Source organism: Sabethes cyaneus, chromosome 2 (genome assembly GCF_943734655.1).
Source record: "Sabethes cyaneus chromosome 2, idSabCyanKW18_F2, whole genome shotgun sequence".
Taxonomy (NCBI): Eukaryota; Metazoa; Arthropoda; class Insecta; order Diptera; family Culicidae; genus Sabethes; species Sabethes cyaneus.
This window is the reverse complement of record NC_071354.1, coordinates 7596536-7668624: the sequence shown is the minus strand read 5'-3', so window position 1 is coordinate 7668624 and position 72089 is coordinate 7596536. Positions and strand designations below refer to the sequence as shown.

Sequence of the window (72089 nt, the reverse complement as noted above, 5' to 3'; positions counted from 1 at the left end):
TGCATTTGGGCTAAAAAAAAGTCCACCGATAGCGGGTTGCATTGGCACTAAGATAACGGTCATTTTCATCTATGAAAAAATACTGACCGCTGATTCTGCCGGTTCGAAAATTGAGAAAAAAAACAAAAAAGAAAAAAAGAACATTTTCCAAGATGCATTAGTAGCAGGTAAGCAAAAATCACGAACGCACAAGAGACAAAGATATTGTCCCTACTTTATTGCCTGCGGAAAAGACACACTGTTGTATGCAAGTGAAAGTTGTCGACGGTAGTGTTTGGTAGTTGTCAAGGTAACATTGTACGTCAGACTTTGGATCAAAGCAAGCTAGTCATTTTCTTAAGGTTTTTGCTGTTTGTCCCTTTTGTTCAAATTGCTGATAAAGTATTGTCTTTAACCGGCGAAAAGCGGATCTTCTTCCAAGAATGCTTACCAGAAATTCGGCACAGACATAGGTCAGGCAGGTTCCTTGATAGAAATCACAAAAATTCCGCCTGTCAGAAATTTTAGATTTAGCAAAGATTGTCCCTGGTCCAGAGAGCAAATTCAATAAAAAAATTAGTTTGCATTCTTGACGGTGCAACAATTCGTGGCGAATAATAACACCAGCTGTGTGTGGTATACTAATGCCATGCTGCAGTTTGAAATGGCACTTAAATCTCCATTTTTCAGACCAAAATATGGGCATCAGTTAAGACGGCAGCATAGATAGAGTAAAAATTTTATTCACTAAACTAAATTGGAATGCACAAACAGAAACTGCCCCAACTGCCAGAGCATTCAGTGCATTATGGTTACGTTCTGAAGCTGCTGCTGCTGCTGCAACAGGAACAGGACCTGGAAACAAACAAAAAAAATGACAAATTATGCCGTACGAGGCGTACGTGCAGGGTGGTCAAATGCAAAAGCACAACATGCTGCTCTGTTGCATTTTTACTAGTACGTACGTACGTACAATTATAGATGCAAAGAGCACTGCTTTAGGGTCAGACGGGGAAAACATTAAAAACATGCTCGCTCGCTTGCAAATGTTTGTCGAAAATTGTCCGGCAAAAGTGCATTCTTTCCTTGCGTTAGATAAACTCAATTTATATCTGACTGACTTTATGGCATTATGACTCAAGCTGCACGGCAAAATACTATAATGGAAGGAAACAGTCAGAAGAGGCAGGCTCCCAGGCCATGGGTCCGAAAACGTTTTCTGCCAAAAATGGGCCTCGGATTTCATTTGGCTATAAAACGTTATCAAATTACCTCCGTTGATATAATACTGTTTTACTATACTGTCTTAATGTTTTCATTCCACCCACCAGAACGAAGGGTTTCATTGCTGATAACGGCTTGGAATAATTTTCGTGAGATGTGAAGGCATATTTTAACTTCCTTACAGGATGGATATCCTAGAATAATTTAATTTCGTTTTTGTTATCCGATGTCCATTAATTTCAGAACAAATTGTACTCACAGGTCCATTTAAATTTTGTTGAAGCAGCGAATTTGTTTCCAAAGAATCTTCCTATAGTCCTTTGTATGAAAAGTTTGATGTATATTTTTCAATTTCTGTAACCATCGGTTGTTAAAACAAAGTCACGTGTGTTACCAATGGTTACCATCACTGACTAACAGCTGGAAAAATAGCAATGACATTGTGATTTGTTATTACAAATATTTTTAAACAACTTTGTACGACGGTTCTAACACCACCGTGTCGACGCCGTAAAAAAATCCTTGAAACTTTTCTATTCCAAATAGTATCAAAATGTTGTTCTGCAATCATCAGTTTATTCCGTACACGCATGTAGCAAAACAAACTGCAGTAAACAAATATCAATAACGCATTCCCCCTTCCACGCAGCGCGCGCGTGCGGCACACAAAGCGCAAACAGTCGTAAACAATGCGCTTAAGCTGCCACCTAACGACCCGAAAAAAAAAGAATTACTAGCCGAACGTGCCCGCTTTGGGATGCTTATAAAAAATTTACGCCTCACAATAGATCTCGCACAAACCCAGGCCCAAACTTGGTCTCGTCGCCGGATGCCGTTGAACGAACGTGCCTCGGGTTGAACGACGTCACTCTACGGTTACGCTCTACCCAACCCATCCACCCACATAGTCCCATTCGCACACCATCGAATGTGAACTCTTCAGTTCATAAAAGCAGCCGCGAGTTCGTTCGCATTTTTTACGACCGATCCTTCGTTATCAGCCACAACGCTATTCCGCCTTCCCCTCGCAGGCCACGGCTTCCATTGCAACTCCCGAAACATTCGGAACGGCTTAATGGGAAAAGATTTTTGGCCTAAAACCACACGGAAAATTACGATAAGAGCCGGAATGACGGCGCCCGCGCCGCCCTGATGCATGTGCGAGAGAATAAACGTTTAAAAACAAAGTTCAGTCTACTGGGATGACGTCCATTCGGAATGAAGTTTGACATAAAGATAAAAACGAAAAAAAAAAATTAGAAAAGAAAACACAGACGAACGGAAAATCGTGATAACCAACCGAACATACCCCTAGCGAAAATTGTGTAGATACATATTAGTGATGACGAACAAAATTTAGGGTTTTTTTTTTCGCTTTGTTTCTCGCTTCTCAACCAACCAACGGGACGGGAAGCAAATGTTGATGTGTGTCAGAGGATGTTAAGACCAAAGAACTAAACTGACGTCGCAGAGTCCGCAGCAGAAACCGCACAGTCAGAGTGGATGAAAAATAAATGAAAAATTGAAACAAAAAAATAAAAACAAGAAATATTATGGTACTCCATGTTGCTGTGACCGTTAGGATAATTTTTTGTCAAACAAGTAGGGTCGTTCAATGCCCGCGATATAAAAAAAAACTATGTATAAGCGGTATACCTACTACCATTGGTTGTATCGTACAATTTTTTTTGTAGAAATACTGTAGAGTTATTAACTGAGGAAATAAAACCTAGTCTAAACTAGAGTAAAAGTTGTGGCGATTAAAATCAGTAATTGTGAGAAAACAAAAGTTGAACATATAAAGTGTTTTATACGGCGTTCGTACTGCGGTAAAACCAGAAAATCGTAGTAGGCTTATCAAAACTCACACACACAGAGAAGTAATGAATTGGCATTGTCTGTACAATAAGCGTTTATTGCTGTATTGTTAACACTATACATAAATAGTGACGAGCTTCGAAATTTGAACAAAAAAAAATAAAATAAAATCACAACCTAGACGGCGAATTGGCAATAAAAAAATTAGTATCGATTCGATTAGAACTGTAAATTATCAGCAGTAGATAAACCAGAAAAAATAGAGAAAAAAAATATCAATAAACTAGAGAAATTCTGGGATGAATTGTCAGAAACTTTCCCCTGCCGCCAAAGGGATCAACGAGGAAACAACCGACACAAAACAAGTAAGGCTGACATCTTCCTTCTTCGCTGTATGTTTACACATAGCGGAAACACAATCTGCTTTTCCCCCAGTCATTTTCTGACCTAAATATGCTCTATCGAACAATCGAAGCGCAACCCGGCACACAATCCCCTCAGCCATGCCCGCTTGTAAGTTGTAACCATAATCGGGCTACCGTCTCGCGATTACCCCGAGCACGTTTGCGTTGGCTGATGGATTTATGCAGGCTCCGATTGTAGTTCTCCATCGCAACCAGAAGATTAACAGAAGAGAAAAATGGTGTCAATTATCCACACAAAAAAAGAAGATAAACAACACTTCACTTGCAGTGAATAACAAAGCCAAAACCCCCAAACACCTAGACTACAATCCAGCGCAGCGCCCTCTTTTTTGTCGTGCTCTACACAAAACGCTCTATTCGAGATTACTGCTATCTCAACGCCATCTAAGACTAAAAATCTAGAACTAAATGTAGCAAAACAAACTAAGCAAACCGATTACGAACAGCAGCTCCGAGCGAGCGGTGGCGAATGTGAGTGACTTAATGTTAAACAAACCCAAACAAAAAGCAAAACGGTACGGAATCCCCTCTGATAATTAATTGTTCAGTATTGTATGGTTTCCCTCCCGCGTAGGCATGTAACCCAACAAAAAAAAACTAACGGACATCAAGAAAGGTGCGTCCTACGACGCACCATCATCCACCTGTTCGATCGCGTCAAAAAAATATTTGATTCAAACTGAAACTTATCACACAGCACTCGAGAAAAGAAAAATGAATAGAAAAATAAACACTCACCGTAAATACTTCAGTTGCCGATTGACATAAATAGTTCTGAGCAGTTCTAGTAGTGTAACCAAACAGCAGCGCAGCAACAGCAGCAGCATGTGGAAGAAAGAAACAAAAATAAAATGATATTATTATGTTCTGTACAATCCAAGCAAAAAAAAACAACAACACACGTACGACAAATCAGTAAATTCACTGTACACAAACAGACACACAGACACAAACACGTACACACGTACACACACACACTAACTACAAGAAGTCGGAAAATAGAAATAATAAACCATATTTCGTAAATGTGCTTCAAACCGGGTGTGTTCCGTTTTTCTTTTGATATCCGAACAACTTCCTCATTCCTGTGCTTTTTTGATAAAAATTTTACCGGAATTTAAAAAAAAAATACTAACAAATCTTAACGCTTCATGAGTTTCTATGAAGAAAGCCCACCAAAAATGGCCGAAACGTTGGTCAACCAGCAGAACCTCCATTTTATGGTGGGCAATTTGTAGCTTTGCACTCTGCATCCAGTTCGATGCACGAGCACGCCTCTAGGAAGCTGCAAAGACTGTACACCGTTGTACATCCCGTTCCAAAGCATTGGGTCAAGGATGGAGCCTATGCAGCAACTCGGCGATGGGCTCCCAACTGGCACTGTTAATGGCGTTTTCATGTCGATCGTTACAACGGCCCAACAATACAACGGATCTCCTCTTCGCCTCTGTTTCGACGATCTCTTGGCTCGGTCGATCACTGTCCGAATAGCATCCACCGTGGACTTCCCCCCTTTTAGGAACCCAAACTGATGTTTGACAGACCGTGTTCATATTCTGTAAGCCTCGTAAGCCTGTTCAGGAGTATCCTCTCCAGGAATTTTCCGCATGTATCCAGCAGACAGATCGGCCTGCATGACGCTGGATCCTCCGCAGGCTTTCCTGGCTTCTGACCATTTCCGGGAACCCTTGTATTGCTGACTTCATCTTTATCTGTCTTGCTACTGCCATTATTTCATCGATGGAGACTTGCAGACCGTCAGCACTGGCCCTCTCTTCTGGACCGTACGGTATTGGTGGCCACATCGTAGTGGTGTGCGTCGGAAAAGGCCCCTCCGCGATATCCTTCAGCTTATTCGGACACATCTTCCTGATTGTCGCAGGACCTTTTACTTTCGCCGTTACGATTCGGTACGCGTCCCCGCAGGTGGTGGCGTCAGCTTCCCGGCACAGCTCCTTGAAGCAGTTGCGTTTGCTTTATTTTATCTCCCGTTTCAATGCAGCCCTAGCCAATCTGAAAATCAGGCTACACCCTTCGCGATCTACTGGCTTTCTGGCTCTCTAAGCTCGTCGTCTGGCTCTGAGACAACCTGCGCGGAGGTTGCTAAGTGTCCCATTCCACCAGTAAACTGGGCGCCGGACGTTTCACGGCTCCAGTTTTCTGGGCATGGTAGCATTACATGCCCTCGCCAACATATTCGTCAACTCGTGCGCCTTCCGAGTCGACCTTTTACTGTCCACTCGGAGTGCTTCAACGAACAACTCTCTTACAAAGGCCGTCGTTTTCCATTTTCGCTCGCAGGTTCTATCTCTGTGCATTATAGCCGGATTCCGCCGGCCGATGGTATATTTAATCGCTTGGTGATCGCTGTTGGTCCCCTCCAGTTCATTATCCATTACCTGTATCACAGCTATCGCTGCTATGTCTGCTGCCCAGTTACCGTTGCGTACTTGAAACAACATTCCATTTCGTTGGCCACACGCAGGAGGCTGCCAGAATGCTGACTGACCACCCAACTTTAATTTTACCCTTCTTCAGTAGCATAGGGGCTGCTCCCGTTGAAAGACGAATCGTCACCCTCTGCGTTCCGCATAGATCCTCCTCAGCCGTATTACTGTGTCTTCAACGCACTTCTCACCTCTTGTTCCGTCGTAATTTCGTCCAGGTCCTTGCACTCAATCAGGGTTTCTTGGGAGAACACATTAACGTTTGCTTCATTCCCCAACGCCTTGGCAACGAGCTCCTTAAAGGCTGCGCTCCTGACCGATGAATCCTTCTGTAGCTCAACGAGCGTCGCTCCTTATTGGGTCCGTCTGTTCCATACCACTTTTTCGCCGAACTCCTTCAGTTCTGGAGCCTCGCGTACTGGTAGTTATAACGGCAGTTTTTTTTACAATAGATGGAGGGGACGGTAGAAGAAAGTAATAAAACAAACGTGTTTATAGTGTCTCCAGAACGAAAAAACAGGTAAGGGATGGCCTTTGAAGCAGCGCTTACGGGCCCATGGAACAAAACGAGCTATAATGGGAGTCAATTGTAACAGAATTCGAACCCAACTTTTCCCCAGGCCCTGCGGATCGTAGATATTGGTGAACCGTTGGACCACAGCGGGCGGAATATGGAAAAATACTCACTTTTCAAATGGGTTTTTCTCAGAACAGGAGAAGTGTGGAAAAATGTCATTACATGAATTTTGTAGATCCAGGTACGTACTTTTAGACTATTCATTCCGTTTTCGAAAATATGTGCCAACGGAAGTGTGAGACGCCGTGAAAAACTACAATATTTTGAATCGAAAACTTCTATATCTCCCTTCGGACAATAGATAGCAACTATCTAGAAGTTTTAAAAAATGCATTATTTTACGCTCTAAAACTCATCCGAACATAGTTTTCAAATTGGGTTTCAAATAAAAAAGTTAGAGCAAAAAAACAGGTTTTTCAAGATCCACCCTAACCTAATCTAGAAAATCCGTTGTATAGCCATACACAGATGAGATGCAAATTTGATTTCTTCAGCAAAGTTTCTGCAAAATTAATTATTTACAACTTTGTAGTAAGAAGTATTGCTCTATATCGTAAAACAAAAAAGTTAAAAATTTTATAACGAGTAAAAGTGAACCACCCTAATGACTAATTATACCAAAAGATAGGTCTTTTTTCTAAACAAAATCTTCTGAATACATGAAATATGTAGAGCCAATGGTTTTCGAGATATTGATTTTTGTCTGGAATTTTTGCTTTTTCGACCATAGTGGAATGTAGGGCCTCAGCCAGCATAAGGCGAATATACATGAATTAATTAATTAGTTTTATATCTGAAATTACATAAAGAGAAAACTTATCCAATTAAATTCTACTATGTATACTTCTTCGCGACAGATACGTATTTCGCCTACGACTTGCAGGCTTCATCAGTGTCTGTTATCGAACTAGTTTAATAAGTTTTTATTTAATTTCAGCTTTCGTATTCTACGAAGACGCTCCAAAAACTTCCGTAGTTTTAAGTCACCAAAGCGGCCAGTTTTCCATTCGGATAGAACGAAAAGAAAATAGCGCGATCCGTGCTTCACTAATGCTTGGTTAAAGAGTTATTAATTTTTTAAATAGGTGATACCTTTGAAAATCAGGAATTTTCTATCGGAGTTTTCTAAGCAAATTAAGGGTATCGGCCAGGGGCAGCGGTGGGAGTATTGTGAAAAACAACAAGGTATACAGCCCTAAGGGTTGTACGAAAGGGTGACGTAAGACTATATCAGATCATTAGATCAAAGACTAATGTAAACTGCATTTCTGGCATATGTTAGTTTATAACAATCTGTGACTGTGAGTGCCATTAAGAGAAAAAGTGAAATATTCAGGTTCAATTCTTCATTGAATGGTGGCTTTGAAAATATGTAGACTGGGGTTCATAAGTACAACGCCTGCAACCATTGAGATATAGAGATTTCTTTCAAAAAGCACTTGTATTAAATATGATTATGCGTAGCTTGACATGTTTCAATAATCTTAGTTTAACTCGCTTGTGGCCTTGAAAAAGGCCATTGGTTACAAATAACATTAAAGCCAAGGCACGTTCAAATATAATATGCCATTCGAATGTCCTTCTCTTTTGGCATGAATGGCCACAGCAACGTAAGTTAACGGCGTCGATTCACTGTCTTTTGCTCCGAGAAGGTTTTACTAGTTTACTTTCACACCTTACCGCTTGTTACACTGCAGAAAATATAGCACACACGCAAAAATTTCTGTTTTATTTGTAGTCCTAATCATCCTACCACAGCGGTGAGGGGTCTCAAATCATCATAAAATAAATTCTTACCTCCAAAAACCCTCACACGCCAAATTTGGTTCCTTTTGCTTGACTAGTTCTCGAGTCATGAGGAAATTTGTATATTATTTCTATGGGAGCCCCTTTCCTTTAGAGGGGAAGGGTCAATAATCCGCCATAGAAAAACAATTTGCCTTCTAAAACCTCAACATGTCAAATTTGGTTCCATTTGCTTGATTAGTTCTAGAGTTATGAGGAAATTTGTATTTCATTTGTATGAGTGCCCCCCTCCTAAACAGGGGAGGGGTCATAATTCATCATAGAAAAAAATTTGTCTTCTGAAACCCCCACATGCCGAATTTGGATCCATTTGCTTGATTAGTTCTCGAGTTTTGAGGAAATTTGTATTTCATTTGTATGGAAGTCCCCTCCTAAACTGGGGAGGGGTCATAATTCATCATAGAAAAAAATCTTGTCTTTTGAAACCTCCACATGCCAAATTTGGTTCCATTTGCTTGATTAGTATTCGAGTTTGGAGGAAATTTTTGTTTCATTTGTATAGGAGCCCCCCCCCCCCTCTTTACGCCTTAAATTACTCTCTTACCCCCCCCCCCCATAAAATTGCGGGTCATTTTATCTATCCAACGACATATAAATTGTTCAGTTTCATTCAGTAGTTCAGTAGTTATTAGCATTTGAAATCTTTCATTCAAACGTTACACTTCTATTTTCGTTTTCATGTTTACATCACGCGGCACAGCGTGAGCCTCTAAAACCCCCGGAACTACCGTTGAGTATTACTTCGGGGGAAGTCAGAGCCTATGCACAGCTCCGTAGACCTGTCGAGACGTGTACTAATCCAGAGATCGCGGCCATCCTGACTTTCATCTCCTCAATGCCACCATACGTCCATACGAGAGCCTATACGTCCGTCTACCGTGCTCGGCTCTGGCCCAATCCTACTGCCATTTAACCAACGATTGTTCTCTCACCAACTTCTGAATTCCTCTGATGTGTCTCGTTTGTAGCTTTCGTTATCTTCCTCTAGGATGATGCAGATGGGAAGCATTCCTGCGATAACACATACTGCCTCCGATGACATGGTTCGGTACGCACTGGCTACTCTCACGGCCATGAGCCGGATGGTACTATTTAACTTTGCGCAATTCCGCTTGGTTTGTAGCGCTGCGGTCCAGGTTGGCGCTCCATATCGTAGTACCGACGATGATACGCTAGCTACGGCTACTGGCGTCGTTTGCTGCTACCAGGCCCGTACCTATTCGGCATAATCCTGGCCAAAGCGTTGATAGTCTTCGCTGCCTTCTCACAAGCGTAGTCGACGTGGCCGTTAAAGTTATGCCTGCCATCAATTATTACTCCAAGATGCTTAAGCATGCGCGTTGAGGCAATTACCTCTCGCCGCCAATGACTTCTACCCGCTGTACGACTTTACAACTACTGACCAGCAGGACCTCCGTTTTGTGGTGGGCTATTAGCAGCTTCGCCCGCTGCATCCAGTTTTCTATTGTTTTTATCACCTCGGTTGCTAGCATTTTCATCTCCTCCAGTATTTCGCCTATCCCCGATAGTACAATATCATTGGCAAAGCCGACAATAAGCACGCCTCTGGGCAGTTTCAGAGTCAGTACACCGTTGTAGATCCCACTCCAAAGCGTTGGGCCGATGATGAAGCCTTGCGGAACTTCCACCCTTCGACGGACTCGTAAAGAAGCACCCTGTGAATAACTCCTCAGTATTCTGCACAGCTATGCAGGGACATGCATTCTGCGCAGCGACTCGGCGATGGCCACACAGCTGTCACTGTTAAAAACTTTTTTTACGTCCATCGTTACAACGACGCAAAAAGATCTCCATTTCGCTTCTCGGCTCGCTCAACTGGTATCCGAATAGCATCTACAGTGGATTTTCCTTTCCGGAATTTGAACTGCATATTTGACACACCGTGTTCACCTTCCGTGTACGTCGTCAGCTTGTTTAGAAAAATTCCCTCTAGGAGTATGATGCAGGATCCCTAACAGGCTTTCCCGGTTTAGGTAATAGCACTACCTTCTGGATCTTCCACCTTTCCGGGAAACGACCTTCCTTCAGACTTAATGTTCTTGATGTTCAGCGGTCTAGCAACTGTCACTAGCTCATCATCGGAGACTTCACAGACAGACAGACCTTATCCGCCTCTTCTTAATCGTACGGCGTTGGTAGCCACATCGTAGGGTCGTGCGTCAGGAAAAGCCCCTCCACGATATCCTTCAGCTTATCCGGGCGCAACTCCCTGACTGTCGCAGGTCCTTTCACTTTTGCCTTTACGATGCGGTTCGCATTACCCTAGAGGGGTTGGCTTCAGCTTCTCGGCACAGCTCCTTGAAGCTATTACGCTTCTTCAATTTTATCTCCCGTTTAAATGCAACCCTGACCACTCTGAATACCGCGCCACACTACTCCCGATCTGCTGCAATTATGGCTCTTTAAACGCGTCTTTTGGCTCTGAGACAACTAGCACGAAGACTAATCCACCGTTCTCCAGGAGTGCCTCGAGAAAAACCTCCCTCCTTTTAAAGGCCGTCGTCTTCCACTTCCGCTCGTAGGTTCTAACTCTCTGTATTATCGCCGGACTCCGGCGGCCGATACTATATTTAATAGCCTGGTGATCGCTATGGATGTACCCATCACAGACCCTCCAATTTATACTCGGTATCAGCAGCGATGAATTCGCGACCGTCTTTACAAGGCTTTTAACAGACTCTACCCTATGGCGATAGAATATCTGCTACCCCACTCCACAGCCCATGCGTCGAGTCTCCCGAAACGATGATCGGCGTTCGCCCGATGATTTTTTCGGTCAGTGCGTCCACCATCTGGTTAAAGTGCTCCATGGTCCATCTTGGGGGTACGTAACAGCTGCATACGAAGATTCCGTTCTCACCGGATTTTCGACACGATCTGGATCTATCCAGATCTATCCAGAGCTTCACAGTTACGCACCTGATGTCCGAAGCTCCAGCACTTAAAACAACATTCCATTTCCTTGGCTAGGCATGAGGGAATGCTTTCAGAACGCACTCTAACCACCTAACCTAACACCTCAGGAGTTCGGAGGCTGCTACTGTTGAAAGATGAATTGTCACCGTCTGCATTCCGCCGCAGATCTTTCCCAGCCGGATTACCATCGGTACGTCGCCCAATTCGCACTGTGTCTTCAACGCACTTCTTCACTCCTGTGCTGTCATTATCTCGTCCAGTTACCTACACTCGATCACGGTTTTTTTCTGGGAAAGCACTTTTACGATCGCTTAATCTCCAAGTGCTATGACAACAAGCTCCTCAAAAACTGCGCTCTTAACCGATGGATCCTTTTGCAGTCCAAAAAGCATCTCTCTCTTTTGAGTTCGACTGGTTCTTATCACTTTCTCTCCGAGTTCTTTCAGCTCCGGCGGTTCTCGCATTTTCCATGGATCACTGCGTAAGGAACGTTTGCGTTCGCTTCAACAATTAGCCCAGGCTTCTTTCTCTTCTATTCGCTGCTGCTTGTCATTCTGACTTTCAACAGTACGCCAACCGCTGCTTTCGCGCTGGCTCGGATCCTCTTCTTCGTTGTTCTTGGTCTTCTTTTGTTCCTCGTCTTCCATAGGCGTTTCCGTCTTCCTTTTATCCGAACGCGATTTTCGATCTGGAGACGCTCAAGCGTCTCCGGTACTTCGGAAGTAGCCTTCTTCATGCGTTCGCTTAGTGTAGTTTCAGTAGTCTCAACTCTAGCCCTCAGCTGCTTCTGTTCGCGTTCAGCTGTGATCATATCGGATTTGATGCCTGTAACTAGCTGCTTTATCTACGTACGAACGTTATGTCTATCCTTGGCAAACTCATAAAGCTCATCGATCATCTCCTTCATCTAAACCATCTTATCTAGGCGAGCACTACCACCAAACTTTAGTGTGACCGTCTGGATCAACAAAACCATGTTACGAATTAAGGACTTTTCCCAATCCCGTAGTTCTTCTTCACTTTTCTTCAATCTGCGACTAGCGACGCCATTAAATTTAGTAGGGCTGGGCGATCGCGTGTTCACCGGAATATCTACTGGGTTCAGAAACCGAACCGGTCGCCGAGAATCGAACACTATTATCACTTCCAGAACTGAATTGGGGCTAACTGTCTTCCGTTTTGCTAGCGCCTCTTTCAACTAGTATCGCCGCATGGAAGTAACACTAGACACTACTTGTTTGTAACCTGTTCATGAATTTACGGGTTCGGCAAAGCTACGCTAGTCTATCGGAATGGGCGTTTAACTCCACAAATAGTCTCGCGTGCTACTGGCCCAGTCTGGACTCTCTTTTGTTCACTAAACCCCCGAAATCGTAAGGTACAATCGCTCCTCGATTTATCACTCGAAACACGTATCCTTCGTAATGCGAATGGGTAAGGTGCTACCAATTCTGATCACCAAATACCCGCAATTCGAGCCTGTGGCCGTTTTTCACCACACCAATTGATAGAACTGATCACGTGTTAAATTACGTAGCATAACTTTCGCTATAATTCATTTCTAAAAACCACGTTTCTTTGCGACACGCGATGACCTATAATGCGGGCTTGAGTGTGCATCCGTATCCCGATTCGGAATCAAACTTCTTAGAGTGAGTGGTCTTCGGCATCTGCCGCCTTCGTTATTTCGCCGCCTAAACCTAGAGTGTGCACATTGAGACGAGAGCTTTTGTTGTGGCCATGAGCGTGACTACGATCGTTTGGCTTCTTTTGAAGCCGACCGTTTCGAGTCGCAATCGTTGGGACTTTGCCTCTTTTCGTTTTGTTGTTGTTGTTGTAATATTAAACTCTCATTCCAGTGTACACACTCATCGTTTCGGCACAGTTATACCCCCCCCCCCCCCCAACCCGTAGGCATCCTGAAGCCTTCCCAAGTAATTAAAAGTTCCAATAAAAGTAGATTTTTTGGCTTAATCAGCTACCCAAATGATCATCAATAGAATTCTATTAAGCTTAATTTTAAAGCATCTAACCCAAGGGGTCGGACACTCAGCACATTGTGCCGTGGCACTCCAAAGGTATCAAGCGACACACCACCGGTTCAATTTTACATATGAAATGGGAGCACTGCCAGTTGTCAAAATCATCTCGCACTGTTGCCAGGTCTACCAGATTATAACGAATTTAACAAATCTTGCGGGTCGGCACTTTCGGCACAGAGAGCAGACTACCAGCACAGAGAACAGACTACCAGGTAATCGATAAAAAGTGTGTAAAAGGTTTTTATGTGATCTACGAGTAATCCTTCAATAGAGCACCCCTCGAGCAGTAAGTGGCAAACTAAATCTTGATGTCGCTGCCATCGCTGCTATGTAACTTAGGCACAAAGAAATATTGATAAAGGTACATGGATATTTTTTGATGCGTTTGGCAAACTATTTATGAAGGGCGCTACCGACAGATTTTACACACAAAAAATCGATTACTTCCTTCGAGCCTGTTAATCTGTTCTCTGTGCTTTCGGTACAGCATCGGCACAGTTCGGCTTGTTTCAAATCGCCCAACATAAAAACGGCTGTGCCGAGTGACCGACCCCTTGATCTAACCATACTTTCAAGTTCGCATTTATTGATCAAATTTCGAACGGAATGCTATGCAACTTCCAAACAGAACTAGAATGTTCACAAAAAGTCTGCTTAGGTGGCGATATAGAACGCTGTTCAGCTCGAAAAAAACTTCAATAACCTCAAAATTCTTTTTTCCTCACTTTTCCCTGTTTTTTCCTTAACTAACCTACTTAACTAATCATTATTCAAAAAGCTAAGCTCGAAATATTTAGTAGTTTAACTTTTTAGTTTCTAACAAATATTTAGCGGTAGTTCGGTTTACACGTATAGTTATATATTAAGCAGCCTTAAAGTTCCACGGAACATATAGTTTACCAAATGTGAACTTCTGAGTTCGCTTTTAAGTAAAATTCAAACTTTTGGTTGCTTGGGTTATGCCCCGCTGAGAGTAAGTGTTAGTATTAGTCGCGTCAAACACGTTAGCGGACTATGCGACTACTTATTGCCTATGTAACCATAACAGTATCAACTATAACCAGCGGGTTCCGCGCTGATGGTGATCGTTGCAGCCTACCACTCCTTGCCAAAGCGTTCACATCCCCAGTTGGCGTGATGCCGCTGTTATTGTTGTTTTGGTTTTGTCCGGTTGGTGTTTCCATTCTGTTGGGTCCCTCCTTTGTGCCGCTATCTCCACTCGTGTTTCATAGTCGCCTTGTTGTGAACCCATGGTTATCTTTGCAAGCAGTGAGGCCATGGAAGGGTTGACTCGGATCCGTCACGGGAACCCAAGCCAGAACCAGATCGGCGCAAGTCAGGAATTATCATCTGAGCCTACTACCCCACCACCTATGATACCGAGTTTTAAACCTGTCACGAAGGCCTGCCAGGCTTTTAACGGGATGGAGACAGACGTGGCATTAGCGCAAACGCGATTTCAACAAGGTGCCAACCTTGCTTACTGAGAGAATGCAGTCTTCCGTGCCGTGTACAATAATCTCTGTCGTGGCCAGTATACCATAATCAGGATCTTACTGGTCTCGATCCAATTGTGCGGGTGGTACTCTAGGGGGCTACAGTGCTTTAAGGGACACAAACTCGCTTTGACGGAACTGCTTTTCGAATATTGTGGTATTTTATAGAAGTTTTACAGAGCCCACTGTCAGAACACGCCACATTCTAGGCAAACTTCCACACTCGCAATATGACCAATATGTCTTGTAGCGCATTTCTTACGCTTATTCCGCTGATGCAAATGCATCTGAATGCATCTGTTTAGCATGCAATGGTTGCTGGCGTTGTTGGCTAGGTAGCTAATCTTAAAGGAAAATTAGGTTGAAGTGCGTTTATGACGCCGTGAGAAGCGTAAGAGAGGAGACGCAAAGAGAATCTCTCATTGCCACATTGTACCTTTTGACATGTTGCTCGTGATTTTAAATTATTTTTCGTCATTTTGTTGTGTTTCGTCATTCTTTAACTATTCATGGGACATTGTTAGGTAATTTTGCAGCATTTTATTCGGGTCATTTTTGATTATTTTTTGGTATTCGTTTTTTTTTCTATGATTTTTATGATAGCTTTTCATCTGTTTTAGGTCATCCTTTGCTCACTTTTTTCATGTTTAGTTATTTTTTGATAATTTTTCGATTATTTTTGCATCTTTTTTAAGGTTTTTAAAATTCTTTTAAAAATAAAGAAAGCCTTAAAATATTTTTTAACTTGTTTAATTTCAATAAACATAAAACATTGTGCAGCACAGTGACAAAGATTTCACCTGGGAACCCTATCGTTCCACCAGTGTATCAACTGTGGTAAACAGGGATGCCAGATATACAGACAAAGCTGTATTATACAGACTTTCCGTTTTCTGATACAGACATGTTTTTGACTACAGATTTTATACAGACATGCGATAAAAATTTCGCAAAATATAGTTTTACTTTTGTCAAGGTAAAAGTATACTTCGATTTTAACTCGCACTGAAACCTCAAAACAATATCTCATAAGCGACTATCAATCCTCATAAGGAGAAAGACTTTCGTCACTGAACAAGCGCAGTGCCGATATTGCATCCGACCATCAGCTTGTTATCGCTGAAATAGGTACTCAACGACTGGGGGAGAAAGCTAGGTATCGTTTCGATGTCCGCCGATTGGAAATCCCAAGGCGAAAAGGGTTTTTATCTAACAACTTGAATTCCGAGCCTAGGAACTGCTACCTGGTGGAACTGTCCAAGAGTAATGGACCAGCCTCAAGAATGCCCTCATTACAACCAGTGATGAAACCGTCGGCAAAGTGCGCAGCGGGCGGAGAGAGTGGATTTCGGATTAAACTCCGAGAAAGATCGATGAATAGAGAAAGGCAAAAGGTGGCATAGGCAAGGGCGAACCAAAGCGACTAAGACGGCTGTCCGCTTACGATATGCCGAACTGGAGAGGGCTGTTAAACGAGTTTGTATGTGGGGCAAGAGAGCCTGGACTGACTCCCGAGTCGACGAAAGAGTTCGTTGTATTAACCGCGCCAAGTCGAAGGCGTCATTATTGGATGAAATTGAAGCAGCCATAAAATGCTATAGAGCGCCAGAAATAAAGGCGACCTAACCGAATGCGGGCGTGGCATCACATTGCTCTGTATTACTCTCAAAGTGCTCTGTTAGGTAATCCTCTACCGGATCCAGGAGAAAATCAACGCTGCTCTCTGGCGGCAGCAAGCTGGATTCCACACCAGCCGATCATGTAAAGACCATATCAAAACGCTCCGCATTATGTTGGAGCAAATTCGCGAATTCCAAGACTCTTCTTCTAGTGTTCGTTGGCTTCGAAAAAGCGTTTGGTCGACTCAACCACGAAAACATCTGGGGCGCACTTAGGCGTAGAGGAGTTCCAGATAGTGCAAGGTTTAGCACAATGGCGTCTTGTCCGACCCTATAAGGGTTACTGCTAGCGTGAGATATGGCTGCATTTTATTCATCGTTTCTCATTGTTGGAGCAATTGACAATAGATCAAATCGAGATTTGCCTTGGGATCCTCTAACGATGGAGCAACTAAATGACCTCGTCCTAGCCGACGACCTCGCACAACGCCGAAACGATATGCGGAGCAAGTTAGAGGTTTTCTACTCTACGAGAGTTCCCAGGCAGCAGGTCTCACAGTCAATGTAGCTAAAACTAAGTCTATGGTAGTGAACACTGACAATCCCCTCAACTTCGTAGCAGCGGGACAAATTGAGCGGGCGGAAGCCTCAATATCTAGCCAGACAACGTCCGTTGGTGGTACCAAGACTGATATAGCAATACGGATCAGGAAGGCCAGAGTACACGCATAGCAATCACCAAGCTATACGGTACACAATTGAACGACGGATGACATGGTCACGCTGGTTTAGGTCGCCTGGGAGGAGGTGGAAAGTGAAGGCCTTCGATAAAGACCTGTTCATTGAAGCACTCAGCGCCCGTGAGCTGACCAACGTCCAAATACAGGCATGTGATACCACTATACACAGGACGGGACAGCCAACGAACCGTCGTCGCTCGGTATACTGGTGGAGCGACACCATTGTTCATCTCCGCTCCAGATACCACAGAGAATGCAAGCGCAGTGGGCCCGGACCGATGCAGATGATGAAGCTCGGGGGGTCGAACTTAGAGCGGCCAGGCTGGCGCTCAACAAAGAGGTTAGGCGTAGCAAGAAATCCTGTTTTCAGGAGCTTTGCCGCGATGCGGACACGAACCACTGGGGTAGTGCATACCAGGTGGTGATGAAAAAGATGACGGGTGCATCCGCTCCGCAGGAAACTTGCCCCCAAAAGCTGAAAGTCATCGTGAAAGGGCTCTTCCCGCAACACGATCCAGTTTAGTGGCCTCCGACCCCGTACAGTCAATCGAATGATGTCCTCATTTCGGTCACGAATGAGGAACTCATCGTAATTGCCAGGGGTTTAAAAACGAAGAAAGCGCCCGGTCCTGACGGGATTCCGAACGAGGCACTCAAAACGGCGATCCAAGCATATCCCGATATGTTTAGCGAGACGCTTCAGAACTGCCTAGAGGTATGCGAATTTCCAGATAAATGGAAAGTCCAAAGATTGGTACTGCTGCCGAAGTCGGGGAAACCAGCGGGTGATCACTCAGGCCAATTAGCCTATTGGACACGTTAGGCAAATAGCTAGAGTGGGTAATCTTAAACAGGTTGACGCCTGTGGCGGAGAGCGATGTTGAATGATGATGATGATGATGGTCCCACCTCATACCCCTACAACGGTTTGAGCGGGACGATTTATCTAATTAAGATATTTATGATATAACAATGTAGCCAGGTGATAAAAACAAATAGCGAACTGGCTTCTAATACAGACATATCAAACTTTCAAGTGAATATCAAAATTTCAAAAAATGTCCAAGGCTAGTCCAAAACGTTTCCAACCCGAAAATTATCTGGACTTGATTAGGAATCGAACCTAATATTTTGAGCTACAGCTGGTCAGAATTGGTTCTAGATAACGATCTAGAACTACGAGGGAGATCCTGCAGTCTTTTGGTACTCGGTCTTTTGGCGCCGTGAGCGATGGTATACGAGTTCCAAAGTCCACAAGCGAACCCAAGCCTGTCCAGCTGCTGCTCCGAACCCTTTGTTCAGGACTTTAACCTGATCATTCAATTTCAAGATTATCTATGTCTGTTCTCGCGCGCGTGGCTCAAACATGTGTAGTCTTCTCTATACTTTTTAAATTAATAATAATAACAATTTTAAATCCATCATCATCAGTGAACATGATAACTTAATATATCCAAAAAATATACAAAAATTAAAAAAATATACAATCTTCTTGAATCAATACAAAAAATAAATCAAATTACGTCTATAAAGTAGCTTTAATGTGTAAAATACATAGCCTTTTGAATTCTGCCATTGTTGCTGCACGTTTTATTTGTCGCGGCATCGAATTAAAAAAGTTAATTCCTTTGTACAACAGAGAGTTCTGTGATCTTCCAAACAAAAAACTTGGTGTTCTCGCATCTTCCGCGTTTCTAGTGTTGTACGTATGCAAATCACTTCCCCTTTCAATTCGATCACACAAATATCGAGGCAGCATTCCATTAAGAATTTTATAAAGAAACACCATTGTCAAAAAATAAACTCTTTGCTTCACAGAAAGCCATTGCAATGCGTCCAGCATAATATGTGAGGAAGCGTATCTATTACATCTTAAAATTAATCGCATAACTTTATTTTGTAAGCGCTGCAACTTCAATATTTGTGTTTCGTTTGCAAGGAACAAGATGGATGAACAAAAATCTATATGCGGTGAAATGATTGACTTATATAAAAGAATTTTACTACTAATTGTCAATTCATTTTTTAAGCGGCACAAAACACCGTACTTTTTCGCCATTTTCTTGATGACATTATCGATGTGAGACTTAAAATTTATCTTGTCATCAATGATTACTCCAAGATACTTTAGTTCATTTACGCGATCAATTGCCTCACCATCAATTACAACGTTTACGTCTGGTCTGGAGTTGGCTGAAATAATCATATATTTTGTCTTGGTAATGTTGGGTTTAAGCTGTTTAAACTTTAACCAATCCGAAAGATAATGTAAATCTTGGTTCAGAAGTGTTACAATTTCATTGGGATCCTTAGCCGCAATGAATAAAACAGTGTCGTCAGCAAATAAATTCATGTCGCAGAACCGTAAAACTCGTTTCATGTCATTTATATAAATTATGAACAAAAGCGGCCCTAATACACTCCCTTGCGGTACACCAAGTGTATTAGCTATGGACTCAGAATTAAAATTATCAAAGCGAGTCTTCTGAGTTCTATCACATAAATAGCTTTCAAACCATTTATATGCTAGCCCTCCAATACCAAATCGTTTCAAGGTTTGTAACAATAAGGGCCTGGAGATTGTCTGAAACGCGCGTTTTAGATCCAAAAATACAGCAAGAATAGTTTCTTTAGCTTCGATTTTTTCTTTCCATTTTGCTAGTACCAGATTTAATGCAGTTTCGCAAGAGTGTCCCTCTCGATACCCTGATTGCTCTGGAATTAACAAATGATGACTGTTTAAATAATTCATTAGCTGGCCTTTGACAACAAGTTCTAGGATTTTCTCTAATGTGTGCAATATGTTAATAGGACGGTACTCTTCGGCTTTATCCGTTCCATTAACTTTGGGAATAGGAATCACAAGCGATTCTTTCCAAACTTTAGGCACGTGCCCAGTTTGCAACGATTCATTAACAAGATCCAGCAAGTCGCGTCCGATGACATGAAAGCAATCTTGTATTACTTTTGCGTTGACATTGTCGATACCAGCCGATTTCTCTAAAGAAAAACAAATATCCTTCAACTCTGCAAAAGTAATAGGGCGAAATCCATCAAATCTGATATTAGAAATCGGCTGTATTATTTCGTGAGGTTCACTGACCAAATCAATACTTTGATTGATCAGCTGAACACTATCAACGAAATAACTGTTAAATTTATTCGCTATTACTCGACTCGATTGTTCTTCAGTGCCATTGAAAGTTATGGAGCGCGGGGAGTTATCTTTACATTTTATTAACTGTTTTAAAATTTTCCATAACTCTTTGCTGTTGTTTTGATGGTGATTAATCTTCCGTTGTATATAATCACATCGAGCCTTTTTCAAGGCTCGTGAATATACGTTACGCGCGACTGTGTATCTACTCCAATCATCACTACTATTACTTCTACGAAACTTCTTGTACTTTTTATCTCTTTCCCGTTTCAAACGTGTCAGATCTAAAGAGTACCAGTTGTTCGTATTATGTAGTTCCACATATTTTTCAATAACAAGCTTATTGGTACACTCTTTCAGCGTGTTGGTAAGAACAGCTGCCTTGTGGTCCACATCACCAGTTATTGGAAGAAAATCCAAGCTTCTCGAAACAAGCTGAGACACTGCCTGCTTCGAATATCTATTCCAGCACTTTATCTTTACTTTATCATCACGGGTTTGGTCATTCTTGATCAAAATAAAAATTGTCTCATGATCTGCAATTTTGTAATCGGCCTCTGTAACAGAATGTACCATGTCAAAGTTCGAAAACACGTGATCAATTAACGTTCGACTGTGTCTGGAAATTCTTGTAAATTGGCAAACTGTTTGTCTAAAGTTGTAAAAATCTGCTAACAGCTTTAATTGATTCGAATTTTGTCCACTAAGCCAATCAATATTAAAATCACCAGCAATAATATTTAGTTTATTTAAGTCTATAAAATTATCCCACCAGTTGTCTAAAATTTCTAAAAAGCGCTGGTCACTTAAGCTAGGGGAATGATATATTATTCCATAATTTCCAATCGTCATGCCTCTTTCAACTGAAATCCCTAGAAACCAATTATTCTCAACAGATTCGTTTGTACGAATGTTGAATTTAATTGATTCCCTGGCGTAAATAGCAACACCACCAGTATGCCTGGAATGCGAAAGGCAAAAAGCAACTTTATAACCCGGTATACTATATTGGTTAAAGGCATTAGCGTCCACTATATGAGTTTCAGCTAGTGCTACCAACATTGGACGTTTTATTTCTACAAGATGTCGCAAAGCAACATAATTTGTAGATAAACCAGCAATATTCAGATAGACTATTTCTAATTTCCCATCGCATTGCAATTCCTTTTGTTGCTATTTACTTGACAATATGTTGCTCTTTCTTTTTTCATACAGTCTCCGATAAACCGGACACTGTGAGCTAGATGCTGGATGTTTTACGTCCAAATTCATATTAAGTTCTTTATTTGATTTTATACAATTGACGCAATTAAATTCAGTTGAAGAGCAATCGGATGTTTTATGATTTCCACTACACTTAGAACATGTTTCAGTATTAACACACTCCGTGCTTTTGTGGCCAAATTCTCCACATTTAAAGCAACGCAAAACATTAACGGCCTCTTTAACAGGACACTTATCCCACCCGATGCCTACTTTACCAGCATTCATCAAACTTTTATAAGTGTCTTTGTCAACTTCAATTACTACATTATATTTGTTATATTTGAAGCGTGGATTTTCATATTGCGCAATTATTGTTACTTCATTAATGCCGATGTTCTCGTTTTGACTCTTAAGCAAGTCAACGAAAACATCGGGGGAATACTGATCACTCATTCCTACAATTTTAACCTTCGGTTTAGCAATTGTAGGAATAACAGCGTTAAATTGTTCACCCAGATTGCTTTGAATGTCATTTTTCACGACTTCAATGTCATCCCCTATTGCACACTCAGCAATAATCGAACCATTTTTCCCGTTTCTAAAGTTACTAATTTTGTGTTTTTTTGGATCTAATGTTCTTTTTAAAAAAGATCTAGTATCTTCATTAGATTGAGAAGACTCAACCGGTTTAATTACAATGACTGGTCGAGCCTTACGCTTCTCTTTTTGCTGGACTTTATTTACCGTATTCCCGGATGAACTCGCTAACACACTCGCGTAAGTTTTATTATTACTAGAAAAAACCTCGTCATCAGATCTATAATTGTCAATAATCGGCTTATCACGAATAATTAAAATTTTCTTACTGGGATTTGAGTCCGATTCAGAGTGAACCGTTCGCTCATTTCGCGTTCTTTTCCTACTCATTGCGGCTACACTAATATCCCGACTCATGTTATCAATAATAGTTTTTTTGAAATCATCCAGTTTTTTGGCAACACTGGCTTCAATGTTTACCATACTCTCACGAAGAGATTCACTGATAGATTTCAAAATACTATCGATACCATTAGAAATTGCACTATTTATCTGGCTTTCAATTTCGCTTGGGCTGTGTGCAAGCGACTGAGAGACAGATGATAATTTACCTATCATCTCAGTCAGCTCACTACAGACAGCGTCATTTTTGCCACCGTTATCTTGGGCTGATAAACATGATGCACACTTAAAGACAACATTTTCATTATCATTTACGATTTTCGCAGCAATTTTTGTTAGGGGCGTACAAACTCTGCAAAATACAGATTTGCATTTACCTACGCAAACAACTGGATCGTCGCTGGCCCGAATTACATTGCCACATGCTGCACAATCCATCCCGACTTGCATACACACGCACGCCGGCTGGACTCGTCCAGCAGCAACGGCAGACACTCAAGGCAGTGAACAATGAAAAAAACACAACAATGAAATTTCAAGCAGCCGCCGGCCGTAGCGTCTACTTTCATAGGCACTATGTACGGCGCTGGTTTAGAATTAAACCGTTGATAAACAGAATAAATCAAAAGTATGCAAAGAAACTTTTACTTATCTGTTAATATCACTAAAATTGCCGTCAGATCACTGCAACAGATCACTAATAGCACTTGTTTTCACACAATAAAGCTACTTTTAAACTAGACACAAATGATACACAAGCTACCATGTTCACCGTATCATCAAAAAAAATCAATGTTGGGCTGGCAAGTTCGCAGTTTGGCTTCCGTAAGGGGAAGTCCACCGTAGAAAGTCCGTGGGCCGAGAAGCCTATGAGACGGAAAAGACGAGGCGACAGGTATTGTGCCATAGTCACAATCGATGTCAAAAACGCCTTGAACAGCGCTAGCTGTGGTGCAACCGCGCAGAGCAGAGAACCGCTCGATTGGAATCCGCAAGGACAGCGTAAAAGTGGCAGACTCATGGGCTCATGGCGACGTAGCATAGTCAACTGCATCCAGGCTGTAGACGAGAACCTGTCCTGGCGATAGGTTAAAGCCATGTCGCCAATCGTCGGCAGTGGAGATCACTGATTTTGCTCTGCCGGACCAGCGGACAAGGACACATTAATAAGTAAGTTCTATTTAGTAAATGTTTCAATGAAGTTCTCTTGCGTTTCGATATTCTTAGAGTTGGTTTTCTCAAACAAATCTGCTACTTTGCCAAAATCTGATTTTGTGCAAAAGAGCCGCATTAAAGCAAAACAACCTAATCTAATGGATTGACAGATATTGCGCAGCGAGTGATGGGTTTTCAATGGACCACAGACTTATACATACTTTTACAAATTATTATACAGACCTGTCAAAAAAATATCTGGCATCCCTGGTGGTAAATCAGGAAAACCGTCACTCCAACCAACCACCTGACAATCGACAGATCTAACATAGAAGATAATTTACAGCAATTTCAACACATTATCACAGAGAACAGACAATTATGTACATATAAAATATTTCGCAAATGGTGTGTAAGCTTTTAAGCAAGACACTAGCGACATCTCTCTTAGTGTGCGCCAGTTGCCCAATATCCGCATTGCCAAATTTATTGTATATTCTTGTCATAATCTACATATTGGAAATACTGGCAACTCTAATCTTAGTTACTGTAGCAACCTAGCAGCGGTTGTAGCAACGGATCGATTTTGTTTATGTTATTTGTTGAATACGGCTAAACATTGAAAACAGCGAATTGAACAGCGCAATTCAATATTTTCTGTTATTTTGGCCGTATTGTGAGTTTTTCAACATTGCATCGTTCCATTTCATCGTTACATGCAGCATGGCCCCGTCGCGGTGGTACTAAAGTGAACTTTTCATCTTTAAACACCGGAAGACCTGCACCACATCAACGATATCCGCCGGTGCGCCGGTTTGGCTGCGATTCATTGCTCTCGAAGGTGGTGGCTGATAAAATCGCAGTTTATTCTCAGCCTGTTAGCCAAAATTGCCAATAGCTGGTGACCGATACAGAAACACAGTTTCTCCGAAGGATTAAACAGGAATTCTACATTAGTTACTATTGTTGCTAAATGTTTACCTTTATTTCAAGTTCGACAGCTTGGGTAAACAATACGTTAGTTGCTGTAGCAACTGTTAAATACAAGTTAAATGCTTTGGTGAAAATATGACGATAGCTTTGATGTGTATTGACACATATTAACAACCAAAGCTCTTTCTATTAGTGATGTGAGCGCCACGTAGCGGAGGCATTACCACATACATTCAAAATGGTGGCTGAGCTTTTACACACGTTGCGAGGCCAAGATGAATGTCTGTTCTCTGTGACATTATATTTAAATACAAATTCGAATTATGGGTAGAATAGAAGAGACGAGTTTTCCATTTATTGATCCTAAGTCCTTATTGTGGCATTTGATTTCCAACCACCGCACCATAGCGCAGAGATGTTGGATACTGTCAAATTTGTTGCACGAGTTAGGGAATGACAGAGGGTTGACGTTAGCGGATTGTTTATGTTTATGTTTGCTTTCCTCTGGCCTTCACAAGCTGAATTAAAAAATTAGTTTTGTTTCAAACATTCTTCTGAAAAAATAGTAAAAGCATTGACCCTTTAAAACGTAATGACCGCTAGTAGTTTAAAAACTAGCAACATAGACGACACCACGGAGGAAACGGAGCGCATAAAATGCTGGATTTGTCCAGCAAAGTATTTCGACAACGAGCAGAGTTATCAAGATCACACGGAGGTAAATTAAATTCATCAGATTTTTAATACATATCACTGATTTTATGTTGCCCGGTGTTTCACAGAAAATCCATCAAGGTTATCAATTTCGGTGTGAGGAATGTGAGGAGGAGGTTTTGTTCAAAGATCTGCACGAAGCCCGACAGCATGTTGACGACAAGCATGACATTAACACTGAACAATGTCCTGAATGTGGGGAATCATTCAACGAATTTAACCTAAGGAAACACCTCCTCCTAGTGCACCAGCAGACACGACAGTACAAATGTGCCCTCTGTGAGAACCAGGAATTCGCGGAGCGGGAAGACTACGAAAGTCACATTCATGTAGGCTGTGAATGTTAACTCATTCGAAGCACAGCTTCAAGTAAATTTTAAACTATTTTAGAACCAGCATCAGGGCTACCGTTGCAAGTGCACCATCTGCCATCGGCTGCTGAAGGGTAAGCTAAGAACTCACATCGAATACATCCACTCGGAGGGCACGGCAAGGTGCAACATCTGCAACAAAGAGTACAGCAACAAGTACAAACTGATGCGGCACCTGAAATGCCACACTGATCCGCGGGATCCCGGCGCCGTGGTACGCTGCGAACGATGCAACGAAACGTTCGAGAGCGTCAGCAAGTTGAACTATCATAAAGTGAGTCGTACCCAAAATCAATTTTAGGACATTTAATTATCGCATTTTGATTTCAGACAAAGCATCAAACCAAAATCTACCAGTGCGATAAGTGTTCGAAAATGTTCTACCGAAACGGTGCTCTGGTTCAGCACCAGAAAAGTCACGAAGGCGAACAGGAGCTGAGCTGTGATAGGTGCAATAAATGCTTTACGACCAGCAATGGTTTGCGCAAACATTTGACGTTTCATGAAAAAATGCCGATTGTATGACATCCAATCGAAGAAGGCGTCGAACGCGAGAACAATTTTTAGAATGGCATCAGATGTGAGGTTAGAACAGAATTTTTGGTCATCCAATGGAACGTTTCAATAAACACATAAAACATTTTCTTAATTGTTGTTAATAATTTTTACCTGTTCAAAAGTTCACCAAACTGAATTACGCCGGTTTCTGCGAATGAAGACGAAGATGTTCCAGGTACCGTTCCCGGCCCTTGATAAGCAAACTGCAAACCGTGCAGGTTATTTGCTGGTGAACGAATTTCTGCTTCATATGATAGTACACGCCGGCCTTGGTGGTAAACGTCTTGCCACATTCCAGGCAGCTATGTTTCTTGTCCACATGTCGATTGGGGTCGTGAATGTGCATGTGAGACAGCAGAAGGTAGTTGTGCTTGAATCGTTTGCCACAGGTGTCACAACGGAATTTTGCCGTTTCATTCGCAGTGGTTCGTTTTCGTACCTTACCGAATTTCTGGTGCGAACGGGTGTGCGTGTCAAGACCAAGCTTACGCTTGAACACCGCGCCGCACTCTGCGCAAACAAATTTTTTGGCCGTATCGTGGGTGATCAGATGCTGCTGTAGGTCAGCTAGCAGATGGAACGCTTTCGGACAGTGTGGACATTGCTCTGTCGGTTCTGTATGAGCTTTGACCTGTAAATAATACACAGTAAAATACCATTAGACAACTAACATACTGACCAGCACAAACCATATGATATTGAAGTCGTTCCTTGTTGAATGCAGTATGACCACATATGTCGCAGACAACGGGTAATGCTTTGTGAATCCTAGTGATGTGACCATTTAAATAAGCAGCACTGGTGTATCGCTTAGGGCAGTGTGGGCACTGTGATTCCACCGCTAGCTTTGGATGATCAGCAACATATTTCCGAGCCCTTGCGCCGATTTTGCAATGTTCTCTAATATGAACGGACAGGTGCATTTGTTTGCGAAATTGTTTCCCGCAGTCTTTACATTTTAGATGGTACCCATCATGTTCATACTAAAATCGAACCAATTATGCCATTGATTATTCTAACTAAAACTATCAACTCACGTGAATATGCCGCAAGTAAGACTTTTCATCAAAAGCTCGATCATCACTACATAGCAAGCAAGTAAACACCTTCCATTTCTTACGCGTTTCTCGAAAAGAAAGAGCTTTGTTCTCTTCCGTAAGCTGAAAACCAACATTTAATACAGTTAATTATAAAAAGTACACATTCGGGCCAAACCTCATGTCCATCCAGGTGTTTCCATAAGCCCTCCTTCAGCACAAAACCCTCCTGACAAACCGCACATTCCAGCACCAGTCTGCCCAGGCAGTTCGACTCGTGAATCAATTTTTCCTCCTTGTGATAGCCCTCCGTGCAAATGTCACAGGCATAGCTAAAACCCCCGTGAACGCTTTTCGCGTGCGCTTCCAAGCTGCCAACACCTTTGAAGAACTGCTTACAAATGTGGCACTGATTTTTCTTTTCCTCCGGATGAAACAGAGTAATGTGTACCCCCAGAGCTTTCCTGGTACACGCTCCTTCGTCGCAGAAGCTGCACTTAAATTTTATACTTTCTGGCGGTTGTTTCACTGGATCTGTTTCCTCTGTCTCGACCTTGGCAACGCCGGGCGAGAATTCTAAAACACAAACTTCCGGCTGATGAACGGTTTGCACGTTTTCCGGTTCACTAATTTCGTCTAATGGTTCCTCTTTAATGCTGGTCAAAACATTGAATGATTTGGTGTCGTTTTCATCGCCCGATGTGTCACTTTCGAATTTTCTGGTCAACAAATCTAGTAGACATCGATCGCACAGCTTGTGGTCAGTGTTGCATTCGATCTAAAATTAAGGCGAATATTCAGTCTGTCGGAAACCCTACAAAAATCCATATTTTGAACATTACCGGTGTTACTTTGAATGCATTCTGATCACAGATTGTACATTTAAATAGGTGAACCTCGCTGCCTTTAACGGTTACCGATTCAAAATCTAGACAGAAACAAACTTTATTGTGATGGAACTGCACAAATCTGAACGGTTTTCTGCCTACCTCCAGATCCGCTTCCATTGTTGCAACTATCCGCGGGAGACGCCGCTCTAATTTTGATCGCTTTGATTTTAGTCCGGCAGCGTCGAACTCGCTCGGCACCGGGACCGGACTTCGGTTGCTTTGCATCCATGTATCGAGGCCGTTGAGTCATTCACTATCACAAAATTTCGTCGCACAAGCCAACTTATCACTACACAAATTTAGCGAATAAAAACCTAGTTATAAAATCAAGACAGATTAGACGCAGCCATTAAAATAGATGCACATAATGAACGCACTGTTGCGGTTATCGACGCTAGTTTTTTCACAATTTATATTTTTCGAAAACCTTTCACTTGCACAATATCAAGTTTTATTCCTGAAAGGTCGCCTAATTCTAATTCTGCAATAAATATATCGCCTCGAAAATGTTTCACTCGAATGGAATAACAAAACAATCACAATCACCACCGGCAGAAAAGAAAGCTTTAATTGTTGCCGTTTTTCATCCGACCTTTTGACACCTTTGACACTTAATGCGAAAGCGTGTTGCTAATTGCATCGTAACAAAGCTCTAAAAAGTAAAAATATTTTATCAAGAAGACTGATGGCTTCCTCGAGTGCATATCGGCACTTTTGAAAAGAGAGAGCAAAACTAAAGGCTACACTCAAAATATTCTGCACATAACTAATAGTAAATTTCCATATGAAATCTCATATGATTATCATGAGCTGCACATAAACACAATCCTCCCAAAAATACACATAAAAATTATACACGTATGAATAGTATGTGCAATTACAGTGGACCCCCGTTCGTTTGAACGATTCCTCATGCAAACTAACGGAGTTAGTTTTTAATTTAAACGACTAGCAACCCTAAATATGCTGAAACTTGTATGAACTGGCCGCCCTGCTATTTGTTATTGTTTTGGTGGTTTGATTTAGTTGGCAGTTGCAAACAGCGAATATTTTGTTGTCCGATCGGATTTCTATCGTAATCGTTGGGAAACGGAATGTGAAACTGAATAAACACGTTAGATCAGCACAAACAAATCGTGTTTATGCGCATTGCCTGCAAGAGCAAATGATGTCCTGTTGAGAATGACATTTGAACCATTTTTAATTTGCATGTCGTGCAAACCAGCGGGGTTCAAATTAAAAAGTGTTCAGATTAAAAACGGTCAAACGAACGGGGGTCCACGGTATACACATAAAAATTATACGCATATGAATAGTATGTGCTAATTTTTCGCTTGCACATAAATGATAACTGTTTGGCACATAAAGATCATTTACTGGGCACATTGCAAAAATCTATATGTGATGGGATACATAGAAACTATACGAAAAGTTTTCTCAGTGTAGAAGTGCTTTTGCGGGCTTTGCAGGTCTGCGAAACATTTGGCGCTCAAATCAGATCACTCTGCATACGAAAACCTAAATTTTCAACTCGAACTTTAAATCCGTTGGTTCCGCGATGTCCGGATGGTAAATGGTTGAATAATGCGCTCCAGAACCTCGCGGTTTATTTTATACATGCAGCTATGAAATAGATACCACGGAGGTCCAGAGCTTCTCATTCAGCAACTCCTCTCCCTACCTCCTCGTGGTACCATCCAGGATACGTTCGTTAGTGGAAATCGGACAACCGGCCGAAAATAGGGTCGTATGCGAACAGGGAAGGAGGCACTCATGCGAATGCTGAGTGTAAATTCTCCGCCTGCAAATGACGGATCTCAGTAGGAACAGGTTCGAACGAATCTATTAATACTAGGAATCAGAGCAGAGCGTCCAAAGCCCCAAAGGAAGATGATTTTTATAGCTGTTATCCAAGGCTATAATGTAAAACGTGAAGGGATAAAATCCCTAATCCAAGGTGTCAGGCGACCCGTGCCGAGGGAATGATTGGGGGGTGGTTTCCGAATACTCAGCCGCAAACGGAGCCTGTGGAATACCAGGGCGCCCTTCACAGTAATCCGCCCTGAGGGCTCTGATGTGGCGGACTTTTCTTTCCCTTCAACTCGTGGGATTGTTATGGAAAACAAAATCAAAAATACAACAAGATCAGATACGGAGGAAAACCTGTTCGCGAGTGGAGGCATTCAGCGTTCTCGACCAAGGCTAATCGAGTTCACGTCAGGTCGCGACAATTTTTTCAAGGACCTGTAGCAGAGCATGCTCATGCTTAGATGAACCTTGAATGCAGCTACCAAAACGCACAACGACCTCGTGGCGCGTGCAGGAGAGTCGAATAAGGTGACCGTGAAGGCGTCGAAGGCAGTACAGACGGAAGCCTGCTTGTTGACGGAGTGTCGCAACGCAGCCCAGGAGGCCACGGAAAGCTCTACCAGCAGCGGTAAGGCGTCCGCCGAGCGTCTCAAACAGTCCCCGGGGGAGAGCACCCCTGGTGGACCAAAAAAACGCCTGACCGGTAAAAGCCCTCAGACTAGCGGGTTGGCAAAGCTAACCGATGAACCAGCAGGAAGCTCCAAAACGGGTGGCCCGTGGACCGAGGTTAAGGCCAACAGGAAAGGCAGAGGAGGCTCCACTGAAAAAACAGCTCCACCTAAACCGGCAAGGAAGCGAGCGAAGAAGTGCGACGCTCTTATCCTGAAAACCTACGGGTCGAAATACTCGGAGGTTCTGAAGGCCATGAGAGGAGACGCCCTACTCAGGGATCTGGGCGCGGACGTGCGAACCATCCGCCGCTCACGCCACCAAGAAGAGTTCCGCATACAAGTCCATAGCGGAAGGAGTGCTCGGGGACGGAGTGCAGGTACGTGCTCTCACACCAGAAATGACTCTCCAGCTTAAGAACCTGGATGAGATCACCGAAGTGCGCGAGGTCGTACTAGCTCTCAAGGAGCCGAGGCCGAGTCGGTTCGCCTACGCAAGGGTCCGACCGGGACCCAGGTAGCCATCATACGACTTCCTCTGGCGGACGAAAACAAAACCCTGAAAGCTACTAGGCTAAAAATGGGGTGGTCGGTATGCCCAATGAGTGTGCTCAAGCAGTCGGAAGCTTGCTTCCGGTGCTTCGAACACGAACATAAAGCCTGGAACTGCAAGGGGCCAGATAGGAGCCAATTGTGCAGGAGATGTAGTAGTGCTGGCCATAAAGCAAGGGACTGCGCGTAGCCCCCCAAGACGGGCCGGTATGGTCATCGGTGTTAGGTACCAACCAAAAGCTATCTAGCTAAGCTGGAAAGCACCTATCGTCTCATGTGCTTGAGAGTGGCGAGTGCGTATCGCACAGTTTCACATCAATCAATCTGCGTCTTAGCGGGTCTTAGCGTCTTATTCACTGTCCATGGGAAGCAAACGTTGCTTTCTCTGGAGCCTCTTCCAACCATATTTTTGGTTTTCGACGCTTTGATTTGTAACCCTATCCTCCTAGCCTCCGTTTTTAGTCTGCCGTAGATGGCCTCGGCCGTCCCAAGGTTTCTAATAATCGTATCGAGGTCGCCTGCGAAAGCTAGGAGTTGGCTACTCTACCTTCAATAGCGATACTGAATAACATACAGAACCGTCCATCCCCTTGCCGCAACCATCTGCGTGATTCGAAAGGACTCGATAGTGTCTCCGAAATGCGCACGTAGCACATAACTCGCTCCAGAGTAGCTTTGATCAGCCGCGTCAGTTTGTCCGGAAAACCGTACTCGTGCACTATCTGCCACAGCTGTTTGCGTTCAACTGGATCGTATGGTGCTCTGAAATCCACAAAAATATGATGCGTGGGCTCGTTGTACTCCCGACATTTCTGCAGGGTTCATCTGAGAGTGAAAATTTGATCCGTTGTAGCATGGGCTCCCATAAAGCCCACCTGATACTGCTTTACGAATTCTCTTGTTATTGGGGATAGGCGACACCAGGCTTGCCATTTCCTCACTCATTGTGCAAAAAGTGCAAATTTTCATTCAACATAATGAGCAGAACTGCTGCCACAAATGAGAAATACATCCACGCAATGAGAAACAGACCAAAAATAAAGAGAAATATAAACAAACTTTAGATTCTCATTGTGCAAACAAACTTTAGATTCTCCTGCTGCTATATCGCCGTTGAGGTGCTCATCGAAAAACTGCTTCCACCTGTCGACCGCCTCGCGCTTGTTTGTGATTAGATCCCCACTCTCGTCCCTACACACATGTCGAGTTTAGTTCACCTTCTCGTACAACTTGCCCGTGTCATTAGCCCGGAAAAGGTGTTCCAGCCCCTCACGATTTGTCCTCCTTTTGGCGCTTCTCATGATCTTGGTCAACTCATTCCGCGCTACTTGGCAAAATTCCCTCTCGTGGATATGCTTAGATAGTTTTTCCAAGCTCATTTTTTTCCTCTCTATCGCTTATTGGCATTCTTCCGTCAAACCTGTGAATGTTCCGGAACCGAGGAATCACGCAACGCGCAGAGCTATATTAGATTAGATCTTACCTCGTTGACTGTTTATTGAGGAAAGAGGCCGATTACACGGGTGTATTTAGCAGTGCATACTATGATCCGTGGATTTTCGCGTCGGAGTTGATTTAATGCAATGACTGCGTGCATACAGTATGCACCCCTTTGTTGGTGCATTTATTGCTACACAACTACAACAATGTTATTGGTTTATCTATGTGATACCACACAAAGCCTCTAAACTCACCTCACTAAAAAGAATCCAGAAAATTCTAATCTGAAGATTCGACATGGACAAAGGCGATGAAATAAGGATATGGAATGGAAACTTGGTACCAGAAACTGCAGATCGCTAAATTTCATTGGTGTTGACAGGATACTGCTCGAACAGTTAGAACCCCGAATGTTTGGCATCGTGGCACTGCAGGAAATCTGTCGCAAAGGCGAGAAGATGTGGAGGATCATTGGCGGTAAAGCACAATTGTACTAGAGCGGTGAAGCGACCAACGAGCTGGCAACGGGCTTCGTAGTGATGGACAAAACGCAGGATCGGGTAATGGACTGGAAAGCGATCAACGAGAGGATGTGCGTGTTGAGGATATAAGGCCGTTTCTTCAACTATCCATCCTAAACGTATATTGCCACACGAAGGTAGACCCGAGGACGAAAAGGAAGTGTTCTATGTGCTTAGTGGCAATGTTCAAATAATTTTTCGAAGCAATTTTCTTTCTCTCTACCGCTTGATGGTATTGCTTATCAAACCAATCATTTTGTATTTTCCGGCGCTCTTCACCTAGTGCCTAGACACATTTGAATCGATTCCAAGAGAAGGAAATCGAATCGAAGGAACTAAAACTAACCTAGTAGCCACCCACCCAAGCCAGCCGACCGGTGTATCTTAAAATCCGAATCACTGTGATCACAGTGAGGATAAGGCAAGTGTGAACAGAGTCGGAGATGACAAGCCAAAACCATCGACCGTGATTCCATCCTGTCCTATATCAAACCTACCGCCCATCAACCAACTTCCATCCCTTTCAACAACTGCTTTTCGCGAGTGCCAAAGGAATGCTAGATTGGTCGTCGTCGACCGCATCCGTCACTCCAGCCACCAAGAACCATGGGGGAAAGGTCACTGATTACCAGCTGCATTACCCAGGAACCGAAGCAGTGCCCATCGTCATTTCGATTTGTGTATAAAAAGTCAAGACCTCTAAGCCAGTCTGCAAAAATTCGAATCAATCCAAAAGTTTGTAGAAACTACTTCCACGTCAAGTTCATCTTGAATTCTGCGAGTCAATTGGTTAGAGACAACACACCCTTGTAATTCCAATCTCGGCACGATTTGCGACTTTAGAGGGGCAACACGGGACTTCCCGAATACTTGAGAAACATGCACCTTTTCCGGAGATCGATGCACCATATAGATCACGCTAGCTTATTGTTTTGCCACTTGCATCAGAAAAAGCATGAACTTCCATACTGCTAAACGTTCTTAAGTCCAGGGAAGTAAAATCTAGGAACGCGAATTTCACGCAGCGCAAAAGTTTGTTCAAGCAATTCAGTCCATCTTGAAATCAACCCGTCACGAAGTTTTTGATCCCAGCCAGTTCGTAAGCGCCACAAATTCATCATAAATTTTAGCAATTGGTGCTTAGTCGGAACGTCGATACCGGAACAGAATGTTTCTTCTGGATTCGGAAAATCCAGTTTGAAACTGCCGCGCTCGTATGTAGTTATAACTCGTCTATTAAGTTCAATTGCTTCATCTTCGGTATTTGTTGAATCCAAAAAATCGTCCACATAATGTTGCTTTTCTATTGCTCGTTGCATACCAGGAAAACAATCTAGTAATTCTTTAGCGTTGAGGGTTTTCACGAACCGTGCAATTGATGAGGATGATGCGGATATTACATAAACATCTGGTGGATTAGTGCGGCTCATTTCATTTCCAGAAACACCTCTGAGAATGTTGGTCCCGTTGTCTGATACGTAGGGGAGGTAGTTCTTCGGGACTCAGATTTCTTGCATAACCTTTTGAAATATAATCTTCAATTTTTTGACAGTATTCTTTCGCGAAATCTGAATCCATCTTTTTTTCAATGAAGGTGAGGCGCGGAGGGCCAATCAGGAAATACGAAATTGTCTGTAGATTTGTCCAATCTCGAAATGTTCAAGGCTCTCCCATTTTCATCGGACATTTTAGTATCATGTTGTACTAAGTCAAAGCTCTCGACTTTATACATCTTTTTGGTAAGATCCGTTAATTCCACATCGTCTTCTTCATTGCACAAGGAAATGTGAAATTGATTAGCAACGTTCATTGTAGTAGGCTCGATTTCTCCATGAATTGTCCACCCAAGGTGACAGCGTGTCAGTTGTAGACCCTTCGTAGAATACTGCACAGTTTTCAATGGAACAATAAGGCCAGCATTATTTGATCCGATATTGTAGGCACGGCATTTTGCAGGAAAGCTAATTTCTGTGCATCCAAAAGTGGATATAATTTCTTGATGCGTTCATTGTTGAAATTTACTCGTGGAAGATTCATATGACATTTTTTATTGTTTCCAACTTGTACCAGTTCGCTTGCTCATTGGGACCAGCGACATCAAATGAAACCAATTTGGATTCATTGTCATTGTGAGACAGGCACGGTTGCGGGATCAGGTCTGACAGGTACAATTGCTGGTTCAGGTTCATTATCAAAAATCTTGCTTGGTTCACTCATTCCTGTACACGTTCAGTAGAGATACAGAATGAGGTCCCACAGCGCAAGCGTATCTCGCTAATCTGCAATGCACTTTCTCGCTTTCTTTTCAGGTATTCGGTAGTCTTCTGCTCCTTTTTCAATTCCAGAATTTTCTGCATTTTCAGAGCTTCCAGCTTTTGTTTAGTCAAAATTCTGTCCTGTTCTAGTGACGAGCGCAATCCCAGATAACACAAAATCGTAATAGAAAGTTCACATTAAATTGTTTTCATGTCAATTTCACATTGGAATTGTATAATGATTAGAGTATGTCAAACCGAAGTGAACAATAAGTTGTTTTGCAGTCGTGCGTGTCTTCATATACAATTCATGACTGTGAATTATAAAGCAGTATAGACGATTGCAATATTAAGTTATATCTTAATCATTTATTCAGGAGTATTTAGTTGCGTGTTATAAAAACTACGCAAAATAGAATTACAAATAGCTGTCATAATTTTCGCACATATATCGCCTCCACTTTGGTACATATATGTTCTTATATGGCGTGAAATATAAGTTTTTCGTTCAGATATGATTTCGTATATCTCAGTTGCAATCGAGATATACAAACCAAATGGTTTACTGGGGTACTTCTTCTTCAGTTTCATCTCCAAAGCTTGAACTTGTGAAATGGTTGACGCATGAGACGCGGGGATTCCGAGATTTCTCGCTAGCATTTCCCAAAGATCCTCACAAGCTCCCGCCTCCACGAGTAATATGATACCAAATGCGGCGTAGCCTGGGCAATGTTGTCAATCTGACAATAGCGAAGTGAGGAGGTGCGACGCGAATACTGGCGCGGTAACCATAGCATGGCGTAGAGGAAATGCTTCGTCAAACACGAGCGTCTGTCCACCAAGGAGGTGCGGCTCAAACAGCGTCTGTTCTCCATGTTAGGGGCGGCTGATTACTATACTCGTCCTTATGCCAGCAGGGACTCTAAACAGTGCTGTGCACGATGGTCCTCCGGCGAGACAGGGGGGCCCAACAAGCCGCCCTGAAAAACTAAAAGTTACCAACAACGAAGAAGAAAATAGGGATCGGAACAATCGGCGTCGACCCACGCGACGAAATAAGGACTACGATTGGAAACTCGGGACATGGAATTTCAAATCGCTCGGCTTCCCGGGTTGCGATAGGATAATATATTATGAATTACATCCCCGAAACTTCGAAGTCGTAGCACTGCAGGAACTTCGCTGGACAGGACAGAAGGTATGGAAAAGTGGGCATCGAGCGGCTACTTTCTACCAGAGCTGTGGCATCACCAACGAGCTGGGAACCGGCTTTATAGTACTGGGAAAGATGCGCCAGCGTGTGATTGGTTGGCAACCGATCAACGCAAGGATGTGCAAGTTGAGGATTAAGGGCCGTTTCTTCAATTACAGTATCATCAATGTGCATTGCCCACACGAAGGGAGACCCGATGATGGGAAGGAGGCGTTCTATGCGCAGCTGGAGCAGGTGTATGATGGCTGTCCGCAACGGGACGTGAAAATCGTCATCGGTGACATGAACGCGCAGGTAGGACGGGAAGCTATATATAGACCGGTAATCGGGCCAAACAGCCTGCATGCCGAAACGAACGACAACGGCCAACGATGCGTAAATTTTGCAGCCTCCCGCGGAATGGTAGTCCGAAGTACCTTCTTCCCCCGCAAAGATATCCACAAGGCCACCTGGAGATCACCAGACCAACGAATAGAAAACCAAATTGACCATATTCTAATCGACGGTAAATTCTTCTCTTATGTTATAAACGTTCGCACCTACCGCAGTGCGAATATAGATTCGGATCATTTCCTAGTTGCAGTCTGCATGCGCTCAAAACTCTCGACGGTGCATAACACGCGTCGAAGTCGTACGCCGCGACCCAACATCGAGCAGCTACGAGTCACCGGAGTTGCCCAGGAATACGCGCGGCAGCTGGAAGCAGCGCTACCAACGGAAAAGCAACTTGGCGCAGCAACTCTTGAAGATGGTTGGAAAGGCATTAAGACCGCCATCGGTAGCACTGCACTAGCCGCACTAGGTACAATGAATCAAAACCGAAGAAACGATTGGTTCGACGGCGAATGCGAGCAATTAGTGCAGGAGAAGAATGCAGCACGTGCGAGGATGCTGCAACACAGTACGAGGGCGAATGTGGATCGATATAAACAAGCACGGAACAGGCAAAACTCGGTCTTCCGGAGGAAAAAGCGCCAACAGGAAGATCGGGATCGCGAGGCGATGGAAGAACTGTACCGTGCTAACGATAAACGGAGGTTCTACGAGAAGTTAAACCGCTCGCGCAAAGGCCATGTGCCGCAGGCCGATATGTGTCGAGACTCAGACGGTAATCTTCTCACGAACGAACGTGAGGTGATCGAGAGGTGGAAGCAGTATTATGACGAGCACCTTAACAGCGATGTAGCTGAACATGGAGGTGACGATATGGCAATAGATCTTGGAGCACGTGCAGAAGACGACAGAATACCAGCCCCTGACCTCCAGGAGGTAGCAGACGAGATCGGTCGGCTGAAGAACAATAAAGCGGCTGGGGCTGATCAGCTACCCGGCGAGCTGCTGAAATACGGTGGTGACGCACTGGCTAGAGCGCTGCACTGGGTCATTGTCAAGATTTGGGAGGATGAGCTACTACCGGAGGAGTGGACGGAAGGCATCGTGTGTCCGATCTACAAAAAGGGCGACAAGTTGGATTGTTGCAATTACCGCGCAATCACACTGTTGAACGCCGCCTACAAGGTACTCTCCCAACTTTTATGTCGTCGATTATCACCATTTGCAAAGGAGTTCGTGGGGCAATATCAAGCGGGATTCATGGGTGCCCGTGCCACCACGGACCAGATTTTCGCGCTTCGGCAAGTGTTGCAGAAATGTCGCGAATACAACGTGCCCACGCATCATTTATTCATCGACTTCAAATCGGCGTACGACACGATCGATCGAGATCAGCTATGGCAGATTATGCACTACTACGGATTTCCGGATAAACTAACGCGATTGGTCAAGGCGACGATGGATCGAGTAATGTGTGTTGTTCGAGTATCAGGGGCAGTCTCGAGTCCCTTTGGATCTCGAAGAGGATTACGGCAAGGTGATGGGCTTTCATGTTTGCTGTTTAACATCGCTTTGGAGGGTGTGATAAGAAGAGCGGGTATAGACACGAGTGGCACGATATTCACGAAGTCCGTCCAGCTTCTTGGTTTCGCTGACGACGTTGACATCATTACACGTACCTTTGAGAGGATGGCGGAAACTTACATCGGACTGAAAGCTGAAGCCAAACGGATAGGACTTGTCATTAATGTATCGAAAACAAAATACATGAAAGGAAGAGGTTCTAAAGAAGTGAATGCTGACCTCCCTCCCCGGATTCATTTAGACGGTGATGAAATCGAGGTGGTAGAAGAGATTGTGTATCTGGGCTCACTGGTTACCGCAGACAACGACACCAGCAGAGAAATACAAAGACGCATTATGGCAGGAAATCGTGCCTACTTTGGACTCCGTAGGACGCTGCGATCGAACAAAATTCGCCACCGCACGAAGTTAACAATCTACAAGACGCTGATTAGACCGGTAGTCCTTTACGGCCATGAGACATGGACTATGCTCGTGGAGGACCAAGTGTTTTCGAACGGAAGGTGTTGCGCACCATCTACGGCGGAGTGCAGATGGAAGACGGAACGTGGAGGAGGCGAATGAACCATGAATTGCATCAGCTGCTTAGGGAACCACCCATCGCTGCCACCGCAAAAATCGGTCGCCTGCGATGGGCTGGGCATGTCGTGAGGATGTCGGACGACTGCCCGGTTAAGAAAGTTCTCAATAACGATCCGACTGGAACGAGACGGCGGGGCGCGCAGCGAGCAAGATGGATCGATCAAGTGGAAGGCGACCTGCGGACCCTACGTAGACTACGTGGCTGGCGAATTGCGGCCATGGACCGAGTAGAATGGAGACGACTTCTTCGTACAGCAGAGAAAACCACGGCCTGGAGCTGATTAAGTAAGTAAGTATTTCCCAAAGATACGACAGTTTTCTGGCAGCCGGAGACCGATCGCATATTGATATTGGTAGTGGCGTTGTCTTGCTGAATTCAACATTCCACAGGCGGTTGAAAACATGCACCATGTTTAACAGAGGTTCGCTGCATGGTTACACCGGGACCAGGTTTTCCAAAACAGTAATCTTGCAGTTTCTTCGGGATTGTTCCTGCGTTGCACCTTTCAGATCGACGCAGGTTTTTATCCCTATAAACTGGGAAACGGTGTTCGAAGGACCAATGTTAAAAATAACTATTTGCAAATTCTAGGATAATGGTTTTATTGCTTCTTACTTCAGTGATAGATATTAAGCGAATGAATATTTTACGTAAACCTAACAAGTAATGGCTGGCTATAATTTCCTCGATAGATTAGAAACATTCTCGCCTGCTCGATTGTTCGAAACACACCCATTAGGGGTGGGTTATTGGTTGAGCACCTTAGTTTCCATCGGGGTTGGATCTCGTATCTCGTATTTTTGCTGCCACGGAGGGGTAGGGATATGAGTTGCTGGATAAGAGGGCCACTATGGAGTCTGTATTCGCATTATCAAGCCATTCACCTCACCTGAAGGTAACAGATGCGAATTTCTACCGCCCCTGGAACAAGACGACCAGGGGCGCAGCCAGCAAGATGGTTAGACCGGGTGGAGCGAGATCTGACGGAAAGTACGCGGTGTCCAAGGTATTGGAGAACGGTGTAATTGAACATCTACGAGGTAAAGCTGTAGCACAGATTGTTTCAGAAGTGATGGAGGCAATCCTTCGGGATCCGGTACTTTAGAGGAATCTATCTAGCGCTCGTCGCTTAACCGGTTGATAATATTATAGGAAAAATGAAACAGGTTCAGCATCCATATATTGCTGATCGTTTCTTCACATTGAGTTGTCGAAGAGTCGTTGCAGTACACGGACGAACTGTTACGATCGCATCTGTAGAAATTGTATTCTGAAGAAAGATACGAAGCCATGTTTCAGTGAAGGCTATGACATCATAGTCTGATGATGAATGAGTGAGAAAAGAGCACTTGACTTCGTTCGCAGTCCTCGCACATTTTGATAGTAAATAGCGAGAGGGCGAGTCATTCTACAATTTTACCCTAAATAAGTACTTAGCTTAGGCTCAGAGGGTACGACAAGGTGCATTGTGAATACGTCAGTAAGTAGAGTTATCATAAGGCGAGTCATACCTGAATCAAGTTGCAATCAATTTTTTCTTACTTTCTTTTTGATTTTGGACAAACCATCAAACTAAAATCTACCAGTGCGAAAAATGTTCAATAATGTTCTCTTGTTTAGCATCAGAATTGTCACGAAGGCGAACAAGAGCTGTCCTGTGATAAGTGTAATAAATGCTTCACAATCAGCAATGGTTTGGGCTAACATACGACGTGTTCCATAAAAAAGTGCAAATTGTGTGAAATCAAATCGAAGAAGGCGAAGAAACCTCTACTAAATGTAAAACATTGTCTTAATCGTTGTTAATAAATTTTGCCTTTCCGAAGTTCACCAAACTGCATTACGTCGGCTACTGCGAATGAAGACGGAGATGTTCCGCGTACCGTTCCCGTCCCTTTATAAGCACACTGCAAACCGTGCAGGTTATCTGCACGTAGTAGCTAGTAGCTTTCTTACCTTGTCGCATTACTGGTGCGAACGGATGTGCGCGTCAAGACCAAGTTTACGCTTGAACACCGCGCCGCACACTGCGCAAACAAATTTTTTGACCGTTTCGTGGGTGAGCAGATGCTGCCGTAGGTCACCTAGCCGATGGAACGCTTTCGGACAGTGTGAACATTGTTCTGTCGGTTCTGTATGAGCTTTGATCTGTAAATAATGCACAGTAAATACCATCAGACATTGGACATACCGAACAGCACACAAACCATATGATATCGCAGTTGCTTCTTGTTCAATGCAGCATGACCACATATGTGGCAGACAATGGGCAATGCTGTGTGAATCTTAGAGATGTGATTATTTAAATTAGTAATACTACTGTATCGCTTAGGGCAGTGCGGACACTGTGATTCCACCGCTAGCTTTGGGTGTTCAGCAGCATACTTGCGAGCCCTTACGTCAATTTGGCAACTTTGACTAATATGCATGAATAAATGCAATTGTTTGCGAAATGTCCTTCCGCATTCTTTACATTTTAAATGGTATCCATCATGCTTATCCTGAAATCGAACCAATTACGTCACTGACTCTAACTGACGTCTAACTAAAACCATCGACTCACGTGGACGTGCGGCCAAAACGACTTTTCATCAAAAGCTCGACCATCATTACATATCACGCAGGTAAACACCTTCCACGTTTTACGCGTTTCTCGAAAAGAAACAGCTTTGTTCTCTTCCGTAAGCTAAAAAAACAAAATTTAATAATCCCGTATAGACAGTAAACATCACAGGCAAACCTCATGTCCATCCAGGTGTTTCCATAAGCTCTCCTTCAGCACAAAGCCCTCCTGACAAATCGCACATTCCAGCACCAGTCTGCCCTGGCAGTTAGACTCATGGATTAATTTTTCATCGTCGTGATAGCATTCCGTGCAAATGTCACAGGCATGGGTGAAACCCCCGTGATCGCTTTTCGCGTGCTCTTCTAGACTGCCAACGTCTTTAAAGAATTGCTTGCAAATGTGGCACTGATTTTTCTTTTCCTCCATATGAAACAGAGCAATGTGTTGCCCCAGGGCCTTCCTGGTAGACGCTCCTTCATCGCAAAAGTTGCACTTAAATTTTATACTTTCTTGAGGCTGTTCCACTGGATCCGGCTCCACTGGATCAGGTTCCTCTATCTCGACCTTGGCAACGCCTGCTGAGAATTCTAAAATACACATTTCCGACTGATGATCGGTTTGCGCGTTTTCCGGTTCATTGTCCTCATCCAATGGTTCCTCTTTAATACTGCTCAAAACATTGAATGATTCTGTGTCGTTTTCATCGCTTGCTGTGTCACTTTCAAATTTCCTGGTCAGTAGATCTAGCAGACATCGATCGCACAGCTTTTGGTCGGTGTTGCATTCGATCTAAAATTAAGACGAAAAATCAGTTTTTAGGAAGACCCTTCAAAAGGTAATATTTTGAACCCTACCGGTGTTATTTTAGAGGCATCTTGATAGCAGATTGTACATTTATATGGGTCAACCTCGCTGTATTTTACGCTCATCGGTACAGAATCTATAGTAAACAATGTATTTGCTGATATAACGGCATACATTTAAACGGTTTTCTTCCTACCTCCAGATGCACTTTTGATCGCTTTCATTTTGGCCCGGTAGGCCCGAACTCGCTCGGCAGTGGACTTTGGTTGCTTACGGGGTTGAAGCGCCAACCGCTGTTCCTTCTTGCGCTTCCGGTACTTACGCATATATCTCGCATTCAAGTACCGGGACCGTGGAGACATTTTTGTTATCACACAATTTTACACCAGCCAATCACGACTAACCAAATTTAATAAATAAATAAAAACTTAGTCAAAAAACCAAGACATATTGGTTTAGGTAACCATTAATATGATGCTGATTAGCACTATTCTGGCTTTAGTTTTCAGGTCGCATAATCAACCTTTTTGTATGCTATGTGAACTTCTTACAACTAAGCCATCAGTATTGTGGTATTGAGAGTTTTCTACGCTAGACAATTTTTTTTATACCTACCTTATATTTCTTGAGTTTTTCACTTACATAAAATGAAGTTTTCTTGGTTTTATTCCTAAATGGTCGTCTAATTTGTCGATATATCTAATCAATAACGTTTCACTACTAGAATAACAAAACAATTATAGTTTCTGTTTTTATTCTGACTTTGCCGTTAATAAGAAGAAAGCGTGTTGCAAATTACATCGAGTAAACCCCGAATTCGATCAATGAGACATAAAGGTAAGGTAAGGAAATGCCGGAAAGTATAAAAAGTGGGAAAAATCATGCTAATGCAAAAGCATGTACGCATTGTTATCACAATAATGTAGAGCTTACCAGTATATTTGTCAACTTAAGAAGTTTCATGGTGAAATATGCTACGACAGCAAACCAATCCACTATGGGCCAGAAATTAAAATTTCGGGACAAATATATTTGCGGTTAAACGGCATTTCTCAGCTCAATGTGGTCTTCGGCAATTTTTTGAATGAAAAAATGATGCATCTCTTGAAGGAGTCGTCCAATATTTAGGTGTTACTTTAACAACAATTTAAGTAATAACTTCTTGAGTAAATTTTTTTTTCACCTTTTTGGTTTCAAAATATCAATGATAAACCAATTTTAAATATTTTTTCTGAAGATATCAAACTTCTACCTTTTACCCATTTTCAGCAATAGACCTTTGTTAACAAACGACCCCTCAAATCAAATTTCTTCTTGTAACATGTTTTTAGGTTAAAAACCTTAAAATTTTTTTAGGTGAAAAAATGTGTATTTTTTCAAGGGTGGTGTCTTCGGAGAAGTAAAATAATAAAATATCTTCCTGCACTATTAGGGTGACCATGAATTCACCTATTAGGGTGATACAAACTTTTGTTTTCTTAAATAATTTTTGAAAAAAGTTTTTTTCTCCAAAAGTTGCAGAACATACTAAAATAAGCAGCTTTACTGAATAAAGTAACTATCTATCTCTTACCGGTTGCGAAATATAATGATGTGTTAAAAAAGAGCATTTAAAAATCAATTACACTCGATAACTTTGCACATGATTATTTTATTGCTTTCAAATGTTTTACAAAGTTATTCAGTATGTTGAAATACATATTTTCTGTGAAGACTGTTTGACGCTAGGACGCATATTTATTAAGTTATAAAATGTATGAAAAAAATCCGCACTATTTCCAGGTATTGCCAGCCATGATATTCCCAGGTATTCTCTGAAATACACATTTGGGCAGATAGCTTTAATAATTCCCTACAAATTGATATGCAAACTAATTGCAGATACTTGCAGATGGCTAAGATATTCGGATTTTTCATCAGACGGCTTTTAACCTAAAAACAGTTATATCTTATTAATTAATGCATATAAAGCAAAACAGCATTCAGCAAAAATATTCCTCTTTTATGCGCAAAATATTTTCTAGAACATCATATTGAGCGGTCTGTTGAAATAAACATGTTACAAGAAGAAATGTGATTTGACGGGTCGTTTATAAACAAAGGTATATTGCTGAAAATGGGTAAAAGGTAGAAGTTTGATATCTTCAGAAAAAATACTTGAAATTGGTTTATCTTTAATATTTTGAAACCAAAAAGGTGAAAAAAAGTTTGCTCAAAAAGTTATTACCTAAATTGTTGTTTAAGTAACGCTTAAATATTGGACGACCCCTTCAAAATATGCATCATTTTTTATTCAAAAAGTTGCCGAAGACCACATTAAGCTGAGACCTGCCGTTTAACCACAAATATTTTAGTTCCGAAATTTAAATTTCTGGCCCATAGTGCAATCGCTGACTATGTCCGTGGTTGAATGAACATTTTTCCTACGGTTTTATTGGCCCAATTAAACCACAAATTAAACTGTGTTGTACATAAAACGTGAATTTCTGATGACCTTTATCACAATCTCGAGTTTTGCAAGTTTCTAAGAAGTTCATGGGTGTTTTAATATACAAATTTTCCTCACAGTAAAGTAGAAAACAACTCCCCCATTGCTTAGCCTGATAAAATTAAGCGAATAGCATTTAAATATTCTCCATCATTACAAACCATTTCGCCGAATACCATTTTGCGGAACACCAATTCTCGGTTGACCATAACGCGGAATATACAGTTTCGCAGAATACCATTTCACGAAAAACCTTACGCGGGATGTACCACGGAAAATCTTTTCGTAGAAAGTACCATTTCGCAGGGGTGACCCAACTGAAGGAAAGTAATAGAGGTCAGTAGATCTAGGAAAATAAATAGACCTAGATAGAGGAGATCTCTACGGGGGGCTGCCCCCCGCAGTGGCCGGCAGTTCCGACGGCAGGTCGCCGTTAACACTCGCGGCCTGTGGCCGTCTCGCGCTGAATTATCTAATGTTACTATTGATAGTTTTTGGTGGTATTGTTATTGATTAATGTTTTATGAAAGAGTCTAAAATTTATCGAGTTCGATTAGTTTTTGAGTTACGCAAAAAATTCTGTTTTATTTGTATGAGAGTCCTTATCTCCCTACCAGAGGGTTGAGGGGTCTCAAACCATCATTAAAAAAATTCCTGCCTCCAAAACCCCCCACATGTCATATTTTGTTTCATTTGCTTGATTAATTCTCGAGTTATGAGGAAATTTGTGTTACATTTATATGCCCCCCCCCCCGTCTTAGTGGGGGGAGGGGTCTCGAACCATCATAAGAACCTTCCCTGGCCCCAAAAACCCCTATATGCAAATTTTCACGCCGATCGGTTCAGTAGTTTTCGATTCTATAAGCAAAATACGGACGGACAGACAGACAGACAGACAGAAATCCATTTTTGTAGGTATACTAGCTGACCCGACAAACTTCGTTTTGCCACAAATTAACCTGTGTTGAACATAAATCATGAATCTCAGATGTTCTGTAATCTCGAGTTTTGCAAGTTTCTGAGGAGTTCAACCTTAGATGATTCATTTTGGCAGTTACGTAACTATGAAAGCATCCCAGGTAACCAATAAGCATCACCAATGCTATTCAAATGTAGGCCAATAAGCATTTAAGTCGCCTTAAATGCTACTTAAATGCTATTTTGGCAAAATATACAGCTATTTTGCTGATAACCTTCTTATAGTGCGGACATTGCTAATTTACAGCTAATTGCCGACACGAAGAAGTTGAATACAATTTTGGATGCCCAAAGCCAATTTGGATGTCAAAAAGCTAATATACGACAACGTGCTGTATAAAATGCCAGATACGCTGATTGGCTGCTTATGTTAATGCTTATTAGTTACCAGGAATGGGTAGTTTAATATACAAATTTGAAATTTTTCCTCACAGTAAAGTAGAAAACAACTCCCCTGTCCCCTCATTGCATAGCCAGAAAGCGGATAGTAATATTCGCCATGATTGTACAAAATTTCGCCGAATATCATTTCGCGAAAAACCTTAAGCGGAATGTACCATTTCACGGAAAACTTTTTTGTGGAAAGTACCATTTCGCGATCCTCTCCTTACTCGCTGTTGCTCGTTCCAGGAAACCCAGGTAGGCCTAGGAGAACAAATAAACCTAGACAGTAGTGATCTCTGCGGGGAGTTGCCCCCAGTGGGCGGCGCTTCCGACGGCGGGTCACCGGCAACACTCGCGGCCGTCTCGTCCTGAATGATCTAGTGTTACTATAGATAGTTTTTGTGGTCTTGTTGTTGACTAATGTTTTATGGAAGAGTCTCAAATTTCTCGAGTTCGATTAGTTTTTGAGTTTCGCAAAAATTTCTGGTTTATTTGTATGAGAGTCCATATCCCCCTACCACAGGAGTGAGAGGTCTCTAACATAAAATAAATTCAAGACTCCGAAATCTCCCACATGCCAAATTTGGTTTCATTTGCTTGATTAGTTCTCGAGATAAGAGGAAATTTGCATTTCAATTGTATGGAAGCCCACCGTCTTAAAGGAGAGATAGGTTATAACTCGCTTTCTAAAGAGGAGAGGGATCTCAATTCACCATAGAAAAAAATCTTGCCTCCAAAACCACTTACATGTCAAATTTGGTTCCATTTGCTTGATTAGTTCTCGAGTTATGAGGAAATTTGTTTTTCATTTGTATAGGAGCCCCCCCTCCTAAAGTGGGAAGGGGTCCTAATTCATCATAGAAAATATTCTTGCCCTCGAAAACCTTCACATGTCAAATTTGGTTCCATTTGCTTGATTAGTTCTCGAGTTATGAGGAAATTTGTATTTCATTTGTATGGGAGCCCCCTCTCTTAGTGGGGGGAGGGGACTCGAACCATTCAAAGAACCTTCCCTGGCCCCAAAAACCCCTATATGCAAAATTTTCACGCAGATCGGTTCAGTAGTTTTTGATGCTATAAGGAACATACGGACAGACTAACAGAAATCCATTTTTATAGGTGGTGCGTTATAGCAGATTTAAATTTCTCGACAAGGGTTGTTTATCTCCCGGTGAGCTTTGGTCTACTAAACCCGGGCAGGTTATTGGTTTCATAAACCATATCATACCTAACTGGGAACCTGTAGCGGCAAATGGCCAATCACTTGTATAATGGTGTTTGGTTTGCCTGACACGTGCAGCAAATAAGGATATACTACATATACTACGAAGTTCGATTCAATGGACAAAGTAGATAATATTTTTAGCTTTGTTAAAAAAATTAGATTATATTTTGGAGTAGAAACAATGCGTCTACAACAGTTTTTATTGGTATTTAAACTTATGGTAAATTTATTGTAAAAGTGTCACAGATTCAAATTTTATTAATCTTTTTTTTAGAGTGGTTTTAACCCAAAGGGTCATTCACCACTTTTGTTTCGTTGTTTCTTTTTTTATGGAATAGAATTGGCCATATTTCATCACAAATTTACTGACTAAAGTTTTTGCAGCATCTTAGTAGAATACGAAACCTGGAATTAAATAAAGAAAAGTTTTCTTTTTATTTAATTCTAGAACAAATTTACTGCCTTTTTAAATTATACTTTGTTAGTTCGCTTAAAAAATTACCATAAGTTTCAATGCCCACAACCACAATAAAAACTGTTGTAAATTGATGCATTGTTTTACGACAAAATTTAATGTGAATTTTTTTTCGGGAGGATAAGATTTACTAGGTAGGATAGTCTACGCCTCCTTGAAAAGAATGTACGTAAATGGAGGAATGAAAACCCCAGCCATAGTGTAAAGAATCTGTACGGGACGGTAGGCTAAAATGTTGCCGATGGCTAGCTCAGAGGTCGGTTCCTCTCTGGAGCCACCAAAATGTTAAGAAATGGCTGGCAGATCGATTAGGGTTTGGAGCGTCGTTAAGGAAATTAACCGCTAATGGTTCTCTAGCGCTGTTTCGTAGAGACCTGATTAGAAGTGTCTTTAACGACGGACTAAGCTTCCGGATGCTCAACAACCAGTGATTGGATACGTTTAGATCTCGTGAAGAGAGTTACCTTAACAAAATGCGTGTGTTCGTCTGCGATACTAACAAGTACTAACTTTTATTTTCCAAAAACTAACCTATTTATAGAAAGTTACAGGTAAATTAAATTATTCTAAATCATTGGTGCGAGAGAGATAACTTTTGTTTTTTCCTGCTTTCCAATAGAAATTCAAGTCATCCTACTCTTCTATTCATTTACTCTTGATTAACTTATTTTTCAATAAGGATTCGAGATTTCTCTTTTCTGTTCTTAAGGCTTACATTTGATCCAGGTGAAAATGAAAAGTGATAGAAAAGTGAATTTTTTTCGCGAGGATAAAATTTACTATAGGTAAGGATGGTCTACGCCTCCTTAAAAAGAATGTACGTAAATCGAGGAATGAAAACCCTAGGCATAGTGTAAAGATTCAGATAGTTTGTGTTTTACCTGGTTTAAATATAAGGCTTTCAACTATCTTTATTTGAATAAAAAAGAGAGAAGGATGACTTTGAATTCCTATTGGAAAGTTTTTCTCTCTATCTCTGGTTAGATGTAAGAAGAATCAGAATATTGTAACCTACCTGTAAGTTTTGTATATGTTGCTAAGGAAAACTTACCACAAATGCTGAGTGTGTCTCCTGTTCTAAGTTCCTATTCACTTTAAAGATCTCACAACAAAGGGTATCTTAAGGGGTAAGTTAAAGGGTAAGGGCATCACGAGAGTATCTTTCTGTCATTGAAGAAGAATTCGTTGATCCCCTCCTGTATCTACGAAAGGCTCTCTTGATCACCAATAAAACATGCGCACACCGTTGTAGAAAGGAGTTGGATCTTCCTACTGGCTATTTCATCGGATGTAATTTCTACACTCAAAAAAATCGACACGTCGCATCCACGTGGAAAATCATGTAAACTTCTGTACAGCAACTTACGTGAACTTCATGTACTAGTTAATGGGAAAGTTGATCAAATTTACCAGGATCGCACGTAAAATGGTTAGTATGAGTGCGAGTTACCAATAATTCAAGTGAAAACTACATGAAAAGTGTGATGGACGAGAATTACGTATGTTTTCACGTAAACTTGACGTGCTGATTTTTTTGAGTGTAAGTCTATACGAAACGGACGGCTATGGATGCACTCAGAGAAGAACGGAGACGATTGTACTCATCTGTCGTTGGAAGTTGCAATCGGGACTCATACTAGTCGTACGGCGTTGAAATATAAATTGTTCTTGAGTTTGATGAGCCTGTTTGGGAAGCGAACTTCAAGAGTGAACTATGCTCAAGAGATTATCCTTACCTACTTTACAGCATTTTTCCCTTCACGTCTTACCGCAGTCTGTTCGGATACTATAAATACTATTCCCTCCGTCTATTGAAAAAAAAAAATATCCATGCATGACAAAGGACGTAAGGTTATGGTGGGCCGGTTGCGTCGCGAGGATACCAAATGAGTACTGTCCACGTCGGGACCACGAATCAAGGGTTTCAACATAATAGATGACTCGACTAGATCGAAGTTAACTTGCGAGTGCCGAGATGCTCAAGGAATTGACGACGACGGGTAGCCCAGAGAACCGAGTGAAGGGAAGACGTTCCTAATACGGAACGAACCATTCGAATCTAAGCTTTGTACGCTCTTTTCGCTTCGATTTTACTTCTCTGATCTTCTGATTACAGCGCCTCAGCCAAGCAGAATGTGTAAAAGTTATGTATGGGACATTTGTAGAATTAGTTATTATCTACAGTATTAAGTAAGCATTGCTATGCCCTTTGTATTTATGGGCTGCTTTTTTCGCTACCAACGGCATTGCAGTCCCACAGCGACGTAAATACTAACGATAAAACTTAATTTTTTTCAGCAATATTGTAAATAATTATTAGCTCTACTAATTCTGAAATTCAAAAAGACTAATGTCAAGCCTACTGAAGATAAAGCTGCTGTTGGAAAATATTGAAGTACAACTTAAGTAAGTGCATAAGTTCCACAATTTTAAACAAAAACAAGTATAGTTAAGCATCAAGATCTTCTTCAAAACTTCCTGGAATTGTTCTAAAATATTATAAAGGTAGATACAATTTCTTAATTTTTGAGTTGTTTTATTTTCTACACTTATATGGTTTATGTACAAACTTTTGCTAACCTCTAGAAAGACATGTAAAACTACTTAACATGACGACATCACCTTCAAAGCTGCTTCTAGTAGATTCCAAAATCTCTGCCTGATCAAATTTATTATATAGTACACTACAACCTTGCTACAGACCCAAAGGTCAAACAGATTTTTTTTCTTATTGGGTTTTCGATATCTTAAAAAATGTTTATCGAATTTTGACGCATATTTCCAGAGAAAGAAGACACAAGAAAATAGGACGGAAGAACTACGTACCTTCAAGAACACTAAAAATAATTACATGGCGGTTTGAGTTTGCTTCATTCTGCCAGGGTTCTGGCCTCCCTGATCAAAAATGGTACATGTATTTGGACGCTACTTTTTGCTATGGCGATAAATAGACCTTATTGTGCTAGAACATATACATTGTACTTTATTAAAACAATATAATATTTCAACAATCAAACACATTAGGCTCTTGAGAAGTTTCCCATGTTCCAAATGCAAAGTCGATCGATTTAAAGGTTTGAACCAAAATTTTTTAGCTGACGCCAGCTTCAACGAAAGTGACAAGATAAAAGATTCAGTGGAATATCACACCGCGGCTTACATCGAAATGTGAATCCGCAAGCGAAAAACTTCTTGCATGTTGTGCGTAATTGTTGGTCGTTTTGAAGTGAAAAATAAGGGTTTCGTGATCACACAATCATAAATGCCAGATTAGTACTACTCCGATGAGGCGCTTAAATTAGATTGAGTTTCATTAAAATTTACAACCACAAGAGACAATGTAAGTTTTTTCAGTAGCATGACCAAAAAATCTCACAATGGCGATCCTGCCAGGAGACAAAATAAGCTGCGCAAGGTTAACGAAAAAAATTAGGAGAAAATGCTACTTAGGTAAAACAACTAAAAAGAATTCCTCCCAATTTTTCTCGAATAAGAATTCTAAAAATACGCTTAAAAACAATTCATAGATTGGTAGAATGTCTGCATTACGCGATATAATTAGGCGGGTCAAAATAATCGAGATTTTTACAACGAGACAGTATGTCCGTTATATTGTTTCTGTGAAACGGGATGCTCGAAAGATTTAGCCGGGTCAAAGTGACCCGACCGATAGTAACCGAGCGATAAGTTATTATAGGGAGACAGAAATACCTTAGATAGCAGTGAATACTTCAGTAACGAGAGTTTACATCCAGAGTTGGTTAATGAAATCGAAGATATTGCAAAGAAAGGTGAAAGAATCGTGGTGTTATCGAAGCATGAATAAAAAATCACACATTGGCGATCCTGCCAGGAGACTAAAGAGGCATCACAAGATCTACGTTATAGATTTAATTGGAAGCGAGACAAGGTTTCCGCACTGTTAAAATGAGACAAAGTGGATGGAATTTTTACGAGAGGGTAATTGCAGGTTTATGCGGTCAAAATAACCACATACAATTTCAGCGGGGGGAAACGCTCAACCCCTACCCAACAAATGATGAACTTCGACGACCGACGGCATCTACTTCTTCTGCTACACCCTGTATGGCTTGCTTGTCGCAACAGTCGTGTTTTTGACGAAGCCTCCACTCATAGTTTGGTAAAAATGTTCAATAACCATACTGCTACTACTATTCACTCCAAGCATTGCAAGGAAAATATATCAAATAATTTAATCATTGAAACCCCACCAATTTCTTCGGTAACCGAAGTTTTGGTATACTGTCAAAATCTAAACCGCATGCGAAGTGCTCACAAAGTCAATGAAATTCGAAAGAATCTCTTATGTTGCTCCTTTTCTATGATTCTTGTAACCGAAACTAGTCGGGATGACAGTGTACATAGCGAGGCAGTTATTGGTAATAGATATAATAGATATAATGTTTATAGAAATGATCGTAACTATCATTTGTCTGTAATGAAATCAGGTGGCGGTGTCTCATCTGAGCTCTCTCCTTAGACTTAGACTTATTGTTTACAGGCCGCAAATTATGAGAATATGAAGCAAAGGCTTGACAATATTAATTGGCAACATGTATTTCGCAATGAAAATAATGTAGAAATGGCTGTCGAAGGCTTTTATAAGCTCATATTTGAAATATTAAAAGACGAAGTGCGTATAAAACAAAGAAGCCGTCGGGATCATTCAAAGCATCTTATATGGTGCAACATTCAAATAAAAAATATAAAAAACCGCAAGCAAAAGGCTCACAAAGCATACAAGCACTATAACAAAGACAATAACTTCGTTAATTATTTTGATCTCTGTGATCAACTTAATCAAGCAATAAATGTTGCCTTTGAAGAGTATACACAAAAAACCGAGCGTGAGTTAAAATCAAAACCAAAAAACTTTTTCAACAATGTAAAAGCAAAATTAAAAATAGAAAACTTTCTATCTAGAATGCATTTGGAGAAAAAAAACCAGAGAATGACGTAAACGTGTGGACAAATTAGTGTATTGGAAATTTTAGACGCCTTAGAACAATTAGATTCTTCCAAGGGCCTCGGACCAGACGGTTTACCTCCAGCATTCATAATAAAAAAGGAGCTGCAGCTACTTCACTATTCTGGCTTTTTAATGTCTCTTCAATTTGAGCCAGTTAAGGCAGACTCAAATGAATGACGGTCATCTCGATACAAAACTTTTACCAGAGGACCAGAGATCTATTCCAAACTATAACTTGCAGCTCTGTAAGGGGGGGGGCAATGTAGCGCCCCTACAGAACGCCCCGCAGAACGTTCACAGTCGCTCTTCCGTTTCCGCTTCTGTTGGGTGAAAAAAATTCACGAACTACACCTATCGGAACTTGGCTGCAGTGCAGTGCAGTAGCACATCGTTGGAGTTGCCACAAGCTGAGGGTCCCACGACTGACGATCAATAACGTATTGATTGTTAGTGAGTACAATCTTCCACACTTATGCGCCGGTCAATGCTTCACACAAAAGAGAAATTGCAGTGGTTTGATCTAAATTGAGTGTCTCAAAGAAATAATTAATCTGAGAACAATGCATTCCCCCTCATGGATGTAGAAAAAATTCAGCAACGCTTATCTTGCTCGGTGCTGTGAACGGCTTTCAATAGAGTTTTGCGTATCGAATTGCATACAAGCTTCTCTCAGTAGAAATTATTGTACGTATGTACTCGAGGCTTCCCGAGCCAAATATTTAACTAAACTAGTCGCATAGTTAAGTCATCTATTTAACTACAGCCAAAGAAAGAATTTCCACTCGAAATAGCGGCCAGGTCAGTACTTATATTTAAGTTCAGTACATGGCGACCGTGACCGTCAAAAGCGTGCCCATGATGACGCTGACATCATCATTCTTGGTAAGAATCATTAGTTTGCCAGTTATCGAAATAACCATCAAACAGAATCAACGGTGGAATAAATACCAAAAAGCAAATCAGTTATGAGTAATAAACTGTAACAGCGACTCTTCTGTCTCCGCTTCTGTTGGGTGAAATAAATACACGAATTACACTTATCGGAACTTGGATGGAGTGCAGTGCAGTTGCAGTGCATCGTTGGAGTTGCCACAAGCTGAGGGCCCCACGACTGACGATCAATAACGTATTGATTGTTAGTGAATACAATCTTCCACACTTATGTGTTGGTCAATGCTTAATGTGTATGAGCAATTACAGTGGTATTCTAAGTAAAGAATCTCAAGTCGAAAGCTTGAATAGGTTAAATTTACCAGTAGGTCAGGACCTAGGGCAAACAACTTTCAACAATCAAACCGGGAAATTTTATGCTCCAAAACCATTTAACTTAGTGCCTTATTTCCCCCCGACAACTGTACCATTTCCGATCCTCTCCATCAAACCAGAACTTTACACTTCGTTTCCCTAAGTTCACAACCGGAAAATCCTATGAACGCTAGACAACCTCAAAAAGTACTGTAGCCATGACTCGACTCCGGGGGATTAGATCCTGGACCTGGTGCGCGGCCCAGTCCCTCCAAGGGTGCGCGCAAAAACAGTAATTTAATAAGACCCCGATCAGATTGCTTCTTCCGCTTGCCTTGTGGCTCGGAGAACGAAATAAACATCGAAACATTTCCGCGTGACCTACAGAAAGCGTCACCGCGGCCGTTTCTAGATCTAGCTGCATCGGCGCTAAGGAATTGCCACTTTGCGATACCAGCAGTCTCGGATTCTCACACACGTCGAGAAATCGCCTAGGGTGCTCGACTGGGTAGGAAAGCCTCCCTCTCATGTTAAGTTAGGTTAGAATCAGTGTTTGAGTAAGAATAAACGAGTCGGTAGTCAGATAACGATGGAAGATCTTAACAAAGAAGCAGACTTAAGGAATATGAAACAAATTCAGAAAGACTCCTTTCTATTCTCTTGTGAGAAGTAATTTAGGCTTTGCACAAGTTTTAGTAACAATTTTTAATTCATCATACTTCTTGTCGAAAACACAGCTAATTTAGGCAACATCGAGCTTTTTTATCTACACTAACATTGTATACACACACATTTGGCTACGTAATCTTACGTCGACGTGTAAGTTTAAAATAGTTTGATTTATTTTTCACATTTTGTAAGAGTTAGAAGTGTCTTGGCCGCGGATGTGTCTAGTGATCATCAACTTACCACCTACATGTATAAGCTGTAAAGTCGCTATGGTTTAATTTAGTTCGAAAACAGACACTGATGAAGCCTGAGAGCAAAATAGAAATTACAGTGGTTTGGTAATTGCAGCATGTACCAGTAGCGATTCACCAGTGTTAGAGAACCCTGGTGTTAGAGAAAAACTATGAACGATTTATCCTGTGGACGACCTCAATCCTTTCATCATCAAGAAATGTGTTGACGATATGTCTAATGGAATAGAAATCTCCAGCACCAAAGATAGAACCCAGCGAATAAATAAATCATACATTGCTCGAGCATAGTAGAGAGTAGTTCTTTGGCGCTTATCACGATCCCATCACGAACAATAGTAGTAACATTTAGCACAACATATAACAGCTCATGGCGATCCTGCCAGGAAGCGTGTATTGCTTTATGAAAATTGGAAAACGTGACGGAAAAAGTGACTCCTACGTTATAATAACCAAAACTATTGCAAAGCGAAAAGCTACAACAATAATTGTGTTGCAAAGTAAGGTCCAAGAAATGGCGTTCGATCTTAAACAGGCCACTTTTCTGGTGAAACCCTTTGATGGCACACCCGAGAGGACCGACAATTTTGTTGATTCGGCCACTCTCCTTTGCGAAATTACGCCGGAGGGCCAAAGATTAACAAAATACCCTAAGAAATAATTCGTCTTGAATTAAATTAAATTTGAACAGTTCGGTGCGTCATCGTGTCGGCAATCGTCGGTACCGTCTAGATTCCGACCGCGTCTGCAGTTGGTTAACAAGCAAGATTTGGGTGATTCTTTGTGGCTGTAATTTGGGCTTTGCACAAGTTTTTTTTGCAACAATTTTTAATTCATCATATTTCTTAGCACAGTTAATTTTTTGACTGGACTATCTGAAATGTTCCAGAAGTATTAGATGATTATCCATAAAGGACTTTAGTAGCACGTGTAATGCTGTGAGAATGAACTGAGGATCAATACAATGTTGAATGTTAGTGAATACAATCTTCCACACTTAAGTCGGATGTGCTTAGAGAGCAAATTAGAAATTACAGTGGTTGAATCTTATCTAAAGTATTACAATGAACTTCCGAGTCCCGAGTCCGATGGCTAAGCCCCGTCACTTAATTAAAGTTTCAACAGTGATTCTGTAATTTATATTAACGTTTTGACTGTGTCGCTGCCACTGAAAAGAATGTTATTAACGAAATCAAAATTATAAGACAAATTTTCAATTTAAACCCCAATATCGACGTTGTGTAAAATCATATAAACTAGACTAGACTAGACTAAACTAGACGAAATTATTCAAGCAACCACAATTTCGAGAAGTGTAAATATAATTATAGACAGTTTTGAACCTTGTAGTAATTCGCAAACCTACGAAAATTGTATTCATTGTACTGATACCAACGGTGAAATTAGAGATTTTCGAATATCAACCCTTGGAACCAATCGCGAAGCATGGAAGGACGCCAAAATTACGCTCTAAAGAAGTGCTAACTTACGCGGAAAATGTTCAAGAATAGTAGAGGGCGTCATTTCTAATATTACAAAAAGCAAGTTGAAGATGTATCCGGAGACACATCCTATTCAAAACTCTTACGAGGAAACTCTCCGTATCATTATCGGAAAGCGTAGAGCGCACAAAATTCACACAAATATAAAGATAGATAAAGATAAAATAACTACCTATATATTATAAAGATAAAGACAAAATAAATACTAACAGTGACATATGATGCATAAAACTAGGTGTAATAAGAAATAACTTCTGATGATCAATAAATTACTAGACTAATTTAAAAGTGTATGGACTCAATTACAACGAAACTCGAGTCATTGAGAAGACTAGAGTCGAATTTCAAAAGGGCACCAAACAGAAATTACACTAAATGGTTTTTAGCGAGGAAGTTGGCGGAAGTAAAAATAATTCGAAGCGAAATAGTAAAACTCCTTAGCGCCATCGAACACATAATAGATAGCGAAACATTAAGACTTTTATATCAAGAGGCGAACAACATAGCCGGAAGTTTAACTCAACAGATACAGACAAAGCTGCAATACGCAAAAGGGGGGAACTCTCTAAAAACAATTGCTAAAACAGCTATCATCTGCAACAGATTATCATCTTACACAATGGCTTTTGATATTAAAACAGCCACGGCCATCGTTATGCCCTACGACGGCAGCGCTGAAAATTTAGGTTCATTTGTTGATGCAGCCAATCTACTGGACGAGCTAACCGATCCAGCACACAAAGCTGTAGTAGTGAAATTTATACGGTGTAGATTGTCTGGAAGAGCCAGGTTGGGCTTACCAGAAAATATTGACACTATACAACAACTAATAAACAATGTAAAAACACGATGTGCGGACCTCACAACACCGGAAAATGTGATAGCGAAATTAAAAGCGACGTCACAGAAAAATAATATTAATAATTTCTGTAGCGAGGTTGAGACATTGACCGACCAGCTACAGAATATATACATATCAAAGAAAGTACCAGAAAAAATGGCTCAATCAATGGCCACAAAATCGGGAATTGATGCCCTCATCAATGGCGTCAAAAATGACGTAACAAAAGTAATCCTACAAGCAGGTACGTTTGCCACAATCAGAGATGCCGTACAGAAAGTAACGGAACGTGGAACAGAGGAGACGCCCAACGCCGCACAAATCTTCCACATAAACAATAATAGATGGGGGAACAGGAGAAACAATAACTGGAACCAACGCGGGGGAAATAACAATCGCGGTCGAAACCCCGCTAGACAGTATGGTCAAAACAATCGTGGTTATGGTAATTATAACAACTACCATAACCAGAATAATAACGATTTCAGTACAAATAATGGTTACCGGAATGAAAACCGAAGACCAAACAATCAAAATCGGGGTTATGGTAATCATAACCGTTATAACAGTAATAACGAAAGATTCAGGGGTCGTAACATATATTATGCGGAAAACGACCAGTCGTCATCGGTACAGCCTCAAACCGAGACGAGGGAAATGCAAGAGGTTGCTCACCCAAGATCGTAACAATTTTCTCAATAAAGACAAATTATAGTAATTTTATTACATTAAAACTGGAGATGTGTGATAAACCCTGTACGCTAATAGTCGATACAGGGGCCGACATTTCCATTATTAAGGAAAATATTTTAAGACATAATACAAAAATATAAGTTAACACCCTTCTCGACCGGCATCACCGGATGAGACAATACCAACATAGATGATCTAGAGCAGGACCACCCAAGCCGATGATGTTCAACCGCGCCGACAACATTTGACCATGCCGACGACATCAAGCTACAATGCCGCCCGAACCAGATTAAACAATTCCCGGACCGACGCAACAGGATGCATTTCACACCTGCACGCCAACGACGATAGATCCCATGCCGTACGCTAAGCAGGAGGAAAATAACATGAAACTAACCCCTAGATATAAGAGTGTTAGATCCTAGAAACTAACTCAGTTATAATTTCGACTCTAAAGAATAAAGTTCGGTCACTTCAAACTTAACCCTTTTTTAAAAACCTCTCCATCCGACTGCGGATGTAACTGGCGCCCGAAGCCGGGACCTCTTGTAGTGAAGTGTGGTAAGTGTATAAAAAACTCCGAAAAGTTAGAAGCCAACCTAGCCTCCACTGGAACTTGTACTACCGGACCAAGAGCCATCGACCGTCAATCGGCCGATTTGCGTGTACAAGCACGGCGAAGGATTGCACCACAATCACAAGGAGACAACCCGCTACCCTGGAAAGAGGCTTTTGGAATTTAATCGGCTGCCCCCGACGATAAGACGATACGTCGCTCCATCAATCACGGCTAACGGAGTTTATCGGCTGCCTCCGACGACAGCATCCAATCTCATCGTTCCGCTGAGGGTTTTCTGGAGTCTAATCGATGCCCCGACAGAAGTATTTAATTCTGCTCCCGTAAGTACTACCAAAACCTAACAAATAGAATTAAGAAGTGAAGTGAAATAATAATAATATAAAAAAAAAAAATCCAAAACGGAACCGCCTGCCGTTAGTTCCGAACACAATAAACCTTACTTATTCAGAGTGACGAGGCTGAACCACCTGGGTGGAATCGTAACCAGATCACTGAAATATCACATCAGTGCGCGAGTGTACTAACATAAACTTCATAAAACATTAATTCATCGCTTTAAATAAAAAAAATTACTCCTAATCACAAGGCTACTAAATCAAACAAGAAATCTACTTAAGAAAGTGTACTTTCAGTACCAAGTTAACGAAAAAGGTGCATAGTAACCTTAACACAGATATTTTTTTTTCCCACTATTCAACACACAAAAATTGAGGGATTAATTGAATTGTTAGAAAATTTGAATCTAGAAATGGAGCCTCAACCAGAACCAGTGCCGCTCAATAACGACGGAAGGTTCGAAATAGGCGACGTAAGTTTCTTAGACAGAGGTAAGATACCCCATTGTACGGGATCTCCCTGAATTTAACGGGGACGCCCGAGCGCTGTCCAATTGGATACTCGATGTAGAGGATTGTTTAGAACTATTTAATGATTTTCGAGATAGTTTTGAATATCATTTGGTACTAAAAACAATAAGAAGAAAAATTAAGGACGAAGCCAACGACGTCTTGATCACCAACAATACCCCAACCCAATGGGAGAACATTAAAGAAGTACTTCGTTTGTACTACGCGGACAAGAGAGATTTGATAACGCTCGATAATCAATTAAAGGACATGAGTAGAGGTCGAGCAGAATCGATCGAAACATATTATAGTCGCATCCGAGAGATGGTAACTTTGATAAGCTCTGCCATCACAATGGATGACGAATGGCGGGGAAACGAAACCGCACTAATTAAATTATATAATAAAATATCGCTAGACCGTTTCATTAGAGGCCTAGGCGAACCATTATCACTCTTCTGCAAAAATTATAAACCTAATAACCTGGCACAAGCTTATCACTATTGCGTAGACTATTTAAACGTCAGTGCAAGAAATGCCCCCTTCAGCGGTATTCAAAATGCACCTATCCCAGCACCCAGAGGCAACCTGCCTCAGAAACCAACTCTCCCACCAAAAACATATACTAATACTCCGAATCACCCTCCGCGACACAACTTTCAAAACCTACCACCCAGAAACAATTATGCCCCAAATCCAATGCATAGAGTAAACCAATTTCAAAACTCAATTCCTAGAAATTTCCAACAACCGTTCAATCCCCCTCCAAGAAATGTCTTCGCGCCAAACCGGACATTCTTTCAACGACAAGCAAACCCCGAACCAATGGAAATCGATAACTCAATACGATCAAGGCAAATAAACTACGGCAACAGACCCGCAAATAAAATAACAAGGCAAGCTTCCGATTCTATGCAAGCGCACAACCCACCACCAAAACGATTCGCTAATGTACTCGACATTGAACAACAAACCGAAGAGTACGAAAAACTCGTCGAAGAAAACTTTAATAACTACGATTTATCCTCTGAAGGAACAGACACAGATTATCAAAATTCAGAAGTTGACGATGAATCAGAGGAAAAAAATTTTTTAGAAAAAACCGATTGGATAAGCAAATGGAAATGAAATCAAACAAACTTCCATACATCACGGTTCCGACATCAAAGGGTGAAATGAAATTACTATTAGACACCGGTTCATTTCAGAAAAAGGGGTCCTAGTTCAGTAAAACAAATTTATAAAATCACCGATAGAACAGTAAAAGGTGTAACTGGCAGTAACATAATCAATGCTAAACTATATTTAAATCCTTTCTATCCACTAATAAATCAAGACTTTGAGTTCTTAATGTTCGATTTTCACCCACATTTCGACGGAATCATTGGCACTGAAATACTATTCGGCAAACGTTTCAACCTGATCAGCAACTCAAGCACATTGTGTGTTCTGACAGACGAACAGAAGATATTGCCCATTCCGATCTCATTTTATTCGCCGCAACCTGCACACAGAAAATCGATAAATCAAATTTTTAATGTCGAACAAAAAGTAAGAACCTCTCATATGTCCCCAAAGCAGAAAGAATCTTTACTTCCGGTGCTCGAGAAATTCCAAACTACTTTTCACGACCCCGATAGTAAATTAACATGCACCACCAATGTAAAATGCGACATTCGCACCACAGATGATATACCCATATACCAAAAAACATACCCTTACCCTGCCGCTTATAAAGAAGAAGAAGATAAACAAATTTCGAAACTACTAGAAGATGGCATTATTAGACCATCTAGATCCGCCTGGAACTCTCCTGTCTGGATTGTTCCGAAAAAAGCAGACGCATCTGGCACAAAAAAATTTAGATTAGTAATAGATTACAGAAAACTAAACCAGAAAACGATTTCGGATCGGTATCCCATGCCGGAAATTTCAAACATTTTAGATCAACTTGGTGGCAATAAATATTTTACAACACTAGACTTAGCTTCAGGCTTCCATCAAGTAGAAATGAATAAAAAAGACATCGAGAAAACAGCATTCTCAGTTAACCATGGCAAATATGAATTCCTTAGAATGCCATTTGGGCTGAGAAATGCTCCCGCTGTATTTCAAAGAGCTATGGACGACGTACTACGTCAACACATCGGCAAACGATGCTACGTATACGTGGACGATGTTGTCGTATTTGGGAAAACGCTAGAAGAACACTTAGAAAATCTAAAAATAATTTTCCAAACACTTTCAGAAGCAAACCTCAAAGTGCAGTTGGATAAGTCCGAATTTCTACATCAATCAATAGACTTTCTTGGCTACATCGTAACCAAGGATGGTATTAAACCAAACCCCAAAAAAATTGAAGTTATAGAAAAATTTCCAGAACCATCTAATATTAAAGAACTACGTGGTTTTCTCGGATTGATGGGATTTTATCGAAGATTTGTAAAGGATTTCGCGAAAATTGCTAAACCCTTGACAAAACTCCTAAGAGGGGACGGAAACATCCAATCCAAGAAAAAAATTCAACTCAAGGATAGCGAAAGAGAATGTTTTAATCAGATGAAGAAAATCTTAACGAGTAGTGATACGTTAATCTACCCAGACTTTTCCAAACCACTCTTACTAACAACAGACGCCTCCGACTTTGCAATTGGAGCTGTATTAAGTCAAGGAGAAATCGGAAAAGATCGCCCAATACATTTTGCATCAAGAACACTGAACAAATCAGAAGAGTCATTTTCAGCATCTGAAAAAGAATTTCTCGCAATAATCTGGTCCCTAAAAATTTTTCGAAACTATTTGTATGGCCAAAAATTCATAATACTAACCGACCATCAACCGCTCACATTTAGCCTTTCCCCGAAAAACACAAACGCTAAAATGAAGCGATGGAAATCATTCTTAGAAGAGCACGACTACGAAATCCATTATAAACCTGGAAAAGCTAATGTGGTAGCCGACGCCCTAAGTCGAATCCAAATTTACTCACTTACCCCAACTCAACACTCAGCAGAAGATGACGACACAAATTATATCCTGTCCACAGAAGCCCCACTTAACGCTTTCAAAAATCAAGTTATTATAGAAAAAGTATCAGACCATCCTGACACCATTATTACCCATCCTTTCCCTGGTATGCGCCGCACAATAGTCAAAAGAACCAACCTGTCTGACGAAATCCTAACAACTATCCTCAAAGAATTTTTCGACCCAACAAAATTAAACGGTTTGCACACCTCGGAAGAAATCTTAGGAAAACTTCAAGAGGTCTATAAACAATTTTTCAGCAGAGCTGGCCTATTAAAAATCCGATTCACCCAAAACATTTTGAAAGATATCACTGACCCGGAAGAGCAGGAAAAAGTTATTCGCGAAACACATCTGAGAGCTCACCGCGGTATTAACGAAAACAAAGAGCAAATTTTGCGGGAGTTTTACTTCCCAAAGCTTACGCAAAATATTCGAGAATTCATTAAAACTTGCGATATATGCAATGAAGCGAAATACGATAGAAAGCCATTAATCATACCCATCCAAAACACACCTATACCAAACTACCCATTCCAAATAGTTCATATCGATATATTTCAAATACAAAATCAATATTTCATGTCAAGTTTAGACAAATTCAGTAAATATGGCAGAATGATTCCGATTAAATCAAGACATTCTACTCACTTAGAAAAAGCCCTGTGGGAAACCGTTACCTCTCACGTCGTACCTGAATCATTAGTAATGGACAACGAGAAAGGTCTCCAAACCGCAGATATCCGTGGAAAATTGCTAGACTTAAAAATAACAGTCTATCTCACACCTAGTAATAAATCGGAAGTAAATGGACCCGTAGAAAGGTTTCATTCAACCATAATCGAATTATTTCGGATCCAAAAAGCTTTATCCTAAAACTCTTATTCAAATTTCCGTAGATAAATATAATAACTCCATACACTCAGCAACATCAAAAACTCCAAAAGAAATAGTATTCGGCTAAACCAATAATTCTAACAACCAGATCGACCCAAACGAACTAGAAACTATACGCAAAAAAACGTACGATGAAGTATTACTTAGGCTGAAACAGAAACAACTAGATCAAAACAATGTATTCAATAAAAACCGGCAACCACCACCAACTTTGCAAGTAGGACAACAAGTTTATGTTAAAGATAAAATTATAAGACCAAAACATAAAAACAAATTTAGAAAACATTTTGTTCAAAGCAGCAATGAGGTCACATTCAGAAATGAAAACAACGCCAAATTACATAAATCCAACGTAAAAAACATCAATATCCGTTCATCCTAGCACAGAATATGAATAGTTTTGCAGGCCACAACATAGACAATTCACTACACTCTATCTTTTCAAAACAGAAACGAGACAATCTCGTTAGAATAATTATAATAGATTGCTTGTCTAATCAGTAAAGGTATCTAATGTAATATTGTTCACACGATAGACGACAGAAGCAAGAAGTTCACAAATAAATTTTAAAGAAACCTGTCAAACCAAAATAACAATATACTTCTTACGTTACAGATTATGCCTAATCACTGGTATTTATGCCACATTTCACGTTCACAACCTGAACGACAATCCACTAGCTATCATTCCGTTAGGAAAAGCCCAAATACAAAAGGGATATATAAGAATCATATATCCGATAGACCTTGTAGAGATCAAGAAAACGATCGAAACCATTGATAACATTGACATAAAGCAAGAAATTTATAAACCACTCTATAATTTAATTGAAATAAGAAAACAAAAACTTAATGACACATTTATTAAAATAAGACCACTAACAACTAGACGTTCGAAACGTTGGGATCAAATCGGAACTACTTGGAAACTGATTGGAGGAAATCCGGATGCAGAAGATTTACGCTTAATCGAAAAATCACTGAACCAAATCGTCGCTGTAAATAACCAACAAATAATTGTAAACAAAGCCATCGCAAAGCGGTTAAACAACATCTCTACAATCATCAACAGCATGATAAAAATCGAAAAAGAAAGACTATACAATCACACAATGCTAATCAATCTTCTAATCGTGTTTTTTAACATCGAAGCTCTACAGGAACAAATGAACGTAATTGAAGAATCAATTGCAACAGCCAAACACGGGATTCCAAACAGCAAATTATTTACCACACAAGATTTCCAATCTATGGTAGACTTCTTAAATGCCCGAGACGCGCATATATCATCCATCGACGAACTATTGTCACGATCTACTGCACAAGTAATGACGAATTCTACGAATTGCGTATATCTTAAAAGTGTCACAAATTACCCAACCAAACTATGAATATACCTACGTCGAACCACTCATTAAAAATGTTAAAAGAATTAGATCCAGACAAAATCACTTTTTACTCAATTTGCCAGACGTTTACGAGCTTAACCAACCCTGCGAAAAACGAGACAACCATTACATATGTAAGGACAACCAGATAAGTCAAGTAACAGAATGTATCCATCGACTAGTAAACGGAAAAAGAGCAAATTGTACGTACGAAAAAATTTATTCAAGCCAAGGAATTATCAAATGGGTCGACGACGGAACAATTCTCAAAACGCGCTCTTATCTTCCTACAACAGGTATACTAGCGAATGAAATGGACCTGACTGACACTTTGCCAATCGAATATCTCCAAAACATAACTCTGGACCAGAGGAAACGATTAGAAATGGTGGATCTAACCTCAAGAAGTTGGACATTTGGAACAACAGGACCGATTAGCATCTCTATGGTAATCTTATTGCCAATTCTTGGAAAAGTTCTTCTTTATTTCTACAGAAAACGGAAAACTAAGGTCAACATCCAGGTCACACGAAACGCGCTTCAGCCGAATGATCGTCAACACAGCCAATTGCTTCGAGGACAAAGCAACTTAAGCGGGGAAGAGTTAACACCCTTCTCGACCGGCATCACCGGATGAGACAATACCAACATAGATGATCTACAGCAGGACCACCCAAGCCGATGATGTTCAACCGCGCCGACAACATTTGACCATGCCGACGACATCAAGCTACAATGCCGCCCGAACCAGATTAAACAATTCCCGGACCGACGCAACAGGATGCATTTCACACCTGCACGCCAACGACGATAGATCCCATGCCGTACGCTAAGCAGGAGGAAAATAACATGAAGCTAACCCCTAGATATAAGAGTGTTAGATCCTAGAAACTAACTCAGTTATAATTTCGACTCTAAAGAATAAAGTTCGGTCACTTCAAACTTAACCCTTTTTTAAAAACCTCTCCATCCGACTGCGGATGTAACTTATATAAAAAATTATCGAACTCCGGAGGCACATCTTAACGAGATTGACAAACAAGTCAATAAGATGCTGAGGGAAAAAATTATAAGACCATCTACAAGCCCATTCAATTCGCCCATATTACTAGTTCCAAAGAAATCGGAAACTGAGGAGAAGAAATGGCGGCTAGTAGTGGATTTCCGCCAGCTCAACAAAAACGTAATCCCGGATAAATTCCCGTTACCACGTATAGAAGAACTTTTAGATAATCTTGGCCGAGCCAAGTATTTTACCACCCTAGACCTAATGTCAGGGTTTCATCAAATTGAACTCGAAGAAGATTCAAAACGAGTTACAGCCTTTTCGACAAATGCGGGACACTATGAGTTCAACCGCTTACCCTTTGGACTGAATATTTCCCCAAATAGCTTCCAAAGGATGATGACAATAGCACTAAGCGGGTTACCACCCGAATGTGCATTCTTATATATCGACGACATCATCGTTGTCGGATGTTCAATAAATCACCACCTCGCAAACCTCGAGAAAGTGTTTGAAAAAATGAGATTTTATAATTTAAAATTAAATCCCAGAAAATGTATACAGCCTGACAAATCAAAATATGCAATTATAAAAAACTATCCAATACCCACCAACGTAGACGACGTACGCCGCTTCGTCGCTTTTTGTAATTATTACAGAAGATTTATAAATAATTTCGCAGATATTGCTCGACCTTTGAACAAACTGCTGAGGAAAAATGTAACCTTCGAATGGAAACCTGAATGCCAATCGGCATTCGACACGCTTAAGAGGAACTTGATCTCTCCAACCATTCTTCAATTTCCAGATTTCACGAGAGAATTCATCCTTACAACAGATGCTTCTAAAGTAGCTTGCGGAGCAGTACTTGCTCAGCGGCACGGAAATATAGAATTACCCGTGGCATTTGCCAGTAAAGGATTCACGAAAGGTGAATCAAATAAATCAACAATCGAACAAGAGCTGGTTGCCATTCATTGGGCGATCATGCATTTTAGACCCTATTTATATGGCCGAAAATTTCTGGTCCGAACGGACCATAGGCCTTTGGTATATTTATTTTCAATGAGAAACCCCTCATCTAGGCTAACTAGAATGAGAGTGGACCTCGAAGAATTCGTTTTTGACGTAGAATACGTCCAAGGCAAATTTAATGTAGGAGCTGATGCCTTATCTAGAATAAGCATAGACTCCGAAACCTTAAAGAATATTCAAGCATTAATCGTACAGACAAGATCACGTACGAGAAAGCAACATGAAAATAATCAAGATCCATTGCCGACACGCAGTGATGCGCCCGAGTCTGATCAACTTAAGGCGTATGAGGCACTGAACTCGCATGAAGTCTTCGATTTACCAAAACTGATTTTAGAGCTGGTGCGCGACAACTCTGATTTCAGACAGATAAAAATAACAATTACAAATAAAATAAGGAAACGTCAGCTAGCGACGTCTGAAGGTAAGCTCATACCTGAAAATGAAAAATTTGCAAATATTTTAAAAGAAATTGAAAAAATGGCCAAAAACTTAAGAATATCCACTTTAGCTCTAGCGCTAAATAGTGATATTTTCCAGATTGTAGGACCGCAATTCTTCAAGGAGAACTGCGAACAACTGGAATCGTTAAAGATAATATTATATCAACCTCGGAAGTTGATAGAAAATAAAAATGAGCAACAAGAAATTATAAAAGCAAATCACGACTCTCCCATAGGTGGACACATCGGTGTACACAGATTATATAAAAAATTAAACAATCTTTATCATTGGCCTAAAATGAGGCAAACCATTCAAAATCATGTGAAAACATGCAAGAAAAAGATAACTAAGCGAATGTAAATATTGCCAAAAAATTATCAATAGCAAAGACATATATCGTCGCGGTGGTTCCCTATTGAGCCCGCGCTAGCTGCTGCTCGCAATCTCCTTCTGAGACGTCTCGCAGCTCTGTAAGGGGGGGAGATGTAACGCCCCTGCCCGGACTAAGTCCCGGAAGACATTAACCGCGGTAGTCCTTCACTTATAACACTGACCTAGTTTGTTATTTTTGCTTATAGTTGCTAAAAACGCCCACGGTCGCGTCTATTATTATTCTTTTCGCAACATAGGCTGCGCATGTGTTTTTGTTTGCCAATAGCAAGCCACCGCACATACATTTCCTGTATGTTAAGTAGAAGTTAGGGCTGCACGATAGGTGAAAAATGATATAATAAATGAGTCGTAAGTTGCCGGTCGACCCGTCTGGTCGACTAGTTTAAGTTAAACTTAATTCTTTTTCTTTGATCATTGAAAGAACTTAGTTAATCACCTTTCGGACCCTTCAGGTTGGGGAGGTTGCTAGAAAACAAGTGTTTTTCGTACACTACTCAGTTCCGAGCACCGATCGTACAGCATAGAAGTTGAATTGGTCGTTATTCCACAAGTATTAGCTGACCAACCAACAATCACATTTAAGAAGCATGCATGAACTGGACATTCCAAAACTCCAAAACACCCAAACAGTTTAAATCGAAAGTGTATCACAGTTCAAAAAGGGTTTGTGGCGGCCATTGGTTTGCCACTTTGCCTTCTTTCGCTTATAATTATTTCGCACTTTCTACAGGTACAAAAACTTCCAAACCTAGAACCACTCGAGTAATACGAATATTTACGAACATTAAACTCAGCAATAGAAATAGAAGATGGTACACACGTCGAGTTTGAAATTATGTATCAGCTTAAACTGATTGAAATGAAAAATAATTTTGATTCGTAAGATAAGACGCAGTACGGAATGATATTGCAGATGGTTAGTGAATACAATCTTCCACACTTAAAATGGATATGCTTTGAGAGCAAATTAGAAATGGCAGTGGTTTGATCTGATCTAAAGTATTTCAATGAAACCATAAGACGAAGCTTGAAGACCAGTAATATCGATCATAAGCTAAAAGATCACCATTCTGTGAGAAACGCTGTCGTAAAAAGTTCAACATTAACAAAGAAGGTAGAGAGCGACTTCGTCGCAGTTACTAACTTCGATCTGATGTTTTGAGATGACCCCGCAACCGTAAATCAACATTTAGGATCAGATTACAGTATCCGTTCCATACAACTAGTGTAGAATAACCATGCACACATGCAATGAGAACGATTGACACAATGACAGTTACACTAGAATAGGCTAACGCAGAACACTTTTTTAGACATTACCAAAATCATCGGATGATGGTAATAAGAAGTGGCCAATAGTTGTGGACTTTCTCCAATTAAATATAGAAATATTGCCCGACAAGTTTCCACTGCCGAGAATCGATGGTATTCTGGATCAGCTCGGCAGAGCTCAGGGGGATGTCAGGGTTTTATCAGATCACTCTGAATGAGGATTCTCGAAGGTTTACTGCGTCTTTAATTGGTTCGGGTTCTTGCCAGTTTAAGCGCGCTTGGATCGCCGTTTGGACTTAAGGTCAACGGACGCCTTCTGCGCAGAGGCTAACAACAGCGGAAGAAATGCTGCAAATCCAACGAGAAGCTATAGAGCCAATCGTGAAGCAACTCAAAGATAAAAAGTCTGATCCAACCTACGAGCCAGGTTGCAACATTATAAAGAAAGTGAAGATTGGACAATATACCCGAAATTTCTACAGAATACTTTAGAAGATTTAACAATACAGAATACAGCAGCAGTAACAGAATTGGATAATTCTCCAACCGGCGGGTGTTATCTCCAGGATACTTCTAATTTTCCAAGCAAAGGGCGCTTTCTACAGAATACTTTAGAAGATTTAACAGTACAGGATACAGAAGCAGTAACAATATCTACCAGCGTGGCTACGGTGCTCCCCGATAATAGTGATCTTAATAATAATTGTGCTGCAGTACAGCAATTAATACAGCAATAAATAAGTGGCGCTTATTTCCAGCCAGCCGAGTCTAGCTACTCAGGATATAATATTATTTCTCAACCAATTTTCTACGAACAGACGCAGTACGGAATGATATTGCGGATGGTTAGTGAATACAATCTTCCACACTTAAAATGGATATGCTTCGAGAGCAAATTAGAAATTGCAGTGGTTTGATCTGATTTAAAGTATTTCAATGAAACAATAAGACGAAGCTTGAAGACCAGTTATATCGATCATAAGCCAAAAGATCACTATTCGCAGTTGCTAACTTCGATCTGATCTTTTGAGACGACCCCGCAACCGCAAGTCAACATTTAGGATCAGATTACGGTATCCGTTCCATACAAGTAGTGTAGAAGAACCATGCACACATGCAACGAGAACGATTGACACAATGACAGTTACACTAGAATAGGTATCAGGCCATATTCGAACCTTTTCAAACCAGGCCATTGAGTCGTGTTCAACCAAAAGTAGAACGGTCAACATCCGGCATAAATTATTGTGAAAAACGTTTCACAAATTTTGTGATTGATGCAATTTCAAATATGCTATTGCAAATTCGCACCATAGCCGCCGGGAATCGGCGTCTAAGGGTTACGCCACATAGACATTTGTTTAGACATTACCAAAATCATCGGATGATGGTAATAAGAAGTGGCCTTTAGTTGTGGACTTTCGCCAATTAAGTATAGAGATATTGCCCGACAAGGTTCCACTGTCGAGAATCGATGGTATTCTGGATCAGCTAGGGCAGAGCAAAATATTTCAGTACGCTCTAAATTTGATGTCAGGGGTTTGTCAGGTCACATACTGCGGTTAGGTTAGGTTGGTACTTTCCAACAAATAAGTGACAATCGGAAGAACTGGGAAAAATAATGTGAAACATAAATTCCCACCTAGACAAGAAACGGACATGAAAATAAATGATTTTAATGAAGAACTGACACGTCAGTGTGTCGCATATCTGAAAAAGGATCTAAATGAGTGGACAATAATTAATTGCCACGAACTAGTAATTGTGCGAGACTAGTAGTGAACGCGAGACGAAAGCCAAACAACGGATTGCGGAAACATTATCTGATTATGACGTGCAATACCAGCAAGATCGAAGCATTAAAGAACGAATTGGACCTTGCGCTCGAAAGTCTGAAATCAGAAATCGAGATTAATACGTGGACGCGAGAAAACAATGATCTTCAGTTGAGGATAGAAGAGGAGCAGAACAACCCGGATTGGTTCGGCGAGTGGCCGGAACATGTTGAGGACTGGACCGACGAAGAGGACATCGACGAGGGTTTCCGGACAGAGGAAGAAGAGGACAAGATCAATTTATTATTTGTTCGGAATTTTTCTTTATGCAAAATGCAGTTTCCGTCAAAGTGTTCTCGTCAAATAAACTTCGGTAAATAAATAAACATGAAAGACTCGGTCATATTCAGCCCCATAAAACAGGAGGTGTTTAAACAAAATTGTTGCAAATATTGTGGAGATTTATTATTTCCTCATTATGTCATGCTACTGTATCCTTTAACGTATGTCTTGCTATGCCAGAAGCAGTTTCTACTAATTTTGTCGCCAAATTATCGGTTTAGTCGAGCGGTCGAAAAGTTTAAGTGAACCAAATACAATTACGAGCATTGATATGAGGGAGTAAAATGTGTTTTCGTGACGAACGAATATTGGAAGAACCGGGAAAAATAATATGCAAACGGAGAAAAATAAATTCCCACTTGGACAGGAAATTAAAACGATACATGGAACTAAATGACTATCAGGAAGAACTGGCACGTCAGTGTGTTGCCTATTTGAAAAGAGATTTGAAATGACTGGATGCACAATAACAGCGAAGAAATAGTGATTGGTGAATTGGAAATCGCAAATACTCTGAATTAAATCGCTTCTTTTCCGTGAAATTCAGTCTGGTACAGTGTAGATACAGATGTATTCACAAATATCGTGATTTCCAGCGTAAATAGCACTAGATTCTAGTGTTCGCGAGTAGACGTGATATAGGTTAACGCGAGTGTCTCAAGTATTGTACCAGTTAGAGACAAGACCTGAATACAGATATGATAAATCCAATGGTGAATTGGTTCGATGAGGACGACATCAGCAGAGAATTCTTTGTAGTCTTTGTAGTGACTAAAGCAAAAAAGTCTATTAAGAATATTTTACTTATAGAATATTACTTGCTCTTAACCCATAAAAAAGAGACTCATAAATCTGTTTACGGATTTTAAGGCAGCGAATGATTCAATAAAGCCAAATCGGTTAAGGAAAATTACGACAACACTGCTTAGACTGATACGTGTCACCC

At 41.2% G+C, this 72089-nt stretch overlaps 2 protein-coding genes across 2 annotated transcripts; one reads left to right on the top strand and one right to left on the bottom strand.

The window, feature by feature from the left end:
- The first annotated feature begins 25088 nt into the window (after positions 1-25088).
- LOC128738046 (zinc finger protein 782-like) lies at positions 25089-26134 on the top strand. The gene is made up of 4 exons (XM_053832867.1): positions 25089-25218; positions 25283-25543; positions 25605-25859; positions 25916-26134. The coding sequence occupies exons 1-4, from the start codon at positions 25093-25095 to the stop codon at positions 26108-26110; spliced, it is 837 nt and encodes a 278-aa protein (XP_053688842.1). The 5' UTR covers positions 25089-25092; the 3' UTR covers positions 26111-26134.
- A 126-nt stretch (positions 26135-26260) lies between these two features.
- Positions 26261-43122, bottom strand: LOC128733556 (zinc finger protein 845-like). The gene is made up of 13 exons (XM_053827213.1): positions 43014-43122; positions 42595-42797; positions 42449-42534; positions 41769-42383; positions 41592-41714; positions 41236-41529; positions 40998-41176; positions 28170-28321; positions 28023-28108; positions 27359-27958; positions 27181-27303; positions 26833-27126; positions 26261-26774 (listed from the first exon to the last, which is right to left on the bottom strand). Exons 2-13 carry the CDS (start codon positions 42758-42760, stop codon positions 26280-26282), a joined length of 3213 nt encoding a protein of 1070 aa, XP_053683188.1. The 5' UTR covers positions 42761-42797; positions 43014-43122; the 3' UTR covers positions 26261-26279.
- Positions 43123-72089: the final 28967 nt, after the last annotated feature.

Coding starts and splice junctions, on each gene's coding strand:
- LOC128738046 (XM_053832867.1), top strand. CDS start 25,093: ATGACCGCTAGTAGTTTAAAAACTAGCAACATAGACGACACCACGGAG. Junction 25,544..25,604: donor ACTACGAAAGTCACATTCAT/GTAGGCTGTGAA, acceptor AAACTATTTTAG/AACCAGCATCAGGGCTACCG. Junction 25,860..25,915: donor GCAAGTTGAACTATCATAAA/GTGAGTCGTACC, acceptor TTTTGATTTCAG/ACAAAGCATCAAACCAAAAT.
- LOC128733556 (XM_053827213.1), bottom strand. CDS start 42,760: ATGTCTCCACGGTCCCGGTACTTGAATGCGAGATATATGCGTAAGTAC. Junction 41,530..41,591: donor CGTTTTGGCCGCACGTCCAC/GTGAGTCGATGG, acceptor GTTCGATTTCAG/GATAAGCATGATGGATACCA. Junction 27,127..27,180: donor CTTACTTGCGGCATATTCAC/GTGAGTTGATAG, acceptor GTTCGATTTTAG/TATGAACATGATGGGTACCA.